At 53.9% G+C, this 70025-nt stretch overlaps 1 protein-coding gene, 1 long non-coding RNA gene and 2 other non-coding genes across 6 annotated transcripts; 1 reads left to right on the forward strand and 3 right to left on the reverse strand.

Annotated features, from left to right (window-relative positions):
• Positions 1-3696: 3696 nt before the first annotated feature.
• On the reverse strand, positions 3697-52230 carry GPD2 (glycerol-3-phosphate dehydrogenase 2). 3 transcript variants are annotated; one of them, XM_038142929.1, is made up of 17 exons: positions 52006-52230; positions 41514-41621; positions 35210-35378; positions 33668-33792; positions 32070-32167; positions 31006-31169; positions 18078-18230; positions 16532-16676; positions 12318-12511; positions 10248-10382; positions 9833-10008; positions 9249-9380; positions 8782-8940; positions 7921-8033; positions 7763-7841; positions 7567-7665; positions 3697-3925 (listed from the first exon to the last, which is right to left on the reverse strand). In XM_038142929.1, the coding sequence occupies exons 2-17, from the start codon at positions 41613-41615 to the stop codon at positions 3800-3802; spliced, it is 2169 nt and encodes a 722-aa protein (XP_037998857.1). In that variant the 5' UTR covers positions 41616-41621; positions 52006-52230; the 3' UTR covers positions 3697-3799. The 3 variants fall into 3 exon arrangements, with proteins under 3 accessions (XP_037998857.1, XP_037998858.1, XP_037998859.1); XM_038142930.1 differs by lacking the exon at positions 52006-52230 and adding an exon at positions 42089-42107; XM_038142931.1 differs by lacking the exons at positions 35210-35378; positions 41514-41621; positions 52006-52230 and having other exon boundaries at positions 32070-32162; positions 33668-33721.
• A 6736-nt stretch (positions 52231-58966) lies between these two features.
• On the forward strand, positions 58967-59037 carry TRNAG-GCC. Its single transcript has one exon. It is a non-coding gene; the product is annotated as a tRNA-Gly (tRNA).
• Positions 59038-59264: 227 nt separating this feature from the next.
• Positions 59265-59336, reverse strand: TRNAA-CGC. Its single transcript has one exon. It is a non-coding gene; the product is annotated as a tRNA-Ala (tRNA).
• Positions 59337-65734: 6398 nt separating this feature from the next.
• LOC119702957 lies at positions 65735-67672 on the reverse strand. Its single transcript, XR_005257510.1, has 3 exons — positions 67524-67672; positions 66620-66830; positions 65735-65812 (listed from the first exon to the last, which is right to left on the reverse strand). It is a non-coding gene; the product is annotated as an uncharacterized LOC119702957 (long non-coding RNA).
• Between the last annotated feature and the right edge of the window lie 2353 nt (positions 67673-70025).

The following is a 70025-nucleotide window of genomic DNA, read 5'->3' on the forward strand; positions in this document are numbered from 1 at the left end:
ACTGCTGCTGACCTGGGTCGGGAACAAACTCACCGGTGCGTGGGACTGCCCCTGGCCGGCAGCCAAAATCCAGGAGGAAAATGCAAGTATCAGCCCAAGGCAGGTGGCTGCTGCCACTCCAGCCCCGAGGGCAGTGCAGTCCCCACCCGTCATTGTCACCTCCAGCAGTGCCGAGGGCTGCGCTCTGTCCCCACTCCACACTGCAGAGCACTCAGCGCCGAGCTGAGAGGGGAAGGTGGGGAAACCCAGGCTCTGCTCCCCAAACCCACCCATCCCAGCTCCTCCCTCCCAGAGAAGCTTCCCCAGGGCGGCTCCGAGGTACCTTTGCACCTGCCACAACAAACTGCCAGCGAAAGGAGCTTTTTCAGCCACTTTTATTGATTCATGCTTCCAGTCCTTAGTTAAAAACAAGGCACATTAAATACATCCTCTTATTGCTCAATAAACGCATGCGGCTCATTCCAGATATCAAAGGTAATAAATAATGGCAGGAAAACACCAAGACAGTTATAAAAATGACAACCCAGCTTCAAACACAGCACTGAACAGCCCAGGCTGCAACAGGAACCTGACAACAGACCTAAGTGCCACGCGGAAACCTGCAGCGTGTCCGTACACGTGTTTATACACACCCAGACACTGCCTGGATCCCCCCTCCCCACAGGGGCAGGTTATTTACAGTACAAAACACCCACAGAAAACCCAGAACTCTTCCCTTCGCTCACACAATGCTGCTGCCCCGTCCCAGCTCAGCCCGTGACACCACACAACTCTTCCCAGAGCACGTGCACAGGGAACACCCGGAGAGCAAGGCAGCGCCCTGCAGGCACAGCGAGGGGACACAAACGCCAGAGGGCTTTCACGGACTGCTGGGGGACACCCGCAGCTGTCCCTGTCACAGCCGGGACAGGCCCGGCCGCGCCGTGCAGAGCAGCAGGGGGGACACAAGCGCCTGAGACACAAAGCATCCGTGTCCAGGGACACAGGCAGCCAGCAGAACCCACAGCCGCATCCCAGACGCAAGGTGAGCAAGACTAGAGAACACGGAGCACACTTGGGGTACAGCACAGAAATCCTGCTTTCCAGGTAAACTCAGGTTATTATTTTAACAGTGCCAGTTAGAGAGGAGTGGAGGATTTCTCTTTAAACTGTACAAAAGCTGTTCAATAGTGAAAATATTTTTACAAAAAACCTGTTCAACATTGGAAATATTTTTTTCTTCCCGTGGCCTGGAAAAGGTCTCATGACTCTTACTTGGTTTTTTCTTCCCCTTACACTTTTGTTAACAGTAGAATCCTGAACCCCTTCCCTCGCCCACGGAGCCAAAATGACTGTGTGTTATACATCCATTTCCCTCCATAAAATGACTGTGTGTTATCCATCCATTTCCCTCCATTCTGCAGGACCTGTGAGATCTGTTACTGTGCATTTGGAACACAAACATTCCATCCTTCACCTGAACATTCTGGAACACAGCTCGAAAGGAAAAGGACCACAGGAACAAACCCCTTTGTTCAGTGAAACGTCCTTGTGGTGTCAGATGTGCCAACTCCCCCTTCCTCAGCCCCTGCTCGAAGCACAAAGCCAGAACCTGAACAACATCTGCATCAAAAAACAAACTGAACATGCAAAAACCATCTGAACCCTTTTAGGAACTCATTGTAGGTGAGCCTTACCCTTTTCTTTTGTATCTACTGTTTTTCAGCACCTGAATGTTTCATGTTTCTTTTAAGGGCTCTGCTTCTGCAGCCAAAGACAGCATCTGTACTCACTGCACTACATCCCGCCACTCCCCAGCATCTCCATCCGTGCCTGGAGCCATTTTCCCTGCTGAAATATCCAAGGAATCCTGGCTGCTCACTCCTGCCCTGTTGGGCATCCCTGATGGATGTTATTTTCCATCAGTGGACGTGGTGATACCACTTAAATGCATCAAATTGTACTTCAGCAGAAATTCTGACCCCTGGGAAGTGAAGCTTGGTTTGAGGTGGAAATTGCTCTACTCAGGGAATACAGCAGATGCCAAATCCAGCAGAAAACCAGGTTTCCCCGCCTTGTTCTACATGAGGCAGCAACCTGCCAGCTGATCTCAGCCCAACCCAGCAGCAGGAGGACAACAGGCAGGTACAGCAGTGCTGGAAGCAGCTCCAGTGAGGCTCCATGCTTTGGTTTTCCATTCAGCCTGCTGAAAAACAGCCCTTTTTTTTTTTCTAGAAAAGTTAGTAGGATGCAAGACACACACTTTGCTTTTTTCACCGTGTTTGAGCATTTTTAAATTAACATTTAAGAATGTTCTGCTACCAAAGCCTGCCCTGTCCTACACAGCATCAGGGCTTGCCCCAAACTTGAAGCTTTTTTTTAGCATAAAACACCTTTTGTCTTTATTTCACTGCACAAAGCACCACCTGCAGACAATGCCATTTATTAGAGGCAGTTTATTTGTGTTAACAGTGGAGAAGGGAAGCTGTGCCCAGCTTTCAGCTACATTAGTACCTCGGGTGATTAATCCAGGTGTCTGGTTTTCCAGCTGCAATTTATTAGTGGCCGAGTGCTGGCTGGAATAACGGCAAAGCTACCAGCCAGAGCAGGCTCAGGACAGGTCTCCACCACCCCCACCCCAGAAGTGCTGGGTTTGCTCCTTTGGAATGGTACCTCCACTCCAGAACACAGCTTTCCCTCTCTTGCTCCTTGGTGAAGAGGCAGAAGCAGCTTAGAGATTTTGTGTTTGCAGAACTCAGCGGGTTTGAGGGCAGGATTCACTCAGCACGGTGTGCTCCCAAGGTGATACAAACGTTAATGGCCAGGGCAGGATTCACTCTGAGCACCGTGTGCTCGCAAGGTGAGGGTGCTGCAAACGTTCATGGCCGGGGCAGGACGTGCTGAGTGTGCCCCCAGACCCCTGCAGCCTGCACTGCCGAGCTCCTGCCAGGACACCCCAGCCAGGCCGGGTCCCGGAGCAGTAAGGAGATCATTAATGACGAGGACAAACGCATCTAAGTCTTTTGGGAGGGCTGCCCGGCTCAGAGCCCCGGCTCAGAGCCCCGCAGAGCCCCGCAGAGCCCCGGCTCAGAGCCCCGGCTCAGAGCCCCGCAGTGCCCCGCAGAGCCCCGGCTCAGAGCCCCGCAGTGCCCCGGCTCAGAGCCCCGCAGAGCCCCGGCTCAGAGCCCCGCAGAGCCCCGGCTCAGAGCCCCGCAGTGCCCCGGCTCAGAGCCCCGCAGAGCCCCGCAGAGCCCCGGCTCAGAGCCCCGCAGTGCCCCGGCTCAGAGCCCCGCAGTGCCCCGGCTCAGAGCCCCGCAGAGCCCCGGCTCAGAGCCCCGCAGTGCCCCGGCTCAGAGATCCGCAGTGCCCCGGCTCAGAGCCCCGCAGAGCCCCGGCTCAGAGCCCCGCAGTGCCCCGACCCAGAGCCCCGCAGTGCCCCGACCCAGAGCCCCGCAGTGCCCCGCAGAGCCCCGGCTCAGAGCCCCGCCGAGCCCCGGCTCAGAGCCCCGCAGAGCCCCGGCTCAGTGCCCCGCAGAGCCCCGCAGTGCCCCGGCTCAGAGCCCCGGCTCAGAGCCCCGCAGTGCCCCGGCTCAGAGCCCCGCCGAGCCCCGGCTCAGAGCCCCGCAGAGCCCCGCAGTGCCCCGGCTCAGAGCCCCGGCTCAGAGCCCCGCAGTGCCCCGGCTCAGAGCCCCGCAGAGCCCCGGCTCAGAGCCCCGCAGAGCCCCGCAGTGCCCCGGCTCAGAGCCCCGCAGAGCCCCGGCTCAGAGCCCCGCAGAGCCCCGGCTCAGAGCCCCGCAGAGCCCCGGCTCAGAGCCCCGGCTCAGAGCCCTCCTCCGCTGCGGTCCACGGGGATGGCCTGGCGGCGCCGCAGGTTCTCCTCGGCGCTCTTCATCAGCACGGCCAGCCTGCTGCCCGACACACGGCCCTTCTGGATGGCACTCATCAGCTGGGGACACGGGCACAGCGTCACTCGGGGGCTGCCAGAGCCACCGCAGCCAACCCACGCACCCGCTTCCCGAACCACAACCCCAGCTGCGGCCCCAGAGCCTGGCCCCAGGCTCACTCAGCCCCAGGAGGATCAGAGACTGCTGTGCACCAGCCTGGGTGGCTGGAGGAGGGCAAGTACCAAACAGGATCCACTCGGAAGCAGGGCAGACAACCATCATCACTGGGGGCTCCTCCATGACATTTCAGAACGTGGGAAAACCCAGCAGCTGCACGGGCTTTCTCTGGTTATTTCTAATATCTGAAGGATGCAGCTCACAGAAGACTCAGGATATTTTTCCATTTAGGAAGAAATAGTTCCCTATGAGGGTGGGCAGGCCCTGGCACAGGGTGCCCAGAGCAGCTGTGGCTGCCCCTGGATCCCTGGCAGTGCCCCAGGCCAGCCTGATCGAGTGGAAGGTGTCCTGGCCCTGGCTTGAAGATGAGCTTTAGGGTCCCTCCCAACCCACATGCAGGGATTTCATGATTCCTGATCCACCACTGATCCCAGACCTGCCCTTTCCACCCACATGCCTTTCTCTGCAGAGACACTGTACTTGACTCCCACAATTCTTTCAAATCCAAATTCCTTTATAGACTTTTAAAACTAATTTGCCTTTAAGTCCTGGAAGCTGGACTCTGCTCTCTCCCAGTGCAAGCACACCAGCGCTAAGATTTTAGTTAATTCTTTTTTATCCCATGGATAAAGGCAGCATTAGAGCTGAAATTACCTGCAGCCAGCTCTGTAGAGAGCACTGGGGAAGCAATTGGCACTTGCCAAATGCAATTTCTTACTCCCACTGACTGCAGGAATCCCTCAGATTCCTTCCTCTCATAGGAAAAGCCGCTCATTACACCTGCTGCTGGACCTGTGCAAACGTGGTGTGGCCTTCTCCCTGGCCTCCCTCCAGTCCCAGAGGCACAGGGAGGAGGCCAGGCCTGTGCACAGACAGGGATCTGCCAGCAGCAGGGGCACTGCCTCCTGCCGGGGCCACCAGCCTGCCAGAGCCTGGGGCGATGGGCTTTAGAGGAGTGGGATGGCTTTCAGGCCCCTTCCCACTCAAACCACTCTGGCATTCCACCACCCCTCCTGGTCGAACATGGGGTGGTTGCCTTCACATGCCACCAGCATCCCAAGGCTCTCTGTCCCTCTGGAGCATCACTGGCAGCAGCTGGCTCTGCAGGAGCCCAGGCAGCTCCTGTGCCCTGGGCTCTGTGCCAGCTGTGCCCCCTCACTCCATGGGCACCGAGCACCAGGGGCTGCCAGGGCCACCCTCTGCCAGCCCCTCAGCACCGTGCAGGTGGCCAAGGCTGCCCTGCTCTGCTCCCACCTGCAGGCCAGCAGCCCCCAGGCACAACCGCTCTATTTTCCAACACAAACCTCCACAAATATTTGCCCAGGGCTTGCACAAGTTCTGCGCTGAAACGGAATTACTTGAAAGTTTTCAGAAAGCAAACACTCAAGTATTGGGCACTGACTTAACAGATCCATTAAAAAAATTAAACAAACATTTAATGTATTTTGCTCCTTCCACGGCAACCCCAGCTCATTTCAGGGGCACCTTTGTGCTTAGCACTGAGTGCTTCCCTGGAGCAGTGCAAGGCACAGGAGAGGGCTCAGCCCTGCAGTGCCACTGATGCCTCAGGTTTTGGCTTTTGTGTTTTTCAGCCTCTGTGCAGCTTTAGTGTGCAGCTCTGAGCTTCACATTCAGCGCTGCTGAGCTCTCTGCACAGAGCAGGGAGACAAAACAATTCCTGCTCCAGCTGGGCACCAAGGACAGCTACCCAATTTCAGGCTCAAGAGTGCAAACAGCGTGGGCTGGAGAGAGAAAAACAAGCAGGGTGGGAGTGCCTGGGCTAAAGCTGGAACTGGACAATGAACTGCAAGGTGCAAATGGAGCAGAGCTGAGCCAAGGCAGAGACCCCGGGAGCGCTCGTGCATTTTGGGACCATTTTGGTTCTTCTTGGGTTCATTTTGGGACCATTCTGGTCCATCTTGGGTTCATTTCGGGACCATTTTGGTCCATCTTGGGTTCATTTTGGGACCATTTTGGTTCATCTTGGGTTAATTTTGGAACCATTTTGGTCCATCTTGGGTGCAGCCCTGGCTGGGCTCTTGTGCTGCCCAAGGTGGATCCATGGAGGAGATCCTCTGAATAAATCCCTGCTTTATTCTGGGACTCTGCCCAGCCTCTGCTCCAGGGCAGCCTGAACAAGGCATCCCCATCACTGCTGCTCCCCACCCAGGCTGCTCTGGGAGATGTGCAGGAGCCACAGAGCGATGCACAAACAACCCTGAAATACTCCTAAGCACAAACAACCCTCAAATACTCCTAAGCACTGCCTGTCTGGTCAGCCTAGCAAAACCACCCCAGAATGCCCCCAAACCCCACAGAACAACAATTACTGGTTGTTCCAGCTCCCCAACCAATGTACCCAACCCTAGCAAACTCCAGCCCCAGTGAAAGGCTTCCAGTGGAGGTACCAGGGTGTCCCTTTCCAGCAGCCAGAACCCAGCTGGGCTGTTCTCTCCCATTTGAACAGATCAGCACAAACTCCCAAAGCCATTTCTCCTTCCCCCCGGCTTTGTTTGGTTGGTTTTTCCCTTTCCCCCAAGTTCACTACAGCCCCTCAGCTCAATTGCTGCATTTTAGGCAAATAAATACTCCTTTTTGCTAATGCTGGACACAACCTGTGAAAATTTTCTGCATTTAGATTCAACAATGCTGCTCTTATCCCCAGCTCATCTCCAGAGAGACAATTACCATTTCCTTTGCCTTGATCTTGTTTGTTTAACTTGACACAGTGAAGAAAGGGCTGACATTGACCAAAATCCCCAGCATTAATTTCTCTCCTGTTTGGCATTCATCATTGCCACCGGGCAGGGGAGACACGGCAGGCTCTGAAATACCACCCCAAAAAAGACTCCTCAAACACCAACCCAGCTGACAAACTGCATATGCAAAGGGAGCACCCCTGGGTTTGCTTGAAAGCCCCCCAAAAAGCAGATGCATGTCATTTTTTTTCAGAGAAACAGGGAGAAATTAGCCAATCCAGGAATTAAAATGGGTTATAGGGCCTGGGATGGGCTCTAACTACAAGCTCATTCTTCATAATATTCAGTTTATTACTAAATTATTTTGTTTAGTATCATTATAGTTAAATTACTATTTATCATTATAAATATTTGGCTATTTAGTTGTTTATTATTCAGTTTCTTAGTTCACTCATTTTTATAACAACCCTTAACAGCTGTGGATAATGTCAGTGTGCACACCTGTGCCACACACCTTCCAATGGACACCTGTATCATTTTAAACACATTTCAATAGCATTTCTGGGCTGAAAATGCCAAATTCAGCTCTGGACTGGGGCATACTTTGCAAACGGGACCCATTCTTTGAGTCTGACTGGGAAAAAAAACAAAACCAAACAAACTGAATTTCCAAGCTGCTTGAGGATGGCTCTGTGTGCCCCTTGTACCAACAGCCCAGGCTACACTCCCCTGGTCCCCAACCCAGCCCTAAGCAAGGGGACAAGTTCCCTGGCCGTGTCTTTGCTGTTCAAAACCCAGCCTTTCCTGGAAGCAGACGAGGCACATACCTGCAGGAACTCGTTGAGCTCCACCTGCCCGTTCTTGTTGAGGTCCACCTCGTTGAGGATCTCGTGGAGGGTGTTCTCGTCCATCTGCACGCTGATGCTCTGCGCGGAACGAGCACAGCGGAGGGGCTCAGCAGCCTGGGCCTCGCCCCTGCCACGGGCTGCTCCCAGAGGGACTCGGGGGCACGGGGCAGCTCACCTGCAGCACGCGCTGCACGTCCAGGATGGTTATGAAGCCCTTCTTGTCCTTGTCAAACATGCGGAACCGCTTCTTGTACCTGCGAGGGAGGGGCTGCACGTCAGGGCTGCCACGGGCTGCAGGGCACGCAGCACGGGCAGCCCTCCTGCCCCGCTCACCTCTCAATATCTGAAGGCACCAGGCTGATCTCAGAGCTGTCTGTTAATTGATCTGTTTTCACTTTGTAGCCCATTTCATAGTACAGGAATGTTTTAGCCGTTTCAAGCTGTTCCTACAATGAAAATACAAAACATGAGTATCTGACCAATAGCAAGTTCTTATACAAATATTTAGTTTTTATACTTTACTATTAGGCTCTTCCACTTAACCAGTACTTTTTTAAGGTCCCAAAATTAAGCAGGTGGCAGCTGAGAAGTATCAAAAAGTTAAACTTAAGCACTTTTTACCCTTGGAAAAAGGTATCCATACTAGTAAAGACTTCTAATTTCTGTGTAAATGCTTTCAGGTGCATCCACACCGTCAGTCACACACAGTCTGTCTGCCCCTTTCAGGAGGAAATGGCCTTTTTAGGCTAGGCCTACAACTTGTCATTTCTCTCCCACTTGATGCCTTAGTGTGATAATTCACTCAGCTGTCCAAAATCAGAAAAAAATCAGGGAGCTCGACACGAGGCAGGCTCTTTACGGTTACAAGAGCTTGCTTTGCTGAGGCAGATCGGTAGAAAAGTGTCAGTAAAGCACAATAACTGACAGGAATAGGACAGCAATGCCAAGCCTGCCTTCATTTCTAAGGCTGGGGAGCAACAGGATACAGATCTTCCCCTTCCCCCCCACCCCCTGGCCAATCCCAGCCCGTTTCAGAGCCATTTGATGAAGCCTTTGGAACGAAATGCACCAAGCGACTCATTCTGCCGGGAATAAAACGCCACTCGTAGCTCTCTGTTCAACCAGCTGGGACCCTTAGCACGGGAACTCCTCGAGCAAAACAAAGCAGCTGGGGCTCAGAAGGGCCCTCCGTACCTTCTTCTTCTGCTCGCACCAGTTGAGCTCCTTGGCCATGATGTCCACGATGCGGGGCAGCGCCTCGTCGGCAGCCTGCACGTTGAGGAAGGCCAGGCGCGTGCGGCGCGAGATGATGTCCACGGCGGTGCGCGCGTACTCCTTCACCCCGTACACCACCTGGGGACAGGGGACAGCAGGGCTGGCACCCCAGGGCCCCAGCACACGGCTGGGAGAGCCCCTTTGCCGTGGGACAGCTTACAGAGCCCACTGGGATCCAGCGTTTTACACCAAGTACATAACGGGCGCTATATAAATGTTTAATTGTGCATAAATATGTTTGTATGTGTATATATTGATACACAAAGTGTGCTCCGGGTACAGGCACAGAAAAAATCTTGGCCTCCCCAAAGGAAAGGGCTCAAGGAGATGCTTCAGAGCCACCAACCTGCTTGAATCATAGAAGGTGACACGGTTTTCCCACATACCTCAGCTTCAATGTAAGGAAATTCAGACACCAGACGTTTCCCAACAATAGGCCACCTCTTCCCTGTCACCTGGGCTATTTTGGCCACCTCAAAAGCTTTGTCCCCATAGGTGGAAGCCAGGTGCTGAGCCACCTGTGGAGAGGAAAACAAATCCGGCATGCTTTGAAAGACACATTTTCCTTGACCATTCCCTCATCCCAATAACAAACAGGCTGCCAAGGGTGTTGGAGGGTGACAGTGTGGGAGGAAGCTCTGTGCCGCGGGAGGCTGGACCAGCACTGCCCCGCCGTGTCTGTGCCACCAGGCCTGACAGCCCAGTTCTCCTGCCACATGGTGATCACGCTGCTGCACAGCCTGGGGGCTCCAGGGACCACAGACCCCGGCAAGCCAGAGAGCTTTTAGCAGGAAACAGTCAAGATTAGGAGGAAGGAAAGAGGAAGATGATGAACAATTACTAACTTTATTGCTGTTAGAATTATCTCTGCCCCACCTCTGATGGGGCCCACCAGACCTTTGCCCAAGTTATGTTGGTGTTTGATTTAGGGGAAGACCAAACCCCTCCACGGCAGGGAGCCAGGACTCACCTCGCTTTCCAGTCCATAGTCCTGGACCAGTCTGATGTAGAGGGTGGGGCTCCAGTCCTGGGCCCCCTCCAGCTGCAGCCCCATGGTCCTGCAGGAGCCCGCCTGCAGCTTGTGCTCGCGCACGGCCGCGTCGATGGTGTCGCGCGCCATGGCACGGTAGGTTGTCCACTTCCCACCTAGGGGAACGTCTCATTATTTGGGGAAAGCGGCAGGAATACCAGCTGTTACACCCTACAGACACATCTGTGTATTCCACAGACCACGTGACTGCTGCCAGGCTCGCTCCAAGCCAGTCCCGCTGCCACTGACAGAGCAGTTTGGGTTTAGGAGCAGGAGAATTCCCATGGAACAAGATTTTTGCATGAAACACCCTGGGGAAGCCCAGCAGAGCTGTAGCTCAAGGAAGCCCCAGTACCTGCAATGGTGACGAGGCCGCTGTCGCTGATGGTCACGACGTGGTTCCGGGACAGGGACTGGGTGTCCTTGGAGTCGGGGTTGGTCACCAGGGGCCGGATGCCGCTCCAGGCTGCCAGCACGTCTCCTCTTCTCACTGTGCAGAGCCACACTGAGGCATGCCAGCCCGAGCCCGGGGGTGCCCAGCTCCCACGGGGCACTGCCAAGGGCTGCTCCACACCCTGCTCGGCCCTGAGCAGCCCCCAGAACCAGGGCAGAAGCTGGGCTAGGGAATCCCAGAACCACTGATGTTGGAAAAGCCCTCCCAGGCCATCGAGTCCAACTGGTACCAATGCCCACCTTGTCACCAGCCCAGAGCACTGAGTACCACATCCAGGTGTTCCCTGGACAGATCCAGGGATGGGGACTGCAAACCTGCCTGGGCAGCTCCAGCCTGACCCCCCCCCTTCCCAGGAAATTTTTTCCCAATGAACCTGAACAGTCCTTACATTACATCTTATAAACCAAAATAAAGTTTGTTACATGAGTATAACATTTTCTTTCAGATCTTCCAAGCTTTTCCTCTAGATTGAAGGTTATTATTCCAAGATTTCCTCTTGACAAGCCATCTTTATCCACAGCCTTCACCCTAAGTGCAGTTACCAATTTGCTTTGTACTGAAGTCTTTGGAACATGTTTTTAATACAACTTTCAAATGACCGATAATTGAAAAATCACTAAAAGGGTGTAAAAAACATCCCCCAAAGAACACGGAATAGATTTCCGAAATCAATGTGCTCTGCCAGCGTGTTCAACCTGCCAAAGTGAAGTGTTAATCACAGACACAAGACCCTGTATTAGGTTTATAAACTAATGAAACTACAGAAAGCAGCACGCGTGACGCTGTAATTAAGCAGCTGGAAGGTGTCCAAGCCTGTGGAAGTTGATAACCCTGGCACTGGCTCTGGCAGCAGAGGCAGGGCTGTCGAGGGGTGATATGGGCAGTGCCGTTGTTATTTCAGCTCCAGCCATCTATAAACAGTAATTGCACAGGAAAACCAGCACAGGCCCAGCTGGGCTGAGCCACAGCGACTGAGCACTTCCGAATGTGCTGCTGGAAAATACGCGGGAAACCGGGGAATGGCCTGGCTTGGGACAGACCCCACAGCCCATCCCACCCCCTGCCATGGCAGGGACACCTTCCACTGTCCCAAGCTGCTCCCAGCCCTATCCAGCCTGGCTTGGGGCACTGCCAGGGATCCAGGGGCAGCCACCCTGTGCCAGGGCCTCCCACCCTCACAGGGGAGAATTTCTTCCCAATCTCCCATCTAATCTCTGTCCTATTCACTTTCCCATCTCCCTCCCTGGTCTCCTGCGCTTCCAACACCAACTGCTGCTCTCGGCACCCAACAGGAGCTTCCCTGGACACTTCCAGAATGTCCTACAACACGCAGACATCAATTCTCCACTTCAGGAAACAAGGAATCGATAATTTCCCATCTCCAGGCAGCAGGTTTTCCTAAACCTAAGTATGTTACAATGTTCCTGCCTGAGTGCTTTTCAGACTTATTTTATTGTTGCAGCAGGAACGCAGCAGCACAAATGCTTTCACAGAGTAATTTAAATAAACCAAACCCTCACTCTGGACAGAAGATGGCTGCCCAGGGCAGTGGTGCAGTCACCCTCCTGGAGGTGCCCAAAAAAACAAGTGGATGTGGCACTTGGGGAGATGTGTGGTGGTTTCATTAGTGGTGGTGCTGGCTGATGGTGGACTGGATGCTCTGGAACAGCAGCATGCTCAGCTCATGCTGACACCTCAGCCCACTGGTTTTGGACAGCCAGACCCCAAGAGCCACAGCTTCAGGCAGCAGCACCTGAAGTCCCCCAGGCTGGAATGCCTGGCCTCCCCAGGCTGGAATGGCCCCCAGCCCTCCTGAGGCTGGAATGCCCCCCAGCTCTCCCCAGGCTGGAATGCCCCCCAGCTCTCCCCAGGCTGGAATGGCCCCCAGCCCTCCCCAGGCTGGAATGTCCCCCAGCTCTCCCCAGGCTGGAATGCCCCCCAGCCCTCCCCAGCAAGGCTCCCCAGGGTTACCTTCCACGTCCGGGCCCAGGTAGTTGCGCACTTCGCTCAGGATGAAGTTGATGTCCTCCTCGGTGGGGATGGGGTGGGAGGTGACATCCGTGGGGCTGTCCGTGGTCCCTGCGATCGTCATCTTCTCCCAGGGCAGGAAGAAGATCACTCTGCCATCGCTGGTGGCCGGGTCCAGCAGCCCCATGTTGTCAGGGCTGGAAGAGAGGAAGGGCCTGGCTCAGACCAGAACAGGGGGTGGCACCTGGGGGCTGTCCCTGCACCCCCAGTGCCCAGGCAAGGACAGGGACACAGCATCTGTTCCCAGGTAAAGGGGTTAATAAATCAACAAAGAATGGATTTCACGCGCGGCCAAGACACGGCTTTAAACAGATGTCCCAGCAGGTCAGTGAAACAAGGCCCGTGGATGTTTTTATGCCATAAAATCCCAGTGACTCCTCCAATCTGCCTCCACAATAAAGGCGGAGCAGGAGAGGTGAGGGGTGGTGACTGAGAGGCAAAGGAGAACAAAGAAGAGAAATGAAGACATTTATGGAATATCCGTGCAGTGACACTAAGCCTGAGTTTGTCACCACCTGCCACTTCAGCAGGAAGGAACACCCACAGACTCCTGAGGGATTCGGACCAAGGAACGTGCTCTGAGTGCTTCCAGCTCTGCTCCTGAATGGGGAACTGTGCTTTGAGGGGAAAAGGCAAAAGGGACACTCGCTGGATGCTGCTACTCAGGCATTTTTCATTCTTCTGCCGGTGCTACAACAGAATGATTCAGTACGAGGATGAAAAACCGTAGTGCTTTGGGTAACTTTTAATTCATGTGTCAGGTTTTTCTGGTGTAATGTAAGAAAGATATGCACAGCTAATACCCACTGCCTCCTCACGGCTTATTAAAAAGCTCTGCTTGTATTTCAGAAAACAAAAGGCTTTTATAAACACTTCAAAGTAAACAGCTTTTGTGTAGCAAAACCCTGAACTGCCCCTTTTTTCCATCACTTTTGCTTCAAGGACTGATGCTGACTTTCATTTAAGGTGCTGCAACTGCCTTTACAAACACGTGCAGTCAGGTGAGGGCTCCTCAGATACAGGGAGCCCTCCTCAGATACAGCCCTGCTCCTGAGATACAGGGAGCACAGGGAAGGAGGGCAGGAGATGCAGATTTAGGTGGCAGTTATGGACTTCAGGGGGGAATTGTTCAGTGGACTCTAATCCTAAGGCAGGCAAAGGCCTGCCTGGGTGGGATTTACCTATTCAAGCTGAATATTGCATTTTTAGGGAGTCTGAAGTGATTGCTGAAGGGAAGGTGGCAATATCTGGCAAGGCTGGGAGAGAGGCTGAGAATTTCATAGCTAGCATGTATATTAGACCCATTTTAGCTGATATTTATAGACAGCTTAGGCATACGGTAGCAGAGGAACAATCTAATAGGGGAAGTCAACACAGGTTTGGGAAAGGTAAATCACCTCAGACAAATGATTACTTTTTAAAATGAAAAAGCTGTTGATTTAGAGACAGAGGAAATCAGAGGTTTAATATACAGTATCAGAATTCAGAAGCTTTATAGACATTTTCTTCCAAGAATGAATTTTTTTTTGATGCGATTTCATAAAAACTGTTAAAAAACAAGGAAGGGAAACAAGCAAAGACTTCCAACTAAGTTTCCCCACAGCACTTCTGGACCGAAGTGTTTTAGATTGCACAGCAAGTGCTGAGAAAGGCTGGAACAGTTTTTCATATGCCAGTTATTTACTGAATCACTGATACCAGCTATCCTGGGAAGCTCTCTCTCCATGCCCTTTGCCATGCTTGTCCCAGCTTATTTAAATAACTAAAGAACCACCCAAACAAATGCAAAATAAGGTATTTTGCATCAGAAAGAAGCATCTTAACACCCAAATACTGGCCTTCCCGAGGCCTCAGGAGTCATGCTGCTGCACACCAGGAATACCTCTGAAACAACACGATTGTATGAGGCAGGAACTCCTACGATTCCACCATGGATGGGAGCAGGAGGTAAGAGCCGTGTAGCCCTAGTGAGATTTCCCTTTAAAGATGGCTAAAATGGGCAAATTGAGGATTGGAAACTCCAACACGAAGCATAAAGCAATGCCTTTACAGAGAAATGTAGAGGCAAAAGGTCTGGGAGATCCGTGGAAGGTCTTGGATCCATGGAAGATCTCCAGCTGAAGAAACATGTGACCAAAGCACCACAAATGCAATAAAGAACAAAAAAAAAGTGACTTTCCATAGAGAAGTGAGGTGCAACAGGCAGGTTTACCTGGAATGTGGAATGCAGAGCTGAGAGGAAAATTCCAGAAAGACAGAAACATCTGAAATTGGTCAGAAGGGAGAGGAAAAAGCCTTGGCTTCACAGACACATTCCAGGCAGGAAGCCTAATTAATGAGGGGAGGAATTCTGGGACTGTTAATGAAGGACATCAATGAGCAAGAAACCCATGGGGAGTGAATGCATTAGGTTAACATTAGTTTTACAAAATCTTGACTATATAACTAAAACCCTCTGGACGTTAAAAAAAAAATAAAAAACTGTGCGACCGAGGGCCAAAATCCTGTAACACATTCACAGGGCACACGTGGACACGGTGAAATGCCAACCTTCCTGCGCCGAGCAGTGTTCCTTGGCACCACGAGAAGGAAGGCCTGATACAACCAAGATTAAATCCCACGAGTGTTTTCTATTTAGCAGACAGCTCCCTGCTTCCAGCTATCCCACTCCAAGGAAATTCAGTGCAGTGCTATCTTATCAGCTGTGCTGTGGAGGCAGTGTGTGGGCAGATACTATTTTCCAAGGAAAGTAATGCCCACATGCTGACATACACCGGGGAACGTAGAGAACAAGAATTCTCCACATTTCCAATTAAAATCATTGGGTTATTACAGAATAAATAAATCCGAGCTCTCAAGCGTATCCAGCCACCTTCCACTCTGAATGCACCAAGTGAGTCCAGGTTCTAAAGCCTTCCATGTTTTTGTGTAGGGCCATAAAGCTAATCACACACATCCTCTTCCTGGCATATGCGGAAACTGGGATTACAGCCCATTTCTCCACATTTTTAGTACTTTAAAGCAGCTATCAGGTCATTTTACCATTTTTCATGGAGAAAGATACAAAAAATGGAAAAAAAAAAACCCCAGGAGAGAATGCAGGGGTGATTTTACACCAGGCCAAAAATGCCTCAATTTTACAGTGTGTGGTGGAGTCCTGTCGGGACAGCTCTGGCAGAAGCACCCCGTGGTGCACTGCAAGGCTCAATTCCCATTCTGAGAGGGGCTGTGGAAGGCATTACTGCAAGAGCACTGTATCAACACAACTGGGCTAAGTCCATAAAGGGGAATTTCCATTAGGATGCTAATGACTTGAGGAACCAAAGGTAATATTTGAGTTCCGACTGACAAGGCTGGCTCGGGAGAAGGGGATTTGGCTTTGCACAGCAAACAGGGAGAGGAGCAGGAGACTGCAGGGAGCAGGGTACCACGGGAGCCTCTCCTGAACACGGAGGGCACGTCCCAGACACCAAAACCCCCACGGCTGGGCGGGTGGGCTTGGGGCCACAGCAAATGTTGTTGTGCTACTCTGAGCTACTTCTATTGCCTGTGACAGTAATTCTTATTACTGGTTACCCTGCCCACCCTCTCACTTACTCTGTGCCTCTGCACTCCTGTTTTCTTTGAGCAGAGCCACATCCCGGCGGAGTCACTGCACAGGGAGTTTCATATGTAAAGGCAGGCAGTGGAGCAAGAAGATCTTTAAAGTCCCTTCCAACCCAGACCACTCTGTGATTCCACGATTTAACAGGACAAGAGATTCTGTACGAAGGTGCAACCTCCCAGGGAGGTTTACATGCCCCTGGTTTCCCTGAGGGGGTGACTGAGCAGCAGCACGCTCAGCTCAAAGGCATCACTGAAACAGGTGCTTGAACACCTGGGGATGTGCTGCCTAAACGCCTTCTGCTTCAGCAGGAGTCCTGCCTTGGGGAGCTCTAACTAAAACCTACACGGCTTCAACCTGTTCTGAATAGATGAAATTGTTCTCCTCACCGGCACAGCGCCAGGATCCTCTTTGAAAAACACAAACAAAAATCAGACTCAAACTGTGCAGCGCGAACCGCCGCAGAGCCAGCGGCGCCTCTCCCAGCTGATTTATTCAGAGCAGCAGAGAGTACAAATGGTGTCACACGGGCAGCAGGCTCCCCGTGCCTCACCTGTAATAGCCAGGCATCACGATATGCACGCCTGCACTGGGCTGACAGATGTTGGGCACCTCCTGATCATCCATTTTGCGCACCGAGTCTGTGAAAGGTCCCGTGGCATTGATAACACACTTGGCTCTGACATCGAACTCCTTCCCTGTGAAAGAAAACAGTATCAATCACAGACACCATTTGTTTCCTGCTCACCGACGCTCTTTGTTATTCATCTCTCTATGAACGCAACCTACTGTAAAGTGTATCCTGTGTGTCTGAACACAACGGCTGGGATGGGCTCTAAAAATTAACTAAGCGTTCACCCAACACCAGATTTGAGAGAAAATGTTTGAGCGTGGAATCCCAGCTTATCTGTAAGGGCACAAGAGAGGAAGGCAGGGTGGAAGTTGCTCAGCTGAAATCTGCCTCTCAAGAAGAGAGATTTCAGTCCCAGCCCGCAGACTCGGTAAATGGGATTACTACTGTACAGCATGGAGCCTTTTACAATGTCATCTTTGCTTGACGGAAGGGCTGGGATGCAAAGCTCAGGCCGGCCTGCCAAAACACTGGGGTTTGAGTGAGAAATGTGACAGAAGTAGAAGCTGAGTGACACTAATGGCACGGCCCAGAAAGATGGCTCCTGCGCTGGTTCAGGGCTGTTTGCAGACAGCAGTGGCCCCGCTCCTCCCTCCCGCGTTATCCCAGGGTGTCACTGTCCCCTGCAGTGCACCCACCGCACACCCCACTCACCTGTGAGCACATCCCTGCAGCACAGCCTGCAGACCCTGCACACCCCACTCACCTGTGAGCATGTCCCTGCAGCACAGCCTGCAGACCCCACTCACCTGTGAGCACATCCCTGCAGCACAGCCTGCAGACCCCACTCACCTGTGAGCACATCCCTGCAGCGGGACCCTGCACACCCCACTCACCTGTGAGCACATCCCTGCAGCGGGACCTGCACACCCCACTCACCTGTGAGCACATCCCTGCAGCGGGACCCTGCACACCCCACTCACCTGTGAGCACATCCCTGCAGTGGGACCTGCACACCCCACTCACCTGTGAGCACATCCCTGCAGCGGGACCCTGCACACCCCACTCACCTGTGAGCACATCCCTGCAGCACAGCCTGCACATCCCACTCACCTGTGAGCACATCCCTGCAGCAGGACCCTGCACACCCCACTCACCTGTGGACGTGAACACGTCCCTGCAGCACAGCCTGCAGACCCTGCACACAACCCAAACCCCATACAGACCCCATACACCCAAACTGACCTGTGAGCACATCCCTGCAGCGCACCCCACACACACCCCAAACCAAATACAGACTCCATACACCCCAGACTCACCGGTGAGCACGTCCCTGCAGCGCACCCCACACACACCCCAAACCAAATACACACTCCATACACCCCAGACACACTGGTGAGCACGTCCCTGCAGCGCACCCCGCAGACCCCAGAGACCCCCGAGACCCCACTCACCGGTGAGCACGTCCCTGCAGCGCACCCCGCAGACCCCACGCACACCCCATAGACCCCATACACCCCAGACTCACCGGTGAGCACGTCCCTGCAGCGCACCCCGCAGACGCGGCCCGTGTCCGTGCTCTTGAGCAGGTGCCGCACCTCGGTGTAATTGGCGGTGGCAGCGCCGTAGCGGGCGGCGGTCAGGGCGATGGCCAGGTTCATGCGCGCGTCGTTGTGCTGTCCTGCAGGGAAGGACAGCCGTCACCCGCAGCACGGCCGGCGCCGCGGCAGCGTGTCAGCACGGATCTGTCACGGCTGTCCCTGTCACATCGCGTACCGCTGACGGCCGCTCGCTGCCGGGCTCGGCGCGCAGGGCCGGGCCGGGCCGGGCCGGGCCGGGCCGGGCGGGCACCGCCGCGTCCAGCGCACCCCGGGGCTGAGCCTGCCCCACACGGGCCGTGCCTGCCCCACACGGGCTGGGCCTGCCCCACACGGGCTGTGCCTGCCCCACACGGGCTGTTCCTGCCCCACACGGGCCGTGCCTGCCCCACACGGGCTGTTCCTGCCCCACACGGGCCGTGCCTGCCCCACACGGGCTGTTCCTGCCCCACACGGGCCGTGCCTGCCCCACACGGGCTGGGCCTGCCCCACACGGGCCATGCCAACCCCACACGGGCCGTGCCTGCCCCACACGGGCTGTGCCTGCCCCACATGGGCTGTGCTAACCCCATGCCTGCCCCACACGGGCCATGCCTGCCTCACACGGGCCGTGCCAGCCCCATGCCTGCCCCACAAGGGCTGAGCCAGCCCCATGGAGCTCTGCCTGCCCCACACGGGCTGTGCTAACCCCATGCCTGCCCCACACGGGCCGTGCCAGCCCCACACGGGCTGTGCTAACCCCATGCCTGCCCCACACGCGCCATGCCTGCCCCACATGGGCTGTGCCAGCCCCATGCCTGCCCCATGCCTGCCCCACAAGGGCTGAGCCAGCCCCATGGAGCTCTGCCTACCTCACACGGGCTCTGCCTGCCCCACAGGGGCTGTTCCTGCCCCATACGGGCTGTGCTAACCCCATGCCTGCCCCACACGGGCTGTGCCTGCCCCACATGGGCCGTGTCTGCCCCACACGGACTGTGCCAGCCCCATGCCAGCCCCACACAGACTGTGCCTGCCCTGCACGGGCCGTGCCAGCCCCATGCCAGCCCCACACGGGCAGTGCCAGCCCCACACGGGCAGTGCCAGCCCCATGCCTGCCCCACACGGGCCGTGCCAGCCCCACACGGGCAGTGCCAGCCCCATGCCTGCCCCACACGGGCAGTGCCAGCCCCACACGGGCAGTGCCAGCCCCATGCCTGCCCCACACAGACTGTGCCTGCCCTGCACGGGCCATGCCAGCCCCATGCCAGCCCCATGGAGCTCTGCCTGCCCCACACACCGAGCCCCTCGCCGAGGGTCTGCCCCGCTGCGCTGAGCAGCACACAAACCAGCCCTCCCTTTCCTTTGTCCTCCTGCCCTAACTCAGTACCCACACCCAGGATCTTGACAATACAACTGGTATTAACCAACAAGTCCGATTACCAAGTGAACACGACACTCAACATCCTAAACATCTTTTTAGAGACTCTGCCAAATTTAACTGTTTTTTTTTTTTGTATATTCCTTTGAACTTCCCAACATACAACATAAAAGCAACCAAAAAAGAGAAATAAGTGGACAAGAATTAATGAAGGACTCTTAACACATATCATTAAAGATTTATTACTGAAATTCCCTCGTTAAAGAAAACCAAGAGAGAGGTGGAGGGACTGTGAGGGGAAGATGATTAATTACTCTGAAATACTGGCTTCACCTGAGACTTTTCCTATTTATTATTGCACTGAAGTTGGAGGCCTGGATGCTGGCTGGAAAGAATTACTATACATTGAAGGGGCCAGGCTCTGTGTGTCCTGAATAATTAATTCCCGAGCAGGCTAAACTTCCTGAGGTTCACTTCCCCACCTGCTCGGACCACTCCTATCACAGACCATACTGATAAAGTGATAAATTTGTAATAGATACTGTAGATGATTTATGTTGCCAGCATTCCCAGCATTTAGTATAAATGGTTTATGTAAAGTTTGGTCCTTCGGATTCTGCCTGCGCAGATCTCCAACCCCCGTGCAAATCATCTGTTCCCAGCTAAAAGGGCAAAGTTATAAAGATGGGATCAATGGCCTCACAAGCACCACCTCCCCTCCCCAAACCCCTCATTCCAACCCAGCCCAGGCTGTGCAGTGCCATCCGTCTTCAGCTATGAGAAAAAAAGTTACACAAAGTGTGCAGAAACGGCAGCATGATAAAGCACCGATGAAGAAACAAACAGTAACTCCAATTCCACTCAGCAAACAATGCCCAGAATCAGCTGCAACAACGGAAGAACAGCAAAACAACTGAGCAAGATGTCAGGAAAAGTTGGGGATGCTCCATCACACGAGATGCACGAGAGGGAACAACCATCGGTCAGAGCTGGCAGGCAAAGCTTTCAGTAAATGCACGGGCCCTGCTGCTGCCGCCGTGGCAGGGAGGGATAAATGACCTTAAGAGGTTCACCTCAAAGCTGCCCAGTTTCAGGCAGGGTTGAGAGAAGGTACAGCTCATGTGCAGAGGGAGCACTGGGTGAAAAAGGGACAAAGGACAGCGACGAGCTGCGGTACGGCAGCTCTTCCACATAACGACAGGGATTCCAGAGGAACCCAGAGCTCGAGGAAGGACTGGATGTGGCACTCGGTGCCCTGGGCTGCTTGATGAGGTGAGGTCACGGCTTGGACTCGGCGCTCTCGGAGGGCTTTTCCAACATAAATGCTTCAGTGATTCTGTAATCCAGGAAACGCTCCCCTAGCCTGTGGCCAGGGGCTCTCAGGAGCTCATTGCTCTGGAAACATCCCCCTTCACCTGGGGCTGAACTGGGGCCAGCCTGACCCACGGCACTGCAGGACTCAGCTGTGCCAGGCCACGCAGCAGCACCGCTCAGGCAGGGCCCCCAAAACCCAAACCTGCCGTGCCGTCGGCGCCAGGGGATGTGTTCCCTGCTTGCAGCAGGACCCTGGGGCCAGGGGCGTTCAGACCCCCCCAGCCTGCTCCTGCCAGCAGTGCCCCGGGCGGCACCGACACAAACCCCACCCTCCTGTGGGGCCCTGGGGTGGGGATCCATCACATTCAGCACGACCCCACTTCAGCCAATATTAGCTTTGGTCTATGGAGCCCTGACTGTTTAAATTTGGCGAGTTTGCCTCTTCCCAGATTTGTCACTTATTTGTCCAGAGCAAGAGCAATCCGGAGAAGCCAATCAGCAGAATAAATAATGTGGAAATGGGCAGCTTCTATAAAACCGAGCTTCCAAGTAACAATTGTTTAGCAAGCCCCGAATCCAAAGGCTGCTCAGCGTTTTGTGGAGCCTCCCGATGCTCCTGAAGTCAGAGTGAGCTCAGGACACTCTCAGCACATGCCAGGATTTGGACCACTGTGCTCAAAACAACATTTTCCTCCTTTCTCTGAACCTCTCATCCATTTTCCCCTCATCATTATTCTGACGCAAGAACCCCCATGCTATTACTCACTCCTCAGCTGTCCAAAAGCAACTGAGAGCCCATGGAATGCGTTTGCAGGCAGAGGACTGGGAAATAACCAGTTCCTGATTAACTACCCGGCTAGAAAAACACACTGCCTTCAGATTGATGTGACCTACAGTGTGGAGTGCTTGAGCATTTCACGGCAGGAACAGCAGAGATCTGCAGAGGTCTGGGTTTGAAAGGAGTAAAGAGTGACTCCCCACCTTGGGAATTTATCATCTGTGGAGAACAACAGTGCAGTTTAGGAGAGATGGGGTCACAGGATAGTGGTTCCATACTCAGGAACAGCTGGGTTTTGCCTCTTTTTTTTTTTTTTTTTTTTTAAAGGCCTGCCAACTGGCATGTGTGTATTCTCCCTAGATAATGACATTAAAGTCCTGCACTTGAACGGAGACTCAGAATATCCTGGACTGGGAGGGAGGCACAGGGATCACCCAGTCCAACTCCCTGCCCTGCACAGACACCCCAACAGTCCCACCCTGGGGCAGCACTGTGCAAAGGCTCCTGGAGCTGTGGCAGTCTCGGGGCTGTGCCCATGCCCTGGGGAGCCTGGGCAGGGCCCAGCACCCTTCACCCAAAGGGGAAGCACCTTTTCCTGATCTCCAGCCTAAACCCCTCCTGACACAGCTCCAACCCTTCCCTCAGACCATCCCTGGTCACAGAGAGCAGAGATGGGAGCTGCCCCTTGGGAGGGAGCTCCAGACCACAGTGCTGATCTTTAACACTAGAGAGAAAGGGAAGGATAAAGCAAAGCCAAGGTTTTGCATCTCAGCCTTTCTGACCTTGCAATCAACTGCCATTCTCCCCAGACAGAGAGACCCCCCAGCACCACAGAAAGGCACCCCCAAGCTTTAGCTCCTCCAGCCCAGACGTGTAGAGCTCTCCTGACACGAGCACTGTTACACCCTCCCAAGGTGCAATGACTCCACTCCAAGAAACCCGAGGGGTGTGATGACAGGCAAGGGAACCCCAGCTCCCAGGGAGGCCCTGATTACCCACCACAGCCATCCTTGTCCTGCACAGACCCACTGGGGCTCCAAAGCCAAACAGAACAGTGATCCCCCCTTGCTACCACAGGTGACCCCTCAGTGATCCTTTGGGTTTTTCCAAATACTTCAGCCAAAAAGTTATTTTCTAGCAACAGAGTGGCTAAGCCAAATTAATTTGGCATCCTTCTCCACAGGTGAGTATGCCCCTGCAGATCCCCTAAATCTCCTAAGTGTAGGCAACACAGTGAAAAGGTAACTGTGGCATTCCCCAAGAAGAGATGTTCACCAGTGCCCTGCCTGGAGAGGACTCTGCTGCTCCAGGGCTGGGTTTGAGCACTCCTCCCTTGCTGTCACCTGCTGCACCCTGACAGAAGGCAGCCACAGCTCAGCACACTGGGAGAGGCTCCCTGAGCCAACCGATGGACGTGCTGAGCTCTCTGCAGCTCCTTGTGCAGTGCCTCCTGGAAACAGCAGCTCCTTGAGTGGTGCCTCCTGAAAACAGCGAGGGAAACTGAAAGAATCATCCCTCCCTTGTTTGCCGTTCTCACCTGCTGTAACATGGTGACAATGAAGAAATACTTTCATTTTTACTAAGGGCAGTCAAGCCAGCTTTTCCCAAACCACTGGCCTAAGTGCTTTCACCAAATTAACACTGAACCCTCTAAGAAACCTCTCAGTTCTGGAAGCCACACTGCTGAGGACATTTGGTGTGCAAAGACAGCTTGAGTAATTCTATCCCACGCCACGTTAAGCCCAACAGTGGTGCCATTTGGTTTATAATTTCTTATTTTTGTGTGATTTGGGAGAATTCTATTTTCACTCCTTAGTAGCAAATGCTGTATTTCTTCCCATCCGAACAGACACTGTTTCCGTTGGCACTCACAGGATCCTCCCCCAGAGTGCACACAGTGTACATTCAATTTTATTTTTATCAGAGCTGAGCCCCAGCCAGCAGGGAGTGGTAACAAAGCCCACAGACCAGAGAAATTTGTGTGGGGCTGGTTCAGGAGCGTTGTGTGAAAAGCAGAGCATGAATGAGGCACTCTGGCAGTTCTGGTATGTTCTGTCCTGTGTCACTCTGACAACTACCCCGTCACACTGATTCACAGTGCCCCAGACAGGCTGGGGTGAGAGCCACCTTAAAGCTCACCTGCCTACAGGTGTGTTCCTTACTGCAGCCCTGCACAGGTAACTGCAGGCACACAACAGAGCAGCACAGGAAACCGAACCCTTTCCTGTTGAAGGTTTTCTCACTGTGTGCCCACAAACCTTCCCCCAACCTCACCACACTCAAGGCTGGTGAGTTCACGTGCATGAGACATATGTCCCTACACTACGTCCCCAAGACTGTCCCTCTCCTATAATTTTAATTGCACAAGCAGTTTTATTACAAGCATCAAGCAGGAGCCCAGGAGCTGTTGTGCATATGGAAAGGGTTAGATCCCAGTCAGGCACCATGAATCAGCTGGAGTGACTCAAAATTGTTCCAGACTTCTCTGAGCGAGAGCTCAGTGAGTTCTCCTCCCCAAACAAGCAAAGTAAGCTCAGGGGGAATGCTCCCTTTGAGTCACAAGCCAGAACAATGCCCCCACACCTGAACTCTCCAGCTCTCTGAATCACAAGAAACTGAAGTGGAATGTGCTGCAAACTCCCAGAGTTCCTAGGCTGTGCAGCACCCATGTCCTTGCTCCTGTCCTGCCCAGGGGGACACGTTCTGACTCCATCAGCTCCATCGCCTCAGCAGCGCAGGGACAGCACTCCCGGCTCTGCCTGCAGCTCCTGCATGCACACAGAGCCCAGCCCTGCTGTGCTCTGGGCACCCGAGCTGCTGAAGTATGGCCCGAGCAGGTGGGAAGGACGGTGGACAACGTGCACTGGAAATAACCACACCCCACATTTCAGCTCTGTAACACCTGCCCGAAGGTGTGAGCTTTCATGGCAGGGGAAGCCTCCAGCCTTCTCACAGGTAAACTGATCCCAACAGGTTCAAACTCACATTTGACACATCCAGTTTAAATAACCCAGCAGTAGTCACATTAATTTCTGACCTCCTCTGTTTAGCACCAGCTCAGACCACAAGAGCTAAACCTCCCTATTCTTGGAATCACAGAATGGGTTGGGTTAGAAGGGACCTGAAAGCTCGTCCCATTCCACCTCCCCTACCGGGGACCATTTCCACTATCCCCGCTAACCTGGCCTTGGGCACATCCAGGGGCAGCCACAGCTTCTCTGGGCACCTGTGCCAGGGCCTCAACTCCCTCACAGGGAAGGATTTCTCCCTGATCTCCCACCTACCCCTGCCCTCTGCCTGTTTAAAGCCAATGCCCCTGTTCTACTATGATTTGTTCCAAATTCTGTAGTTATAAACAAAGCAATATTGCAAGCAAGAGGCAGAAAACCCATTAAATATTTTTACAGAAGAAATCCCAATATCCTTCAAATGTCTGTCTGATCGAGTCTGCTGCCAAGTTACAGCACAGGAGCTAAAACTCCTACTGAAACTAAGATCCCAGAAAGCAAAAATAAGCCACAATATCCACCACATCCAGTGAGAGACAAAATTTGGAATTCTGGCTCTGTGTGACTGCTTTATAATTACGTTGTTTCCCACTTCTTTTGTATCAGCCTTCAACTTGTCACTACACTGTGACTGCCGTGTCAGTGGCAGGAAAAGCACCGTGTTAAAATGGAACTAAACATTGTCACTGTCAGTTTATGGAAACGGCGCTAAAATGTCACCGTGAGCGCCCGTCACGGCGGGGCTGCCGCGGCCGTGCCACCGCGCCTGGCAGGGACCTGTGATGTCACCACAGCTCTCTGTGTCCCCACTGCCACCAACGCCTCCCAGGGGGAATATCCCGTCAGGGTGAGCTGCCATCGGGGCCAGCCTGTGCTGGTTTTAGCTCCCAACGCAGCAGTGACGGCTGTGCCAGCCACCGTGCGCTGAGCTTGGCCAGCTGCTGCTGTGCCACGCAGGAGAGCCCAGCTGGCCACCACACCAGAGTGCCAGGGGCAGGGAGTCCTGCCACAGTGGGGAGAGCAGCCCTGCTCCCACGGATCACAGAACCCACAGCAGCGAGGCCGGAGCACACCTTGCACACCACCCAGCACCACCATAACGTCCCCACAACCACGTCCCAAGTGCCACATCCAGACAGCTCCATCCTCTGCTCCTGCCCCTCGTTCCCTGGGAGCAGTGAGATGGGCAGGGATCCCATCACCCACTTCCCCTGCCAAGGACACGTCCCACAGGGAGCAGCGCGCCTGGCACCCACTGCAGCTCCCACAAACAGCCCCTGGCTCTCAGCACAGCTCCATCCCCTGCCCCGAGAGCCACGGCACACCGGGGACCACGCCGATGTCTGTGCCACAATGAACAAGTAACGTCGTCTCGCTCAGGAATAATCTTAAATCTTTTTGGTAACAGATCTGAAGAATTATTCCCCTTCACTTCTTAAGGGACACAAACCCCGTCCTTTGCTTATACAAGCACCAAAAAAAGAAAGGAGAGAGGCCCTGAATTCACCGGAATATTCATCATTTCCAACCTTAAACCCAGAGCGTACAAACAGACGAATCCGGCAAGTCAGAAAGCAAAGCCAATTTAATCTGTGGCTCCCCTGAGGTAAATGTAGTTCACAGTCCTGCCCCCACCCCAACCTCAGCCATAATCCCTGCTTCCTGGAGGTAAGAAAGCACTGGAGTGAGGAAAATTCTGCAGCGGGATATAATGATCCAAAATGACAGGGACAATAATGACAATGAATTTCATGTCTCCCAGTCATGAGCTGGGGATGCTTGACTGGGCTGACTCACACGATTAAATTGTTACAGGTACAGCAGGAGATGCAGTTATCATCCGGTGCTTTTGGGAAGGCGCCTGGGGCAGCGGGCAGGCAGCGCCGGATGCACGGCCCTTCTGTCGGGAGCAAAGGGCTCCTCCTGCAGCCCGCCCGCACCTCCGACAGAGGCACAACTGGGTTAAACACGCAGCTGGTGCGGGCCGCTGATTTTATCCCTTCTGAAAATGATAAAAGCGCCCTGGCGGGGAAAGCGCGGCGGGATCGGAGCGGCGAGGCACGGCGTGTGCCGGAGGGAGCTGGGAGCCCCGGGAGCTGCTCCTGCCTGCCTGTGCCAGCTCCAGCTCCACAGCACCCCAGGGAGCTGCTCCTGCCTGCCTGTGCCAGCTCCAGCTCCACAGCACCCCAGGGAGCTGCTCCTGCCTGTCCGTGCCAGCTCCAGAATGCTCCAGAGCTCTGTGCTGGGCTCTGCACCTGCACCCCAGGGAGCTGCTCCTGCCTGTCCGTGCCAGCTCCAGAATGCTCCACAGCTCTGTGCTGGGCTCTGCACCTGCACCCCAGGGAGCTGCTCCTGCCTGTCCGTGCCAGCTCCAGAATGCTCCAGAGCTCTGTGCTGGGCTCTGTGCACCTGCACCCCTGGGAGCTGGGCACCCCAGGGAGCTGCTCCTGCCTGTCCGTGCCAGCTCCAGCTCCACAGCTCTGTGCTGGGCTCTGCACCTGCACCCCAGGGAGCTGCTCCTGCCTGTCTGTGCCAGCTCCAGAATGCTCCAGAGCTCTGTGCTGGGCTCTGCACCTGCACTCCTGGGAGCTGGGCACCCCAGGGAGCTGCTCCTGCCTGTCCGTGCCAGCTCCAGAATGCTCCAGAGCTCTGTGCTGGGCTCTGCACCTGCACCCCAGGGAGCTGCTCCTGCCTGTCCATGCCAGCTCCAGAGCTCTGTGCTGAGCCCTGTGCCCCTTCCAGCCCCGCAGCCCACAGGATTTCAGGATTTGCCCTGTGCTGCAGCAGGCCCTGGCACACAGCAGGGCATGGACTCACAGTGAGTGTTTCCCAGCTACACCACGGTCAGCGTGCCTGCAAGGCTCCTCTCTCCCACCCAGCCTCAGGCTGGAAACACCAGGAAATGTGGGCAGCTGCGTGTTTAAATTCACCTATGGAAAGTCTGTTCGGTGACAAACTGTCAGAGTTTTTATATCCAGGGAAGGAAAACAGCCACAGAGTTGTCTGTAATACCCCTATTGCAGCCCAACATCTCCAAATACCCATTTGTCAAACATGAATTATAAAGCTATAACATTTCATAATTCAGGACACACTCAAATCCTAGGAAAAATAGCTACAAGAGCCCAAATAAAAAAAAGCATTTATTCCATTTTTGACAGCTTAATGAATGCCCTACTCTTTTGCATTGATTTTTGTGTGTGTGTCTGTGTGTGCACGTGTGCCTGGGAAGGATTTCTCAGGGGGCTTGCTGTAAACAGGGAAAGCGAAATCCTCTGCCAAGGCTTTTTCTACTTTTAAACAACCTCCATATTAAAATATTTCATCAGAGAATGTATGCAAAGCTACTGAGAATGCAAAGAGCCAAAAAACCCCAACTACTTACATCCCAGTAAACATACTGGAGATTTGTAGAACGAGACATTAAACAATCCAGTATCTTGATGTGGCAAGAGAGTCCCAGACACAGCGTATGTTAATTTCTTCTTTCAGGAAATAACAGCAAATTCAGAAAGCACGGTCAGCAGAGCCCGAGAATCTTAAATTCAGGATTGATTCCAGAACAGAGATTTTCCTTACACACCTAAGGGCTCTTGCAAGGCAAAATACGTTAAAGAAGCCTGCGAGCACCTAGAGACAGAAAAATAATGTATCATAAAGAGAACCGTGCCACTTGGAATTGCTGAACACTTTACACTGACACACTCTGGCCAGCTGGATCCCTGCTTTAATGGCTCTCCTAGTTCCTATCACAATGAACTCTATATAATTTAAATGGAGATTAATTCTTCCATTTAAAGTGCTCTGGAACAATCCTGCCCGAGATCCTGAGCTCAGCCCAGCCTCTCCCTGTGCCTCCCCTCCAGTCCTCCCGCAGCCCCTAAGTGGATCTGACAGATCCCTGCTCAGATAGCAGCCGCCTTCTCCCCCCAAAATGTTGCCTTTTTGCTATTCAGGAGTATCCTAATACCAACAAATGCTAAATGCAGTCTGACATGTCCCCCTAAGAAACAAACTTGTAAGTTGTGGCTTCAAAGCAAACCTTGAATAAATAGGACACGTTGTGTACACCCCGGCTAACATCCAACATATGCTTTGGCTTCCCGATGCTCAGGCAGAGCAAGAATAGCCTCTGGACAAGGCTGTGATTTGCTCTCGCTGGTACTGGCAACGTTTATGCCGCCCCATTTCTCTGTGCCTGTACAAACAATTGAAGGGATGTAATGAAGACGACCCCGGCGCGGTTGGGAAGGCAGCTCCCCATGAATTATGGATGGCTGGAGGTGCCAGCGGCCCCCCAGGACCACACAAACACGGGGACCCTGGGCAGGGGCTGCAGCACAGAATCAACCAGCACACCCAGTGCTTGCAGCTCTTCCCTCGGTGCTGGGCATCGACAGCTGCCGTCATTAACAGCTCTGCTTTCCACAATTACAGGGGCAAGGAATAAAGCAAGTGAGGAAATAGGGTGAAACTGCCTTTAACTGCACTTACAGTTGCAACGCTCCATCCTTAAAGGGCCAATTTATCGATTCGTTCTTTGGGGGAGAGAGAAGGGATGGACACAGAAGAGAAAGATGTCACCTACTTCAAGACTTGTATTTTGCTTTGCCGTTATGAATACTCTATTTTATGACTAATCCTTCTGAAAAGGACGAAAACAAGTTCAATTTCACCACCCCCTCCTCTACTTTCAGTCCCATTCCCTCTCCCTTTGTGCTCCCTCCCTCTGGACTTGGGGTGTGACAGCACATCATTAAAATTCAGGCACAATAATGTACAAGACCTGAAGGGAGCTTGCTGAAATGCTGTGACTTGAAGCCCATTTCCCGTGGCCAGAACACAGGTTAATTGATCAGGACAAAGCAGTAGATGTGCCCCAGCCCCACGGGAGCCCTCCTGCCCCACGGGCCACCCCAGAGCAGAGTGACACCGACAGCAGCGAGCTGCACCGTGGCCTGCTCACAAGTGAATTAACTCCAGCTGGGCAGTCTGCATCTGCACTAGGGGCAGCCTCAAAACTCTCACATGTGTATTGTCCACCCACAGATTTCATCCCTGAGTCCTTCAAACCCATCTTATTCTTCAGGGAAACTGAGCTTTGGTGCAGCTGGGAGAGCTTTTTCAATTTTAATTCAAAACAGCATTTCTCTACATTCTGCCTAAAACTGAGGATAACTAAGCTGTATCTTAGAGAGAAAGCAAAATAAAGCAAGACAGATTTTTTCCCACCTTTTTAATCTATTTTACTCTTCCTTCCCAATACGGAGTGTGGGTTTGTTTCCCTCTGCTGGGATGGCACTAAACCTCCAGGGACATCTCTCAGTCACTCAGAGCCCTGCCTGTGTTTGCCATCAAAGACCACCTGGCATCTTGATGCTGCATCTTTAGATTTACAGCATTGTTTAAAATAATTATTCATGTAAGAAACATGAAGACCAATTTTAAGGCTACCCTGAAAGATGTATCTTTGGAATGCTGGAGTAGTAAATGGCCACGATACAGCCAAATTATTTATTTAATCAGAAAAAACTTCACTAGATTATAAATAGATTTCAAGCTATAGTGCTCTTATGAGAAGTGTAATTACAGTTAAGAGAACCACTTCGTTCTTCTGGCAGGCTCCTGGGATCCCTTCAAACCAGCTAAGGAATGGCTCAGGATATGGAGAAAATAAACCTGAATTCCCTCTCTGTGTGCTGTGCATGGCAGGTCCTGGTACTGGGCACAAAAACTGCCACATAATCCCACAGCAAATTTTGCTACATTTGCAAATTTTGCTTTCATTTCCTCCAGACCTTAAAAATAAGATAAAATGCAGCTTCTACCAGTAGCAAAATCAACTAAACACCAAGTCCATCCTTTAAATCCAACCCTCCTCCCGAACAAGAATCTGCACATACATATTCCCACACATATACATGAAGTTTTAATTGATTTCCACGCTGCTGGGCTCTGTCTGAGACCTGCCATTAACAACACAAGCCAGAAGCCTCATAAACCCCACTGGAGTCCAGCGTGCTTCCAGAGTTCTTCCCAGTCCAGAACCCCTTTGATGAGCTGATGAATTGTTGTACATGCAGTTCTACAAAGGGAAAAGAATTCCCTTTATAATCCACCTTGTGTGAAGACCTTCCTACTGCCAGAAGGTCAGAAAGCACGTCTCCACCAGAACCCTTCAAACTGCTCTACCCCCAAAAAAGCCAAGAAAAGCCATTGCATTTTCTCCTACATCCACAGGGATGCTGCGAAAGCATAACTTATCTCCCAAACCAACAATTAAGAGGCAAGCTGAATCCTTCAAGCCGCAGAGACCCAGGGTACAATCTCCCGGCTCCCACTTGCGTTTGAAGCCCAAACCCAAAGCCCAGGAGCACAGAGCAGGCAGACAGGCCACGCACCATCGTAGTAGACAATGGCTCCCACCAGCTTGTCCCTGCGCAGCATGGGGAACAGCTCCAGGGCCCGGTCCTTGGTCAGGACATAGCTGCTCTTCAGGCACTGGCTGCCTGCCACCAGGTCGTACAGCTTGATGCCAACCCAGTAGTACGGCAGCTGCCACCACCTGAGGGGGAAACAGCACCAGGAAGTGAGAGAAACACAAATGGAGCGTTTAGGAGTGCGTGCACACTCTGTTATTGCAAGAGAGAACACGGCGAGCGACACAGAATGTTCTTACAGCAGCTCTACCTTGTTCAGCATTGCAAGCTCGTGGTAACAAGACAATGTAAATACTCCAGACTTAGGTGTTGTTTGCCACTGTTTTCACCTGAGCTACTCTCTGCAGTGAGTCAAGCACATTCAAGGATTTATTTGCTCTAAAATCAGGATCTAAACGGGGCTGTTGTGCCCCTGTGTGAGACACTGGAGCTGTGTGCGAGCTCAGAGGATTCCCCCAAGGCAGGGTCCACGGCCTCCTGCACCAACAGGACCACCATGAATGCAGGCAGCCACCGACCTACTCAAGCTCCAGCTCTTACAAGCCCCTCACACTAGGACAGGAATAATAAAAACAGGAATGATCTTAATAAAATTAAGTTCCTTTAGCAAAACCTCTCTGCTCTAAGTAGCCTGTTCCAGTGAGTAATTGCTCTTACAGACTGAAAACCCAGCCCAAAGCACTGAGTGCCTTCCTCAGAGGAGGAGGAGTCTGTTCTGTGCACACCCAACTGCCCTGTGCCTCTGGGGACTGAACAGCACCATGCTGGGAGCACTGGGGGAACAAGAAAGAATAGCAAATAGATCCTGGGAATGAGAGCTCTCTGCAGCTGTCCCTGTTGGGGTGCTGGAAGGGCTGCACTCCAGGATGAGCCCCCCAAAGCAGCGATTGCTGGCCGGGCACAGGAGAATTTTGTGCTTCTGCAGCCCAGAAACTTGCCCCAGGACAGCTTTAAGAAACCCCTCCCAGGCCAGGGAGGGCCTTTGAGAAGCCAAGGTAAAGGAGAGAAGGCACAGCAGAACTTACTTGTAGATGGGGAGCATGATGGGCAGCGCGGCCGAGAGGTGGGGTGCGCTCTGCAGCAGGTGTGCTCGCTCCTCCAGGGCCTCCTTCACCATCCTGTACTGCAAAACACAGCCAGGGTCAGAGCCACCCTCCTCCAGAGCCTCCCTCACCACCCTGGACTGCCAAACACAGCCAGGGTCAGAGCACAGCACCTCCAGAGCCTCCCCACCATCCTGGACTGCAAAACACAGCCAGAGTCAGAGCACAGCTCCTGCAGAGCCTCCCTCACCACCCTGGACTGCCAAACACAGCCAGGGTCAGAGCCACCCTCCTGCAGAGCCTCCCTCACCATCCTGGACTGCCAAACACAGCCAGGGTCAGAGCACAGCACCTCCAGAGCCTCCCTCACCATCCTGGACTGCCAAACACAGCCAGGGTCAGAGCCACCCTCCTCCAGAGCCTCCCTCACCACCCTGGACTGCAAAACACAGCCAGGGTCAGGGCACAGCAGCCACCCCTGGCACCAGGGCAAACACTCAGTAACAGACTTTACCCAAGCACCAACACCTCCCACCACTGTCCCTGGGCTTTCATGCTGAGATCTGCTGAGAAACGCAAAGGTTAAGGGAAAGGATCCCCAATAAAATAAAGTTTTGGTAGTTTCATCTTCGTGCCTTGGCAGCACAATTCATAGTTTTTCATTTGAACATAAAGCTCAAGAAGCCACGTTGCCCTAACGAGGGGCAGCAGGCGCTTCAGGAGGGCTAGGACTGATCCCACAGCACAGCTCCATGGCAATTCCCACAGCTCAACCCCATCCCAACTCCAAGCTGCAAATGCAGAAGGGTCCTTCTCCAAACCAATCAATGTGCATCAATGTGGAGTTGTGCTTTGGCAGAAAAGGGGGGTTCCTCTGTGTGGGTAACTCCCGGGTTTAGTTATTTCCCCCTGAAAATCACCATTCCTGCAGCAGCATTTCAACCCTAAAACATATTTTGAGAGGCTCCAATGGAAAAACAATGTGATTCCTCAAAACAGGAATATCAGGCTTCCACCCACACAAGAATGCACAAAAGCATTTATAAACTATCACTCATCTACCATATTTTCTTTCCCCATGCCAAAATAAATCACTCATTTACCATCTTTTCTTCCCTTATTCCAAAATAAGTCGCTCATTTACAATATTCTTCCCCCGTTCCAAATTAAATCACTCATTTACCATCTTTTCTCTCCCCATTCCAGAACAGGACAGCCACTCACTCCGCCCAGTTCACGGCATTACCTGTCTCATTTTATTTTATTTTATTTTATTTTATTTTATTTTATTTTATTTTATTTTATTTTATTTTATTTTATTTTATTTTATTTTATTTTATTTTATTTCAAGCTCTTTTTGTTCTGAGAGCAGCCCTGTCTCTGCCTGCCTTCCCCAAAAGCCACAGCCTGCAAGGCCTGGCAGTGGCACTGACACCAAAGCATGGAAAGCTCCCCCAGAGAAGAGACTTCCCACACACAGGGGAACACAGCACTGCAGTCCAGCACTGAGAAGCTCAAAAGGAGACTCAGCTCTAACTGGGACAGTGTCTACCAGCCATTCTTGCAGCACAAAAACTTACCTGCTCAAAATCCAGCTTCATGATGGCCTTCTGGAGGTACCTCACCCCACCGTGGATCAATTTAGTGCTCCTGCTGCTGGTCCCCGATGAGAAATCATCTCTTTCTAGAAGGGCTGTTTTTAGTCCTGTGTTACCAGAAAACCAAATTAACTTCTTAAATTACACAATTTGTATGTAATTCATTAAAGACACTTCTCCAGGGTAGAGACAATCACAAGAAAAATTACTCTGTACATGGATAAATTTGTATTCAAAGTGTAGTGCACTGTCTATATTGTAATGAAAAATTTTAGCCTTCTTCCTGAGGGAAAAGTCAAAGCAGAACTTAAACAGCAGCACATTAAAAGCTGGGTATTTCACAATGGAAAGGCATTACTGCACATTACGGGGCACGCTCCCCAGGGAAATGACAGCTTGGATGCATGGCAGGAACAGAGGGGCCCCATGGACACTTTTAACCCTTTGCAGCAGGGAGCTCTAAACCTCTTCAGCAACCATTTAACTGGCATTCCAGAGAGGGAGACAACTGGCAGCTCTGCTTACTTGGAGTTTGCCTCAGACCCATGGGGCACGCTCGGAATTGTGACACACACAGCAAACAGTCTGCTCAGCCTCAACCACTGAACCCCTGGGGCTGGGAAAGACCTCCAGGATCACTGATCCAACCACGCTCCATGGCCTTCTGTCATGAGGGGCCCACAAGTGGGCACAGCACCTGAGGGGCCTCAGCAGTGCCAACACTGAGATTTTAACATCTACTGGTCTCCCAAAACTTTTATGTCTTTAAAAAAATCTAATTATTACTGGTAACTTAGAAAGATCAGAGCAATTTATTTTTGTCGAATGTGACTGAAGATTAATGGACACAATCAGAAATAATTTGGTGAAGATTTATCAAACACACGAAAAGCAAAATTTGTTGTTAAGCGAAGCAAACACGATAAAAGAGCAAGTTCCATGAATGAACAGCAACGAGACACAACTCATTAACCAAACGCCCGTGAATATTTCACACCTCAGAGACCTACTGATATAACCAGTGTATCCCAGGAAAGGATAAACAGAGATTAACTGTAATAATTTGTCTGCTTTACAACTGCATTTTCTGCCAAAGCACAGCGGAGGCAGAAGTGAGAAGATCTTTGTCCCGTGGTATTAAATACAACACCAGGCTGGAGTTTGGACTTACCTCCCTGTGTCAGTCCCCACTGCTGCATCCATTTCACACTACCACACCTGCTGGACGAGCGTTTCCCAGCTCAAACCGAAAGGCTCTGCTGGGGTTTTGCCTCTGTTTGAAGAGGTTAAAGCGCCCGAGAGCTTCAGGGCTCTGTGCTCTGGCCAGCTCCCCAAAGGCGGGGTGATGGGAGCACGGATCTGCGGCGTGACCTTCCTCAGGGTCCTTCTGCCTGCTGAGAACACGTTTCCCAGCCACGATAGCCACCCCTCTGCCCCTGAGCGCTCCAGAAAAGCCAATCTGAGAAGTCTGCTCCAGCCCAGGCGCCCCAAGGGGAGCCTGCAGGTGCAGCCCCGGGCCCTCACCTCTGGTGGCTGCGTCCAGGGCACAGCCACAGCCCGTGGCTCCGCCGCCGATGACGAGCACATCGAACTCGCCGCCGCTCTGCAGGGCCGCCAGCTGCTGCTCGCGCGTGGGGAGATGGTCCTTCCTCTCTGGAACACCTTCTGCAGCCTGTACCCGCACCAAGGCACCCTGCAGGGACAGAACACAGCCCGTGAGGCTTCGTTCTGGACACACACATGGGGACAGACACCCCAAACACAGCCCATGAGGCCTCGTTCTGGACACACACATGGGGACAGACACCCCCAAACACAGCCCATGAGGCTTCGTTCTGCACACACATATGGGGACAGACACCCCAAACACAGCCCATGAGGCCTCGTTCTGGACACACACATGGGGACAGACACCCCCAAACACAGCCCGTGAGGCCTCGTTCTGGACACACACATGGGGACAGACACCCCCAAACACAGCCCGTGAGGCCTCGTTCTGCACACACACATGGGGACAGACACCCCCAAACACAGCCCATGAGGCTTCGTTCTGCACACACGAGTGGGGACAGACACCCCCAAACACAGCCCATGAGGCCTCGTTCTGCACACATATGGGGACAGACACCCCCAAACACAGCCCATGAGGCCCCAGCTGTGTTCTGCACACACACACATGGGGACAGACACCCCCAAACACAGCCCGTGAGGCTTCGTTCTGCACACACGAGTGGGGACAGACACCCCCAAACACAGCCCATGAGGCCTCGTTCTGGACACACGAGTGGGGACAGACACCCCCAAACACAGCCCATGAGGCCCCAGCTGTGTTCTGCACACATGTGGGGACAAACACCCCCAAACACAGCCCATGAGGCTTCGTTCTGCACACACGAGTGGGGACAGACACCCCAAACACAGCCCATGAGGCCCCAGCTGTGTTCTGCACACATGTGGGGACAGACACCCCCAAACACAGCCCATGAGGCCTCGTTCTGGACACACATGGGGACAGACACCCCAAACACAGCCCATGAGGCCCCAGCTGTGTTCTGCACACACACACATGGGGACAGACACCCCCAAACACAGCCCATGAGGCCCCAGCTGTGTTCTGCACACACACACGGGGACAGACACCCCCAAACACAGCCCATGAGGCCCCAGCTTCATTCTGCACACATATGGGGACAGACACCCCCAAACACAGCCTCTTCTACAGCCACAAAGGTAAAGTCACTTACTCCCAGGCTCTTCCCCCACATTTAACAATCATATTGTGTTAAACACTGAGGAGCAGACAGTACTGAACCCATGAAGGGCTACCACACCTCTACTCCACCTTGCCCACCTCAATGTAACACTGCACTCAAGGGTTACTACCTGTGTTCATTGCTTCTAGGAGCTCTCAAATGTTGCAAGGACGCTGTTATTATTTTAATAAACACTACAAAGGAAGCATTTTAATAAACAGACACATGGCTGGGCTCTGGCCTCTCTACCAAAAAATTCACCACAGCACAGGACGCAGAGCTGAGTGCACATTTCACATCTCATGCAGTGCCATTAATCCAAGCTCAAGTTCAGTGAGGTTCAGGAGGGATGTGATTGCCAAATGTAGTGCCCTGAAACACCAACCAAACTCTAATTTCACCTCCTTTTTGAGAAACTTGTAAGCAATGCAGTTGATGCCCTGCAGCACGTTAAAATACAGCGTTACAGTGACAAAGCTCAACAATGCAGCAGCTTCCAGACACGTTCCCATTTTCCTGGAGTGGCCTGGGGATCTCTTTGGGCTGATACTCCCAGAGCCAGTGCTGCTGGCTGGGCAGTGACTGTGGAGGGAAGGGCTGATGCTCAGCCACCTACCAGGGACCATGGCTCAGGCGGGAAGGGTTTGAGCAGTCTCTGAAGGCTCTCTGCTGTTAACATCAACTTAAACTGAATTCTGAACATTTCCAGACTTTCTTGAAAATTATAAACACTTTGAACACCAGAAAAACCTGCTTAACCCTAATTTAAGACCTAATTTAGGCGCAGTCTCCAGGCCAAATGGCAGACCTAACTATGCAGAATAGCTTCTGCCCAGAACTCCCAGACAGGAAAGAGCAGACTAATAAAAATTCAAGTGACAAACCACAGAAACTCCTTTCCAGCCAAGCACAAAAAGCCTCAGTTCAGATTATATGGTGCATGCAGCCTAAATATTTTTGTTCAGAATTATTTGCTCATTCCTCAGCAGTATCATGATTTAAATGCATTAGTTCTGTGTCCCTCTCTCTACTACAGAGCTGGAAATAAAATCTAAAAGCTAGCAGGCATGACTCAAGGAAGTGCATATTGCAAGGATAATTCATGGGCAGGTTCATCCTGCAATCAGGGATGACACTGACTACAGTGCAAGCAGCTCATGGAAATCCCTCGGGACAGCAGCAGCCCCTGTCACTGCTCGTGTGCTACAATGCAATCCGTGGGGAGAGTCAGGCTGGAGACAGAGTCCTCCACTTCATACTGAGGATCCAGTGAGGTCCCGGAGCTGCTCCAGGGCTGCAGCCCCTGTGCTCTGCAGCCAGCCTGGGAGAGCTGGGAATGCTCCCCTGGAGAAGGGAAGGCTCCAGGGAGAGCTCAGAGCCCCTGGCAGGGCCTGGAGGGGCTCAGGAGAGCTGCAGAGGGACTGGGGACAAGAAAGAAAAAGTAAGATTTATAAGAAATCCTGTTTTTCCCCAAGCGTGGCGATCCCTGTGGGATCAGCTCTGTCCCCAGCCCACGTGGGGCCCCCAGGAGCTGCAGTGCCCAGCTGTGCCCAGCTGTGCCCCGGCTGCACAGGCAGCAAGCTCTGCCCCCTGCCCGGTGCTCACAGGCACAGCAGCCCTCCCCAGGCACTGCAGGGGCTGCCAGGGGCAGGTGAGTCCAGGTGAGCCTGGTGCTGTCACCCCGAAGTGTGCCTGCTGGCACAGAGCACCGCAGCAGGGACACGGTTTGGGAGCTTCAGAGAAACTCAGCTGCCACGTTACCCTTCTGGCCAGGGAATTCTGCGCATCCCCACGCGCTCCTGCCTCTTGCCCTGCTCTCTCACTGGCCCTGTGGGCCCTAGCACTGCCGTAAAACTTTTAAATCCCCAAAGTGCAATAAAAACACGTAATAGAATCCCAGAAGGGTTTGGGTTGGAAGGGACCTTAAAGGCCACCCTGCTGCTGCCAGCCAGCAGTGACAAGCAGGAAATTGGGAACACCAAAAACACCCTATCCTGCATGTGTTTTGGCTGATCAAGCTCAGCAACACGTGGTCAACTTCCACGAGCTCTGGAGAAGGAAAATCCCCACCTCCAAATTTACTTTGCGCTACGTTTCCTGAGAAATTTCCAAGCCTGCTACTTAACTTCAGGAAAATCCCAGAACGCCAGAAAAGAGAGATTTGGAGTTCAAGAAATACTGGCATCAGGTGGGTTTGACTCCATGTCTAGGCTTGCTTTTAAACCCATTATTTACAACAAATGGCTCCTAGCAGAGCCCAGAGCAGAGTCCCCAGCATGCAGCCCCTGGTATAGCCAGAGTGTGCAGATTAGCCCTGGAATATAAGCAGAGTGATTAGTACCAGGAATTGATATAGATATGATGCATCTTGCTGTCAATTAAATGGGGGAGTGAAGAAAAGCTGCACACAGGGATTCCATCTGCAGTAACGTGATTAGTTTGGCAGTGAACAAGTGTGTTTACTGAAATAAGCAATTGCTGTTTATATCTACAATTTCTCAGGCAAGAGTTCCCTGAATGGTTTTGATTACGCTCTTAGTGAGAGGAATTTAGTTTGGCAGTTTGAATTTAATCATCAAGTTATAAAGTGATCTAGTAATCCATAATCCAGTGCTCTCGTTAATTTGCTACTGTAAATCTCCAGGTAGGTTTGCAGAGTCAAATTCATCATCCTTATTCATTTAAACAAAAAAATACAGTAATTAGAACTCCCCAGAGCAGGCCCTGATGCATTATCATATTATCACGCTATTGGATTCACCTTGCTGAGCAATTCCTACTGACCAACAAGGCGCTCACACACCAGGAGGAGCAGGGCTGGGAGAGGACAGCAGAACCCTACAACTCCAAACCAAAGCGCTGCCTTTCCCCCCAGTGATCATGAGGGGAGAGGGGAAGGAAAAGGCACCAGCGGTCTCCAGTCCAGCCTGGAATGTCCAGGAACGCCCCACCTCACACCTGGCACCGGCCTGCTGAGGCTGATGCGTTAAACAAAGGCCCAAAAGCAGAATGCAGCAATGCAGTCAGGAAGCAGGAGGATCTGTGTCCAGCTCTGTGTCCCCACCAGTGCTGAAGTGAAACAGCCAGCACAGGCTCACTGTGCCACCTGGGCCCTGCAGGGGTCTGAGTGTTCGAGGCCAAACCACACAATCCCAGACTGGTTTGGGTGGGAAGGGCCTTAAATCCCATCCAGTGCCACCCCTGCCACGGGCAGGGACACCTGCCACTGTCCCAGGCTGCTCCAAGCCCTGTCCAGCCTGGCCTGGGGCATTCCAGGGATGGGCTTTAAGGCTCCTTCCAATCCCTGCTGTTCTGGGATTCAGCGATTCAATTCCAGTTGCATAAATGTGACCCAAAACGCCAGCAGATGTGTGTGTACAGAAAAATTAGTTGGGATAAAAGCACGAGTGGCTCTGTGGTTTTGACTCCGTGATCACACTCTGTAAAACCCTGGGGTTTAATCTGTCTCTGGAAGTTCATAGTGGCCATCCATCCCCAGAAAAAGAGGAATTCCCTGAATCCTGGAGTACTGCAGACAATATGCAACAAGGGAGCTCTCCAGGTGACTTTTCCCTTCCAACTCCTCTTATTTAGCAGTCCTAAAAGCTGCAGCTGCCATTTCTGACAGTAATGAAGCCAGGCTGTAAAACCCCGGGATAAAGACCCCGGAGAGAACATTACCAGCTCGGAGCAAGGCAGGCAGCCCGATGGGGAGCTCGCTTGAAATGCTGGCGTTTATTTTCTGCAACAGAATCTGAAGCCATAAGAATCCTGCCTCATCCACCTCCCAGCTTGGCTCCCCAGACATGACTCATCTCATTCCCAGCTGCTCCTCCTCCCCACAGAAACAGCCAGAAAAGGGATTTAAAGACCGTTGTGGATGTGGGGACACGGGTCACGGTGGCCCTGGCAGCGTGGGGGGAAAGGCTGGACTGGGAGCCTCAGAGGAATCTGCCAGCCCTAACAAGTCCATGGTGCAGCGATGAAGCAGGGAGCTCAAGAGCCACTCCAGCCCTGCTGGGAGGAGCAGATATCCAGGAAACCCGTTTCCTCCAGCAGCAAGACCCAGCACACAGACTGCCGTGGGATGTGCTGCTTCACCGTGACAGGGCTCAGCACCTGCTGCCCTGCTGGGGCACTGACTGTGTCCATGCCCCTCACCTGGGCACAGCCCTGCAGGGACCCCGGCCCATGGGGCTGGCTGTGCCCACAGGCACAGGAGCCTGCCCTGGCACACATCCTGTCCCCAGCCCAGGGGCTGGCTGTGCCCGCAGAGGCACAGGAGCCTGCCCAGGCACACATCCTGTCCCCAGCCCAGGCACGGGGCTGGCTGTGCCCAGAGGCACAGGAGCCTGCCCTGGCACACATCCTGTCCCCAGCCCAGGGGCTGGCTGTGCCCAGAGGCACAGGAGCCTGCCCAGGCACACATCCTGTCCCCAGCCCAGGCACGGGGCTGGCTGTGCCCAGAGGCACAGGAGCCTGCCCTGGCACACATCCTGTCCCCAGCCCAGGCATGGGGCTGGCTGTGCCCAGAGGCACAGGAGCCTGCCCTGGCACACATCCTGTCCCCAGCCCAGGGGCTGGCTGTGCCCGCAGAGGCACAGGAGCCTGCCCTGGCACACATCCTGTCCCCAGCCCAGGGGCTGGCTGTGCCCGCAGAGGCACAGGAGCCTGTCCAGGCACACATCCTGTCCCCAGCCCAGGAAGAGGGCTGGCTGTGCCCAGAGGCACAGGAGCCTGTCCAGGCACACATCCTGTCCCCAGCCCAGGCACGGGGCTGGCTGTGCCCGCAGAGGCACAGGAGCCTGCCCTGGCACACATCCTGTCCCCAGCCCAGGAACCCAGCAGGAGCTGGCCCAGCACTGTGCTGAGGCTGGGATGTTCAGAGCTACTGCTGGTGGTTTCACTTCCAGCTTCGCTTTCACTACAGTCAGGTCTTTCCACTCCTCCTGCAACTAAGTAAAGCCCCCAGTGGCAGCCAAAGGTCATTTTTTAAAACTATTTGTACAAGCCTGACATACGCTGTGACAGATTTTAAGTTTCCTATTTTATCAAAAATCATAATTAATACTTACGTGTTTGTTTCTATGTTGAGAAAATTGAGAGAGGCCAAAAACTGTTGCTATGGCACCTCCTCCAATGAGAGCAGTTCCTTTCACTGCCTTCTGAAATGCCATTTTTTACTGGAAGAAAAGAAGATAAAAATTAATTGGCAGTTTTACCATGTCAGGATCTGGTACACACAGAATAAACCATTTGAAGAAACTAATGACAATGTTGTGACATGTTGAAATTTAGGGTAGCAATGTCTTAATTAGAGATTTTCACTGCAATATTAGTAACTTCTAAACAAAGTCTAGACAGAGGCAAGCCAGAGCGCTCTGGTGTGTGCCGAGAAGGCTGAAGGATGAAAGAGTATTTAGATCAGAGTAGATACACACACCCCACGGTGACCCTGAGCGCGACAGGTACTGCCAATCCCACGGCAAGGCAGACCACAAACAGCCTGTCCCCAGCCACAGGGCCACCAAACCCTCATCCCAACGCCACGGCAGAGCTGATCGGCTCCTCACACCTCCTGCAGCTCCCTGCCCGTCCCAGCAAGCCCCTGCTGCCCGGCAGGAGCTGCCCGGAGCCCAGCCCGTCCTACCCCGGGGTGCAGCAGGAGCAGGGCCCGCAGCGAGCGGCAGCGCGCACAGGGACGGCTCTGAGCACCACTCCACACCCAGCTCCAGAGGGCTTGAAACCAGCCCTATGTGGGTCAGGCAAATTCTTAACAGGCCCAGCGTTCGGATCCTGAATGACAAACGTGCACGGCGCTGACCTGAATGCTAAGCAGGCCCGGCCCGCTCCGTGCTCCCGGCGCGCGGGGCTGGAGCACACAGGGACAGCATCCCTCCCACCCGGGGATCCCACCAGTGCCCCGGGGACACCCTGTGCTGGCCACACTCTCCAGCAGTCCCCAGGCAGGGAGTTAGCACCAACAAGGCTTCAGGCAGGGCAGACTGTGCGTGCAGCCTGGGCCAGCACCGCAGCACCAGCGCTTACCGGGCATGGGGAGCAGCCCCGGGCCAGCAGCAGGGAGCCAGCTCCCCATGCCAAGCTGGGCACAGAACATGTTCCCAGGCTGGAATGCCTCAAAGGAAGGAATTCCTGCCTGGCAGGGTGGGCAGGCCCTGGCACAGGTGCCCAGAGCAGCTGGGGCTGCCCCTGGATCCCTGGCAGTGCCCGAGGCCAGGCTGGACTCTGGGGCTGGGAGCACCTGGGACAGTGGAAGGTGTCCCTGCCATGGAATAAGATGAGTTCTGAAGTCCCTCCCAAGCCAAACCTTGACCTCATTCCCTGAGCACTTAGCCTGCAGCACACTCAGTGTGGGGGACATTCCCCACACAATTTCTGGGGCAGGCATTGGATGCAGAGCTGCTGTGTGTACAAACTGTGTAAGGGATCGTGTACAGAAGGCCAAGACTTGCAGCTTCCCACAAGTTTTTCCAAAGAGAGGCACTTATGCTCTTGGAGATTCCCACCGTGCATGCCTTTCCTGTATCACATTTTCCATTTACTTCTTACTATGGTTGCAAAAAAAAAAGATCAGCTTCATCTTTCCTTTGTGCCGTGACAGGGAGTGAAAGAGGACAGTGACAGACAAACCCCAGCAAAGAAAGCTCCTGGGAGGGAAGCTACTGGGGAGATCCGGCCTCAAACACTACAGCACCTCTGTGAAAACAGAGAGGAAGACTATGGACAGTCACAAAGCTGTATCACAAGGTGGAATCCAGGAGGGCACAGGAGTTGAAGAGCAGCTGGAACATCCAGGAGGGCACAGGAGTTGAAGAGCAGCTGGAACATCCAGGAGGGCACAGGAGCTGAAGAGCAGCTGGAACATTCCCGTGGTGGGACACACACCTGTGCCCGAGGCTTCCAGGAGGCAGGAATGACAGCTCTGCTCCCCAGGGAAGGCTGGTGGCAGAGCTGGAGTAGTTCCACACCCCTCACGCAGCAGCAAAGGAGTCTCTCTGAGAGCCTGGAACCCTCCAAGCGCCTGTGCCAGAACACAGCAATCCAGGGAGCTGAAAGGGAACAAATCAGCATCCTCCGAGGAGCCGTGTCACACGTCTGCAGAGATGCTGGCTTGCAGGAAGACAAAGGGAAGCGTGCCCTTTCCATGCTGCGTGAGTCAGGAGGAACGGTGGCGGCTGAAGCACAGTCCCTGCTCAGAACCAGGGTTCCTGCAAGCACAGACACCTCTCAGCCCTGCTTCTCGTCCCCTAGCTTGGATCTCTCCGGAGGCTTCATTTGGGACACCAGGGACACACGGGCCAGTTACAGCATTCCTTTCCATGGAATTTGCACGAGGTACACTAACCACTGACTAAGAAGCTCAGCGATTGTCACCTGAGCCCAGGATCCAGCTGCTCCAGCTGAAGGGACATTAGACATGCCACAGGGCACACCTTTCCCACTTTCACCCTGCAGGTAGCATCTCCAGCACCCAGAAAGGGACTCGGTGGCCCTGTGCAGGAGGATTTCTGGCCTCAGGGCTCCCCACTCCTTGCCTGGCCCCGGGCGGGTTGCATTAGCTCTCCTCAGAGCTGAGAGCCGATTACAGGCAATTCTCCCCAGAAAGGAACTCTCCCAGCAGACCGGCTGCTCAAATTGCCACATCAATCTTGCTCACCATCCCTAAGAGAAGCTTATTCAGGAGAGAAAGGAAAATAAGGCTTAGCATAAGCCACTCTAGCACGAAGCCAGACAGGCATTCCAACCAGACTGTGCTTTCACACCTGGAACGGCTCAATTGCATCCCAGGAACCCGAGCCCGCATTTCTGAGGATGGGTTTGGATGAGGCTGGGTGAGCTCAGGGCATTGCAGGGGGGCAGAGCCCGGGCACCGCTGGCACCAGGCTGCCCCAGGCTCTGCCAGGGCACGGCACAGCTCTGGTTCTTCCCAAAAGGAACGGCCCTGCAGGCAGCAACTGGCACACAAGGTCTCCTCTGGAAAGGAGGATGACCTGAACACTGCCTGGTGGCCACAGGGAAAGGAGAGGCTGGGATCAGACTCTGGTGGGTTTTCCCCCAGCTCTGTCCCAGACGTGCTGCCAGCTCCGAGCAGGATACACCGAGTGCAGGTGAAAGGGGCAGGAATGCAGTCCATGTGGTTCCCATGGAGCCTGTACCAGGGAAGAGCCCACGCTCACAAACCCCTCCTCTTCTGGGAGCAGGTACTGAAACCTGCCTCTCTTCCAGGCTGAGATCAATGGCTTGTGACAGAAATGGGATTTTATTTTAATGAAAATTATAATAGCAACCAGCATGAGAAGCACTACAGTCAGAAATGTCATCTTTCCATCACGCAAATATTCTGAATCACCTTTAAAAGCGGCTCCGAGTGTTTCAGTGCTGTCAGTGCCATCTGACACAGTAAATCTGCATGTTAAGCCTTACCCTTGATTTCAAGAGAAGCCATAAATGGCACCTTTGGACCCATGGCCTCACCTGGAGGGTGGCTGAGGTCCCTGACAGGCTCTAGAACAAGCTGTGGCAGGAGCAGGAGCCCTTGGCTGGCGTGGAGCATGTCACAAGGAGTAGCTACTGCACAGAGTGATCTGTCCAAGGAGCTCAATAACCCCAGGGAACAGTTCCCAGGAACAGCTGAGCACTGGTGAAGATTCAGAGGGACATTAGCTCAAACTGCTATTAAAGGATTCATGATAAGAAGAAATAGACTTTAAACCTGAAAGGACACAAAGGGGCGGGGAGAGCAGTCTACACAAAATGGAAACTACACAAAAGATTTATCAGCACGAGTTCCTGCTTTCAATTTCCAAAAGTTAATACAAACCCTAGTCACAAGTAGGAAGTCCTCTGTGCACTCCTTAACCATCAGTCACACTCACTTGGACTACAGCCACTTCCAGAGGAGTGTTCCAACATGGAACAGCCACTTCCAGAGGAGTGTCCCACTGCAGACCCAGGCTGGTGACCAGCACCCCGCTTCGGCGAGGTGCCCAGGTGACCCTCCCCAGGTACCAGACCCTGGACCTGCTGTGTCAAAGGCAAGGGCTCCCCTTCAGCAGTTAAAGCACTCCTGACACTGCTTCCCAAAATCCCAAAACCCTACGAGGCACCACTTACACCCTGGATTTAAAGAAGGGATTTCAACATCCATCCTCAGCAGAGGCCTCTGGCACAAAGCTCTGCCACCCGCAGCGCTCACCGGGCTGGCACAGCTCCTGGCAGTGACTCGCCTTCCTTACTTCCCGTAAATGCCCGGCCCAGCCAGCTGCCAGACTATTGTCTGGACGTTCTCGGGACTTGTGCAACCCGCTCCCAGCCGAGGCAGCAGCGGCTGAAAGGGAAACACCACAACCACCAGCGCTTCTCTGCTCGGGCGCTTCCTGATTACAGAGAGCCGGATCTGAGCAGCCCATGGCCAAAGGTGGGGGAAGAATGAAAGGAATGAGGGAAGGGGAGTGGTGGGGAGCTCAGCCCCAGGGCCATGAGCTGAGGGCGAAGCAGGATGAGCACGGCAGCAGAAGCGGAGGGACAGATGGACGGAGGCTGCAGAGCTGCCATCAGACACGGCTCCGAGACGCACAGCCCGGGGAACTGGGAGGAGAAACCCAATCTGTTCTGTTGGATACCCGTGCGCCTTACGAGGCCATTACCATGGAATCCGGGCGCTTCGCATTCCACTGCAAACGAACACGTCTAATAAAGTGACTCACTCCGTGCGAGGCTTAAAAATAGAAAACTTATAATCATCTCCACTAGGGTTTGCATAACCTGCCATCGGCGCAGCAGCATTGTCTGATTCCTTCCTTCCCAAAGCTCCTCAGGTGAGTTTGGGAGGATGAGAGGCGCAGACTGATGTCCCTCCGGGCTGAGCTGAGTCCTGCACTGCTCCTGCCTCCGCAAAGAGCTGCAGTGCTCCGGGAGTCGCCGCTACCAGGGCGACCCCGAGATTGTGTTAGAAAGTCTCTTTTCCCAACCCGGCTGTCCTAGAAGGAGTCAGGAGTCTCCGGCTGTCGTTCTCAAGGCTGTTCATTAATTGTTATCTGGAACATTTTCTGTCTGGCCTGCCGTGGTCTGTTCAGCAGCTCAGCCAGGGCCACGCTGCCCTCCCACGGGGCTGCTGCTGTCCTTTATACTAAAAACTACGTGTGCTGTATTTACAGTTCTGTTCCAATCCTGTCACCTGTGTCAGACAGTGACTTTCTACTCCAGACCAATCTGAAAGTGCCAACATCACCCAAACCATGGAGGCTGGGAAGAAGAAAGAGAAAGGACAAGGCACGCCCTGATTCCTCCATCTTGGAGCCTCAGCCCCCTGTACAAAGTCCCAAACCCCCACGTACAAAGTCCCAAAATTTGTCCCTTCACCCTGTGATCACTACTACTGTGCCATCTAAACTTTTGTGGCTTGTAATTCTTCATACAGAGTTGGTGATTTGCTCCATGGGCTAAGATGGAAACCCCAGGTGTCTTCGCTGCATGCCAGGGTCTCAGAGCCCCCCGCCAGGGGCTCGGGCCATCCAGGGCACCCTGAGGGGTGTCCTGGGTTCTGGCACAGTGCTACCCTCAGCTGCCTCCAACCCGGCTCTCATCCCTCCCGCAGGACTACTCAAGGTGGCCAGGGTGACAGCAGCAAGGCCAGGGTGAAGCTCTGACTGGGGGTACACTCTGTTAGGGCAGTTTCAGGGTGTGGCAATGCAGGAAGTGGCCAGCTAACAGGAAAAGGGGATGTAACCAGAAAAGAACCCAATTAGCACCCTGTTAATCAGGTCATCTAGCAAGCTGTCTCTGCGCCTCGGAGTGCCGGCAGTAATTAATGTTACACGGGGTATCAGGCCAGAGCAACTGAAGCAGCTGGAAAGGAGCTGAGTAAAGCCTAACCCAAGCCGAGCTGGAGATGCTTCCCCTGCAAGGCACATCTCTGCTGAGGAACAGCACAACACGAGCCAAGGAAGGGCTCCAGAGGGTCCCGTCACAGCACGGACACATCCACCCTGCAGAGCCTGCCCTGCAGCCTCCCCGCTCACTCTGGGCTCTCAAACACAGGGCATCGCAATTAAAGTCATTATCCAAGACCACCTCTCCAGCCAAGCACAGGAACACGACCTGCGATACCCACTCAGCTCACAGGGTCACCCCACAGCTGTGTAACCTCCTGCATGCAGGATTCAATCCTCCCAGGCCGCCCTGTGCCGGTGAGTGGAAGCCAAGCAGCGCTGCACCATATGGGGAAAGTCCTTCCCACGCTCCAGCACAGGCAACCAGCTCGGCTCCCATGCCCAAAAGTGGCTGTACCACTTGTCGGGCACAAAAATAAAGGAGAAACAAAGCAGAAAATAGGTACCCTGTCCTCATTCCTCCTCTTGGTCCTACTGCTTCATCTGCCTTCTGTACCCAGACACCAAGATATTCCCACCCTGCTTCAGATGACAGAACAACTGCTCTGAACTCTGTCCCACAAGGAACAAACTTTTTTAGCTTCTCTTTCAATATCTAGTGTTTCGATTTTAGCCTAACCACTTCTTTTTCTTCTGCTTCATTACCCTCCCACTTACAGACGATGAGGGGAAAAGTCCTCTGTGTAAATCCCTCTTGGAATTTCAATTTCAATAGCAATAGCCTTGCCACAGACAGTAGCATGTCTCTGGGAATGAGGCAACACTGCAGACAGGGACGGCTGTAATCCCAAGAACTGTATCCAAGGACTAACAGGAATACAAAGAGACTCCAATGCCAACAGGTATTTTGAGCTTCCCCAGCATAAACACATCACAATATATTTATCAAGTTCTAGATGAAAGTATTTCAATTCCATCCTTCCAGGGAGGCCTGGTCTCCAGCCTGACCACTGACTATTGTGTGCAGGATGATTTCCCTACTTTTGTGTTCTTGTGCCAATGTTGTTCTAACCTAAACTTCTCAAATAGTCACTCTTGCTTTCACTGTTGGTGGGGGTTATATCAGCCATCAGCCACGCACACAATACAGTGACTGTAAGCCAATTACTGCCACTAGAAAGAAATGCTCTTGTCAGATACAGCTAATTTATAGCTGTTTCCCTTTTTTATAGTCTTCTTTCCCCTCATTTTTAGCGCGGACATTTGAATAGACAGTCTGCCAGTTCCACTTGATCCCAATGCTGGCGCTTTATCCACGCTCTTCCTTCTGCCCCCTAGCCAAAGACTCAAGGAGCAGGGGTTAGAAAGCAAGGTGTTCTGCTTTTTACAAGACTGGACATATACCTGCACACACAAACAGGAACCTGCTCAAAAAATAGCTACAAACTAGGTGAACACTTGGGCGTGGAAAGGAAGTAGCCTAGTTTTATATCCAGGGATACAGATTGAGACCTGATAGCACATGCAAATCTAATCCTGGAGGAGGGGCCTGCCTTCAGAATCACTCTGAAATCAGAATCAATGCTTCATTTGAGAAGCTTTGCAAAGCAAATAAAAACAACCCAGTCCAAGACTTTGGACTCCATCCACGGGATCTGGCTGATTCGGAGTGAGTTCACCTGGAAACCCCTGGAGACAGAGCTACACGCTCGCTCGGGAACCTGGCCCAGAGAGAGCCATTCAGGGATATGGAATGTTTCCAGAATCAATACTGCGATGTTGTGGGAGAGCTCTGATTACAAACTGTCTGCTCCTTACGTAACAAAAGCTCTTTCCTGAAGTGAAGCTTTTTGGAAGAAATAGGCTGCATCGACATTACCAAGAGCTAATGAGTGGAGCCCTAGAGCCCAACAGCTGCTGCTGCAAACAGCTCTGTGGTCTCTCTGCTCCCCAAGAGGCTCCAGTGACCCACAAGCACCCATGGAGCAGTGGAAGTACAGGAATCCTTCCTTAAAGGGTGATCTCCTTCTGTCCCACTTGCTTCAGCTTTCTTTTTCCATCCTTTAATTTTTTTTCACAGAATCCCCAGAAACACTGAGGCTGGAAAAGCCCTCCCAGCCCATGGAGTCCCAGCTGTGCCCATGCCCACCCTGTCCCCAGCCCAGAGCCCTGAGTGCCACATCCAGAATTCCTGGGACACCTCCAGGGCTGGGCACTGCAAACCTCCCGGGGCAGTTCCAGTGCCTGAGCCCCCTTTCCATGGGGAAATTCCTGCTGTGCCCACCCTGAGCTGCCCCGGGCCAGCCTGAGGCCGCTCCCTCTGCTCCTGTCCCTGTTCCCTGGGAGCAGAGCCCAGCCTGTTCCCGTTTCCCACCTCGGCCGTGGCGTCCCTTGCCCAGCAGGTCCCAGGAGGGTGGCAGGGACAGGGATCAGCACCCTGGCGCTCACATCCTGCGCTCCCAGCGCCCGCAGGAGCACACCCACCATGACACAGCTAATCCCTGCAAAAACCCAGCTGCCAACTACAGCCACGAGGCCAAGAACGCACGGCGGCTTGGTTAATCTGCACAGCCAGGCTGAGACTGAGGGTACCCAGCCCATAAAAAGGCAAAATAACCCCCCAGGTCCCATCTGCCAGCTCACAAACAAGCACCAGCACAAGGAAGATATTGCCTAACTGAGCTACTTGCAAATGCCAAGCCCTGTTTTGAAACCATCAGCTACGAGTGGAAGGTGAAAGTCACAACTGCAGACTGGCAGCAGAAAACCCACATTTCTTTCAAACGGTTGCTAAAGCTTGCAGAGACTTGTGCGACAACAAAGCAGGCAGCAGCGAGGAACCTGCAGGAGCTGTCCTTTGGAAAACTGCTCTGCATGAATGGCCTCAGCACTGACCACATCCTGCCAGCTTCCCAAGCTCCTGCGGGGGACAGCCAGCAGGTAGAAATGGATCTCTGGGGAAAATACCACATTATGCAGCAAGGTCTGGCTGACAACGTCGTTATTAATACTGTGCTCCTGTGCACACACATAATTAAGCAAAACAAAGTGCAAATCCATATATATACACAACCAAAGTAATGCTAGCAATTCCATACAAGGGGTGTGAATCATTTTTCATGCACACTTGTGCCTACTCAACACTTCCATCCAACTTCAGACTAAAAGTGAACGGCTAATGCCTAATGTTAAAATGGATAATATTCTGTATTGCTATTGAAGGGGCAACACTGGACTTTGCTTTACACATTAACACAGAAAGATCCTGAACTATCAGAGCAAGCCTTTACTGGCTAATCAGTCACTGCTCATCACCGAAAATTCCTGAAGAACTGCAACCAAGAATAAGCAAGGAAAAGAAAAGGGTGGAAAGGAGCAGGGAAGAGGAGAAATGCAAATCCTTTGGAGAGGAGAGAGCCCGTGGCTCCCAGCAGCAGGTGAAGGAGCTGCTCTCAGCACACCTGTACTACCTGTCCACAGGAACACCAGAGGAAGCCAAGGAGGGAGTAAACCTGGCTGCTTTGGAACCCAAGCTCTCCACACACACATTTACATCTCTTCCTGTAGAATCAGGCTCACAAACATTTACTGACAGCTTAACAGAGGTAAGAACTCAGAGCAGTTTAGGACACCAAGCAATGGTCCCACGGGTACGTTCAGCGGAAGTAGTAACTTACTTTCATTTTACAAAGTTCAGTTAACTACAGCTGCGCTATTTTTTACCAATAATTCTGGGTTTTTTCTATAATTAAAGATATCATTTCTACCAGCTCTATCCAAGAAAAAAAAATATAATGAGCTCTGCAACCTCCTTATTTATTATATATAGATACCTACAGGCACACAGCAGCTGTCCTGGACAGGGAGACACTGAGGCTGGACCGCTCGTTGTGGGACATTCTCAGGGAGCACAGGGATGACCCACACACAGGACAGCTGCCAGGGGCTCTGCACCACTTCTGTGAAACTGCCACACTTGCTTTTTTTTTTTTCTTTTTTTTTTTTTTTTTTTGTGTGTGTGTATTTTCTTTTTCCCATCCAAAAGCTTAAATAAAACAGGGGGAGGAGGCTGAGAGCACTTGGTAATGAGAGCTGTTGTATAAGATCATAGAATCATGGAATGGTTTAGGTTGGAAGGAACCCTAAAGCCCATCCCATCCCACCCCTGCCATGGCAGGGACACCTTCCACCATCCCAGGCTGCTCCAGCCCCAGTGTCCAGCCTGGCCTGGGGCACTGCCAGGGATCCAGGGGCAGCACAGCTGCTCTGGGCACCTGTGCCAGGGCCTGCCAACCCTCCCAGGAAGGGTTTCTTCCCAATCTCCCATCTACCCGTGCTGTTCTTGAGCCTTGCACACAGCATGATAAAATCCCAGAATGGCTCGGGTGGGAACAGCCCTTGAAGATGCTCGGGTCCCACCCTGCCCTGGCAGGGACACCTTCCCCCGTCCCAGGTGCTCCGAGCCCCAGCGCCCAGCCCGGCCCGGGGCACTGCCGGGGATGAGGGGCAGCTTCCCTGGGCAGCATGCGGAGCACAGGCGGGCAGGATGCGCTCGGTTATTCGCGTTCGTAATGAAAGGCGCTGCGGTGTTCAGCACGCCGCTCCCCCGCGCTCCGGGCCGGCCCCGCTCCCTCCATCCCGCCCGCCGCTGCGCACCCCGCTCGCACAGACAGACAGACTGACAGACTGACAGACAGACCCCCAAGGCACTTACTGCGGGAGCGCCCGAGCCGCGTCCCTCTGCGGGCTGCTCGCCGGCCGGCGGCGGGAGAAGAGCGGAGGGCGGCTCTCTCCCCGCCCGCCCTCCGCCTGCAGCAGCCAGCCAGGCTCCCCCGAGCTCCGCCTCGAACACCGGCGGCGCCTCCCCGCCCTGCTCTCCGCCCGGGGCCGCGGCTGCCCCGCCGAAGGCCGCGGGAGCGCCGCCGGTGCGGCCTGGGCCCGCGGGGAGGGGCCCGCCGCGGCCTCCTCATCCCCGGCCTTGCGTGACGGGGGTCGCCGCCCATGGCGGCCCCTCCCCGGGGCCGCGCCGGTAGCGGTACCGGAGGCGGTACCGGAGGCCTGCGGCCCACGCGTGGGGCTCGGCTCCACCGGCCGCGCAGCTGGTCGTGGTCTTCAGCTGTCTGGGTGTCGTTTCAAGTCAGTAAACAACTGCAAGGATTGGATTTCGTGAGTTCTGCAAAGTCAGTGATATTCAGTCACTGGTGATGGGAGCAGTGTTTATCCCAGGAATATTAGTGCTCTTAAAATGGGCTAAGCTCTCGAGTGGCAGCTGGAATTAGTAGATACTCCGGCTTAGAAGCTGTCAACTGAAGAGAAAGAATTGAAAATAAAAAGGAAAAGACCAGACAATGATTCATTGTTTTCTAATGATATGGTTTTAGGGTGTGTGGTTTTTGGAGCACAAAGGACGAATAATGGGGATACCAAAAAAAAAAAAAATTGAAAAAAAAAATTTAAATGCTCTTTCTGGTTAATAATTTCAGCATGATCCAGCACACAAGTTCTGGATGTGAATGCCTACCCCGTATATGTGTTCCAACATGGCACTAGATGTTGTTTCATCCATCTCTAACAAACAGTTGTTGGAGCTAGGAGAATCCCCTGCCCTCCCACCCCTCAAAATGGTTGTTTGCTCACATGTAGCTGCACTGTCAGTGTTCATGTATGACAGGTTTTGACTGATAGAGGGCCGTTTATGAGTGCAAGATGTATCTATGGCTGGCTTCCAAGTGAATATTTTCTAGCACTTCTGTGTCTCATCAGCTTTTTCCAACCTGCAAAATGTTGAAGGGGGTAGAAAATGAGAGCGTTGTACTACTCTCCTCATAAAGGGAAAGTGAAAACTTCATAAGGATCACATTTCCCAGTAATCTCACTTTCCAGGAGAGGTTCTCCCCACCTTCAGAGTGCAGCTACCAATAAACAGGGATGGGCTGCTCTCTCCCCTACTTCAGGCTTCTGTTCAGCTACTACAGTCTTTTTATCTTAGTTACTGATTGTTTAACATTGGGCTTCATAAGTTTGAAGAGTGAAAGAGTTTTACAAGGTTAAGTAAAAAAATGAGATGCCTGAAAGTATTGCAAAATTCATCCCTCTCAAGTCTGTTTTTTATTTCATGCCTGGGTGAAAATATTACCTCCAGAGCAAGTCTGGGTGCGTGTGGCTTGGTCTCCGGGACACCTGCCAAGACAGGGATTTCAGATGCCCGAAATCATGCGCTCAGCAGGTGTAAATTGTGTGCAGGGAGAGTTCACCTTTTGTCCTCGAGCCCAGAGGCAGTTTCTCTTCATTAGCAGGGGAAGATGGGGAAAAAGATCATCACCGTTTCCTGACTGCATGCCAGAGTTATGTTTCATGAGAAGAAGATCTGTTCCTGCGTTCACAAGTATGTTTTCTGCTAATCTGTCCCGAGGAAGATGCCTTTGTGAGGAGCAGGGGTGGCGACAGTCGCAGGAGAGCTGGACCAAGGGACGGGAACAGAGTTGCTCTGCTGGGATTTCCAGGCAGAGAAAGGGGCTGATTTCCCTGTCGTGGCGTGTTGTCACTGTAATTCTGTCTGACTGCTGGCTGTCCCATCGAGAGCCCGCACCCGGGCCGAGCCGCAGGAACAAATGCAAAAAATCGCAGTTTTAAACGAATAAGGTCACGGGTCACGTTGTTTGTGGCAGAACAAACACCATCATTAACTGGCCTCTCCCTGCAATGGCAGCACAGGAGGGAGTGCAAGGAAGGGATGTGGAGCACCCGTGTTTTTCTGGGGCAGATGGCCCAGCTAGGTGTGATGGACAACATGAATTCCATTGGTAAAGAGAAGATGGACAGTGTCTTTCAGAAAGCAGGACTGCTTGGGCTACTCAAGAGGAGTTATTTTCTCTTTAAACGTTTAAGGAGCTTTGTTGTGGCAGGAAACATGAAAAAACCCTATTAAATTTATTTTCTGTACATGTGCTGGAGTGAGAGACTGTATTCAGCAAAAGCAAAGGCTGTTCAGATTTTGTGCTGTATTGTTTTTTTCTCTCACACAATGGCAGATGAAAAGCAGCCCTGGTGACTGTACATGTCTGCTGTTTACCCAGGTATTTTCTCCATTGAATTGATTAGGAAAAGCTTAGAAAACCTGTTCAAAGACAAATGCAGTGACTTTTTAAAATTCCCAGCCTGGTATCCCGCAATGAATAAATCCAGGATTTGAGTCTCCTGTTTGCTTCCAATGCCCATTTCCCTGGCATTGCCCGCCTGATGGCTTTCTTTTGGGACACTTTGGGCAGGATCTGGCACGAACAGTTTCAGGGCGTGCACACATTTATAAGGAACTTACAGATTGCCAGCAACATCATCAATAACTGTGCCGGGAAAAGTTATTTTAAATAACCACATGTATCATTGTCAATTTGGTTTCAGTGACCTTTTGTGATCCAGAACGATTCCACTGAAAAAGGAAGGATATTGGAAAATCCCTGAGAGGCTGGTCTCTGGAGCAGCCGGCGTTCCTGGACGGGAGTGGCTCCTCTCCTGTCCCGTGGCAGGGATATCTCGCCCCGTTTTCCCTCAGCACCGTCTTGAGCACGCCAGCCATCCTGTACCATCCCCGGAATTTCAGATGATGCTTTTTCATCCACTGAGATATTTCTCCCTGCAGATTTAAATAATTAATTGGGACGTGCCTAGTGGGTCTGGAGCTAAACTTCAGAGAGGCAGCAGATGTGTGTGACCAAGTGACCTTTTGCTGTCCTGCTCGTCCCCGCGCGCTCGCTGCGCTCAGAGGGACGCTGTCAAAATTGCTAGGCCTTAAAACTTTAACCCGCACTGACAACTTGTTCTACATTATAAGTCTTCCCTAAAAGATTACCAGGATTGTTTTGTTTGTTTTGTTCCAACCATCTTTGCTGAGGGCTCCGCAATACGGATTCATTTGTCCTTTTGGGTGGGTGGATATTTTTAAATGCCCGGCGTATTCCGTGACCTGTTAAAATCGAGTTGATGTGCGTGTGCTCCACTCAGCAGAGGACTCGCCGGGGATGGAGCAATTTCTCTGCACTCCGCAAGAGGAGACAGGAACACGCTTGGGGAACCTTTATGGAGAGGCTTTGAGAAGCCATTTTGCAAGGCCTCTTGTTCTCTTCAGCGCTTTGGAAGTCTTGACTGGGCTTGCCTGGTGTGTGAGTTAGTGAAACACCAGCTGCTTCTTGCACGGAGGTTTGCTGTCTTTCATGGTGCTCTGATTTACTCTTTGGGCCTTATTTCCAAGATCTCCATTTACACAACCGCAGAATCCCTGAGGCTGGAAAAAGCCTCCTAGACCATCAAGTCCCAGCTGTGCCCAATGCCCACCCTGTCCCCAGCCCAGAGCCCTGAGTGCCACCTCCAGGAATTCCTGGGACACCTCCAGGGATGGGCACTGCAAACCTCCCCGGGCAGCCCCTGCCAAGGCCTGAGCCCCCTTTTGTGAAGAAATTCTTCCTGAATTTCTAAAAATTTTCAACCTGCTGTCCACCCTGAGCTGCCCCGGGCCAGCCTGAGGCTGTTCCCTCTGCTCCTGTCCCTGTTCCCTGGGAGCAGAGCCCGACCCCCCCGGCTGTGCCCTCCTGGCAGGGAATTCCAGAGAGGGAAAAGATCCCTGGGGATCCTCCTTTGCTCCAGGCTGAGCCCCTTCCCAGCTCCCCCAGCTGCTCCTTCAGGACGTACATGGTTTAATAGAGCTCCACTGAGGAGGTGGACCAGAGCCAGCGGCGCAGGTACAGCTGTGCTGTCACACTTCCCCATTTCCGTGTGCCAGGACAAAGATCAGTGCAACACCCATTTTATATGGGGTGACTGCACAGTCCCTCCACGAGACACGGGAGCACGTGTCCAAGCCAGCAGCAGGAGGGAAGCAATGATACCCACTGCCACACCCCAGGTAAGCCACACCTGCACTTTTAGGCTTGATTTGAGCAGGTTTACCACTGCCTATCAACCCAACCTTGCTCCTGTCACAGTGCACCAGCTGAACCTGGGGAGAGAGGCTGCAGGTGGCCCTGAGCTGCAGCATCCTCCTCGGAGGGGCACAGCAGGGTCAGCAGAAACACCTGAACCTCCTGGGCTCTGCTCTGTCAGACCTCAGCCAGAAGCAGGGACACCTCCCACTGCCCCAGGTGCTCCCAGCCCCAGTGTCCAGCCTGGCTTTGGGCACTGCCAGGGATCCAGGGGCAGCCACAGCTGCTCTGGGCACCTGAGCAGAGCCAGGGCCTGCCCACCCTCACAGGGAAGGATTTATTCCACATACCCAACCTCAGTTTCCCCTCTGTCAGTGTGAAGCCATTCCCCGTTGCCCTCTCCCTGCAGCTCCCGCTGAAGAGTCCCTCTCTGGCTCTGCTGTACCCCCCTTCAGACACTGGAAGGGGCTGTGAGGTGTCCCCAGAGCCTGCTGCCCTCCCGGCTGAACAGAGCCAGCCTTTTCAGGCTCACAGGGAGCTCCAGTCCCCTCACCAGCTCGGCTGCACCAGTGCCGTGTCCACTGGGGCACACGGAACAGACCCCTGTGCACTGCAGCTTGGCAGGGAACGTTCTCCCAGCCATTGTGACAACTAAGGCAAGGAACCCCTTAGAACTCCCTGTTTTGTTGGAGTAGGGCTCTGATTCCTACTCAGCTGAACTGCTCCTGTGAGATTTTTCAGCAGTTCTGAGGCTCTGGACCGTTTCTGATATTGCAGATCTCCATTTCTGCCCTGTTCAGCACCCTCCTCCTCCCAGTCGGTGCTGAGGGAAGCCAAGTGTGAGCCTGGCTCACACAGCTTGGGAACGGGTTCCCAGAGCATGTTCTGGGGTGACGTTTGGGCCCCAGGGACGCCTGGGAGCCACCAAACTCCTCCTGGTGACAGAACTCCCTGCAGGACGTCAGCCAACACTCCCAGATGTTCTGAGCATTTGCAAAACAGTCCGAGGGACATGAGAAACTGTGCTGTGAGGGCAAGGCCAGGTCCCATTTCTGCTCTGGGGACGGGCCGTGCAAAGTCTGTCGCCGTGGGGACCCTCTGTGCAATGATTCTCCAAGCCGGGGCACGAGCAGCACGTTCTGCTCTGCCTGCCCCGCGGGACAGAGGGGCTCCTGGGGACAGGGACCAGAGGTGGCCTTGGCCCTGCTGAGTGACCCCTTGCACCCGGTGATCTCACAGGGCTTTTCCAGCCTCAGCCAGCCCTTTCTTTGGCTCCGTGCCCCTCTCCGAGGGCACGCTGCTGGTCCCAGGTGGCTGGGCACAGGTGTTGCCAGCTGTCCCTGCCTGGCAGAGCCTCAGCTCACCAGGAGGGAGAGGAGGTGGAGAGCAGGAGCAGGGGGGAGCCTCTGCGTGGCTGACTCCCAGGCGCAGTAAAACAGGGACTTGGGGCTTCTCAGTGTGAAAATCTTTTGCCTGAGTGCTTGGGGGGTTTGGTCCTGGGCTTGTCTGAGGAAACAGTTTTGCTAGGCTGACTAATGCAGCCGTGAGGCACAGCCTAAATGGTAATTATTACTCACAGTCTGTATTGTGTTGCCTTCTGGCAGCGGCAGCTGAGAAGGAAAGGGAGCTGTGCTGGGCTCTCACACTGTGGTGTCCATGCGCATCCCAACACAGGACACTGGAGCGTCACCTGCAGCGCCAGGAAGCTGAACCAGGAAACACCTGACCTGTGCCGAGGTGGGTGGCTGTGGCTGTTCCTCCTGCCCGGGCCGCGTTCCCCAGCGCTTCTGTGCGTAAACCTCGCTGTTCCCTTGGTGCGAAGCACTCGTTGCAGCTTTTCCCTGGGCTCTGGCTCACGTGTGGCTGTTTGCGGGAGCGTGTCCAAGGCAAACTGAGCATCAGGAGCGTGCATCGTTTATTTTGGGACACAGCATGGCCATGTCACAGCGCAAGCTAGGGCTCACTGCTGACATCACCACGCACAGGCACAGTGTGCTGAAGTGTCGTCACCTGGCAAGTCACAGAGAGCACCGTGAGCACCCTCCGGGGACACCTTTGTGGGTCAGCTGAGCCTCTGAGCCCTTCACCATTGGCCTCCCCTGGCAAAGTCCCTCCAGGATGGAAAAGGAACAAAACCACACACTTGTGACTGGGTCTGAAAGCTTGTAAATGTAAAGAATGATCACAGCACCATTTGGGTTGGAGAAGACCTTTAAGATCCGCTCCAACCATAGTGCTAGGGGTAAAGGATCTTGGAAACCTTCACCTGTAATGTCCTGGAGTTTTTTCATGAAATCACTCCTTGCTTATTCAAGGAATAATATTGGTTTGTCCCAGACACAAACAGAATGCTTAGAAACAAAAGAAGTTTCCAAAGAATGTACTGAGGAAAAAAAAAAAAAAGTTTTTAAAATGATTACAGAAATAATGATCAGTGACATCTTGCATCTGTGAGAGACGAGCAAGACCAAAACCCACAGTCAGGCTCTGCTCTGTGGCGTGTATGGCGGGTGCACTATACGCTTTACCAGGGGTTTTTTTTAATTCTTTAGAGGAAAAATCTTTAACAGCTATTGCTGACTTTTTAAAAGCTTTTTTTCGCCTGGAAGTGCTGGCTGAGCAGAGCTGCGTGAGCGCATGGGGTAGGACCAGGATGGAGCAGGGGGCGCGGTGCCCCGGAGCCCCGGTGCCGCCGGTGCCGCCGGTGCCGGTGCCAGCGGCGAGCTGCTTCTCCATGGGCGGGGGGATGCCGCCAAGCGCGCATTGGTGGTTCAGTGGTAGAATTCTCGCCTGCCACGCGGGAGGCCCGGGTTCGATTCCCGGCCAATGCAGCTGTTTTTTTTACCGGCGGAGCGGCCGCCGCGTTTTGTGGCCGCCGCGCTTTGATTTTCCCCGCGGGGCTCCCGGGCGGGAGGAAGCGGCACCGGGACCGCCGGGCCGGGCCAGCCCCGCGCCTCCGGCACGACCCAGTCCGGCCCGGCCCGGCGGAACCAGCGGCCGCGCGGGGAGACGGGAAACCAAAAAAAAAAAAAGTTTGAGAGGATATAAAAGAAGCGCCTGGAGATGCCGGGGATTGAACCCGGGACCTCACACATGCGAAGCGCGCGCTCTACCACTGAGCTACATCCCCGGCTGCGAGCGCCCAGCGCCGGGCGCCCCCAAATGGAGAGCGGGAGCGGCCGGTGCCCTGCCCCTGCCCGTGCCGGCCCTGCCCCGGCCCGGCCCCACACGACTCCCTCTGCCGGCACCGCAACGGAACCCCGGGACGCCGCAACGGAGCCCCGGGACACCGCAACGGAGCCCCCGGACACCGCAATGGAACCCCGGCACATAGGCTCGGAGCCCCGGGACACGGGCACGGAGCCCCGGGACACCGCAACGGAGCCCCGGGACACAGGCACGGAGCCCCGGGACACGGGCACGGAGCGGGGCACGGGCACGGAGCCCCGGGACACAGGCATGGAGCTCCGGGACACAGGCATGGAGCTCCGGGACACGGGTACAGAGCCCCGGGACACAGGCATGGAGCTCTGGGACACCGCAACGGAGCCCCGGGACACAGGCATGGAGCTCCGGGACACGGGTACAGAGCCCCGGGACACAGGCATGGAGCTCTGGGACACCGCAACGGAGCCCCGGGACACAGGCATGGAGCTCCGGGACACGGGTACAGAGCACCGGGACACAGGCATGGAGCCCCGGGACACGGGTACAGAGCCCCGGGACACAGGCACGGAGCCCCGGGACACGGGCACGAAGAGGGACACGGGCACGGAGCGGGGCACGGGCACGGAGCGGGGCACGGGCACGGAGCCCCGGGGGCGGCACGGCGCCGCTGGTGTGAGAACCCGAACCCCATTGCCGTGGCTGCTGCGTGCCCGGCGTGCAGCCGAGCCACCGCACAGCTCACCGCCCGGGAGGGTGTGAAACCCTAAATGCCATCCCATCGCACTCCAGGGCAGGGACACCTCCCGCTGCCCCAGGTGCTCCAGCCCCAGTGTCCATCCTGGCCTCGGGCACTGCCAGGGATCCAGGGCAGCCCCAGCTGCTCTGTGCCAAGGGCTCACCTCCCTCACAGGGGAGAATACCGGATACAGTATTTAATTTATTAAATAATTTAATTTATTCTCCCACAAGCAGCCATCCCGATCCCCCAGAGCCCTTCCGCACCCGGCCATTCCCATTTTGGCATCCATAGCCTTGGCCACTCAGGTTTTTCCATCCTGTCAGAAAACAGCACTCACAGCGTGACTTTCTTCCAGCCAGATTTTAAGAAGCTGCTTTCTGGGAGTTACTGGATCTGGCTACAAACTCTGGTTTGTGTGTAACCTAAGGTGCAGGGTAGCCTGGCTCCTCACCAGGCTGAGCCAAAGGTGCTAATACCATCCTTGCAATAAAAACACAAAGCAATTTAAATCTTTCTCTTCAGTTTTTCCCCCTTTTGTTTACTTTCCTGTAGAGTTCAGAGTAGCCAGAAATGGATAATAGAGATATTACCATGCTGTTACGGATTTGGCAGCTGTGATGGACAGCCACCCAGTTGTGAAACTGCCCCTCTGGGAGGTGGATGGAGGCAGAGCACATTCTGCCTGCTGAGAAGAGCAGCTCCACATGCAAAGCCCATCAGCAAGTATTTAACTCCCGCCCCTGTGGCAGCAATACAAGCGCTGCCTGTACTGAAGTGAAACAAGGCTTCTCTTCCAGCCTGGTCTAAAAATCCCCCAGACCTCATCACCGACCAAACATGGAATACGGTGAATTATTCAGGCAAGACACAGCACGAGGATGCTACAGGAGAAAATAAGCTGCCTTAAAGTGACCGAGAAGGAAAATGAAACGCCCATGGATGGATGTGAATTACGGGGTGAAGCCCCAGCCCTAGCAGAGCTGCTGTTCATGAACAGCAGGCAGCAGTTTGGGCCCTGTCCTGCTCCGGGACACTCACATCCCTGATCCTCCCCACCACGGCACATCCATCCCTGAGCTTCCCACCACGGCACATCCCTGAGCTTCCCACCACGGCACATCCATCCCTGAGCTTCCCACCACAGCACGTCCCTGAGCTTCCCACCACGGCACATCCCTGAGCCTTCCCATGGCACATCCCTGAGTCTTCCCACGGTACATCCATCCCTGACCCTCCCCAGCACAGCACATCCATCCCTGAGCTTCCCACCACGGCACATCCCTGACCCTTTCCACCATGGCACATCCATCCCTGACCCTCCCAGCCAGTGCACATCCCTGAGCCTCCCCACCACAGCACATCCCTGACCCTTCCCATGGCACATCCCTGACCCTTCCCATGGCACATCCCTGACTCTTCCCATGGCACATCCCTGATCCTCCCCACCACGGCACATCCATCCCTGACCCTTTCCATGGCACATCCCTGAGTCTTCTCACTGATGTGGTGGTCTTCAGGGCAGTCAGGGCTTGGTGAAGCGAAGGAGAGATCCTGACTCCATTTCAGAAGGCTGGTTTATTATATTATGGTATATATTACATTAAAAAGACCACACTATAACTGTACTACAAAGAACAGAGAGAAAGATTCATCAGAAGGTGAGACAGGAATAGAAAGGAATGAATAACAAAGTCCTGTGACTCCAGAGAGTCCGAGAGCTGCTGCCCCCTGGATTGGCCACCAAGCAGAAACATCCCACACTGAGCAATGGAGGAAGCACCTGCTGCATCCCACAGCAGCAGATCACAAATTGTTCACACTTGGAGCTGAGGCCCTTCAGCTTCTCAGGAGAAGAAAATCCCAGCAAAGGGATTTTCATCAAATATCATAACTACGTCCCACCACGGCACATCCCGACCCTTCCCACGGCACATCCCTGACCCTTCCCACCACAACACATCCCTGAGCTTCCCACCATGGCACATCCATCCCCGAGCCTCCCCAGCACAGCCCCAGCTGGCCGGAGCCAGCCCCTGCTTCCAGGAAACACTTTGTCATCTTGTTTCAATGCGGCTGGATGCCGGCACAAGCTCCGCATTCAGCCGCCTCCAAGGACTACATTCACCTCTTTGTGTTTGGGTTTCTGTGCTGACATCAGGGAAAAACAATGTCACTCTGTTATCTGGCAGCCCCTCCGCATTCCTTGGTGGGATTAACTCATTCCTGGTACCTCGGGAGGGAACCTCAGCCTTTCAGGGAGGCCCTGGGGATGGGCTTTCCTTTGATCTGCTCAAGTTTCTGCGTTTTCAGTCAATTCTCGTCAGATACACGCATAAACTCACTGTTTTCCACAGCACCTCTTCTGCACGCTGGTGGAGCCTCCAAGAGCTCTGTTCCAAAGTCCCGGGCTGCGTGGGAGCAGGGATCACAGCCGGGCTCTGAGGAGACAGATGGACAAGTCCGTGTTTCCTTCCAGCACAGCTTCCAGCCCCGGCACTTGTCCCCAGGATTCGATGTTTACACTCAGAGCTCCTCCTGAAAACCAGCGCTCTCGTTCAGGAGGATGCGGCAGCAAAGCCCAGGGGTGTAGAACAACCAGGTGAGGAGGATTCGTGTGGTGGATCCAGCCCTGGAGCAATGCCTGAACTCGGGGGCTCTGCTCCCAGGTGTGTCTGGCACCTCTGCGCAACACCTGAGCCCTCGGCAGAGGCACCAGCCATTGACACTGAAATACAACAGATTCTTTTTCTTTCATCACGTGGCCGTAAAATCCATTTGTTTGAGGCATCCAAATGAGAGGGGGCAGAATTCCAACCTGAATTCCAGCCTCTTAGCCTGGAGAAAAGGGGGATCGGGGGGACCTTGTGGCTCTGCACAACTCTCTGCCAGGAGGGCACAGCCAGGGGGATTTGGGATCACCCCAGGGAACAGGGACAGGAGCAGAGGGAACGGCCTCAGGCTGGCCCAGGGCAGCTCAGGGTGGGCACAGCAGGAATTTCCCCATGGAAAGGGGGCTCAGGCACTGGAGCTGCCCAGGGAGGTTTGCAGTGCCCAGCCCTGGAGGTGTCCCAGGAATTCTGGATGTGGCACTCAGGGCTCTGGGCTGGGGACAGGGTGGGCATTGGGCACAGCTGGGACTCCATGATCCTGGAGGTCTTTTCCAGCCTCAGGGATGCTGGGATTTTGTACAATTATTTATCTTTTCTTGAGCATTCCTGTTCTCCTTCACAGAACATTCCCGTTAGAGACCGGGAACACTGCGAAGTGACAACATCAGAGCTGGTGTGTTGGAAGTACCCTAAGTGCCTAACAGTACAGAAACGTGCCACTTACTGCAGCATTTTATGGGATAAATGTATTAGAAAAACAAACCATTTCTAGAGACTCGTGATGTGCAAAGCTGAACCAGCAAAACACCTGCCAAGGTTACATTCCAAAGCATCAAAGCATTGTTAAGGTCGGAAGAGAGCTTCCAGATGATCCAAGCACCAACCCACCACCACCACGGCCACCAGTGGGGTCCTCAGGGGTCACATCCATGGTTTTTGAAACACATTCCCACTGGCACGAGTCAGGGGATGGAGTGCTGGAACGGCCTTTGGGAAGCTCTGCGCACGGGTTACACGAGCTGCAGTGAAGTTTCCACCTCGGGTCCCCCAAACACGAGTGGCTTTTTCTCCTGGGTTTTTGCGTCTTGGGTTTCTATTGACTCGGCCCTCTTGCTGGTTGGAATTGAAGAATAAAGCAAGGAAGGCTTTCAGCAGCTCCCAGCCATGAGGGAGAGCCACAGCGCCCACATGCCTGGCTGCCTTTTGTGGCGAGAACGAGCACAGCCCCAAAGTGCAGGTGACAGATGAGCCCGGAGTAAACAATCAGGAAAGTTGGAGTTAAAAAAGGAGATAAAAAGGCAGAAAACATGATTAAAGTACTGAGCTGGGAGATTCATTAGTGTTGCAGACAGATAAGTAAATTAGAGCCCTGCAGAAATTATTTGACTGGCAAATTAATTACACAATATTACAATGGCTTCGCCAGCCAAATTCAGCCCTCGGGAAGCAGGTAGGAGTCTGCCTGACTTAATAAAAGGAGCCTCGACTGGTCTGCAGCTTAATCAGAGATGAAAATTAACATTTCAGGATTGGAGGGCGAGAGGAGGAGGCCAGCTCTAGCACAATTACCAGGTTACACTGGCGAGGAAGCCGTCCCGGCAGCGGGGTGCTCCTGCCTCCTCACAGGCCTTTAATTCCCGGCCCTTCCTGGGAAAGCAAGGCAGGAGCTGCTCTGGAAAGCTGCGTGGAGCCTCGTTAGGCACATCACTCTACGGGACACTTGCCATTCGCTCAGAGAATGCCTGATTAAAATATTTCACCCTAACCCCTAAAAAGTGCACTACTTTATTTTTCTTTATTTTTATTTCTATTTCTATTTCTATTTCTATTTCTATTTCTATTTCTATTTCTATTTCTATTTCTATTTCTATTTTCATTTCTATTTCTATTTTTATTCTTATTCTTATTCTTATTTTTTTATTTTTTATTTTTATTTTATTTTTATTTTTATTTTTTAATTTTTATTTTTATTTTATTATTGCTATTACTGTTACTGTTCCTGCTAATGTTCTTGCTGATGCTATTACCCCACTCCCCTCAGTGCTGACTTGTTCCCTGGACCTCACTGTCCATGCACAGCTCCCGCTCTGTCCCCAGCGAGCAGAAACACTTTAGGTAAGGAATATTTGTTTTTCAGCTCGTTTGCTCAGTACCACATTTGTAAGGTATGGACATTAGGAACTCTCTCCTGGACCCAATTTTTTTCTTTTCCTGGAGCAGCCTTGGAAATGCATATTCACATCCCTGGGCACGCCAGCTTCCATGAGACCCCCCTCGTTACCCAGGCTGGCCCACAGCACCATTCCAGACAGGAAGCCTCAGTATCACAGCAGGCACCAAAACAAGACCTTCCCCGGCCTTTGCTGCCCCCAGACGTGGCGGTGGCTGCGGTGGCGCCCCGAGGCTGGCAGCCTGCCCACCGGGAGCGGCGCAGGGGCTGCACTGGATCCGTTCCCTGCTTTGCTGGGCGCTGCAGGGCCAGCCCCGGGGCACCGCCTGCTGCAGGGGTGGCCTCGCTTAACGGGGACCCGACCCACACCAGAATTGACTCGGCTTGCCCATGGTATCTTGGAGGGGAATGTTGTGAGCTGGAAACTAATATATTTCTTCTGGCTTGTCACATCAATACGGGCTAATTCTGTTGGCTTTTGTATTGAACAATCCAGTTTTGATTTCTCTCTTTATGATGCCTCTTATTATTAAAGCTCCCTCAACCAAAAAATAATGTATTTTTATTTACTGGTAATATTAATGGGATTCAATCTTTTCCCTCAGTTTTAATCTAGTTTTTCCGTATTGAAGAACCAGATCCCATTTAATTAAAATTGAATAAAACCCAGTTTTTCCTCCATGCGGTGTGAAGGCTGAGCTTCATTTTCCATAGTTTTATTTAATACCACTCTTCTCAAATCACTGGTTTTTTACTCACTGTGCTTCAGGTGTTGCAAAAAACACTAAATTATTCATTCTGCATGAATAATTGCCTGTTTCTCCATGATTATTCCATGGCTGGGAGAGGGTGAGTGCACATTTTTGCCCCACTGGGTGTGTGTCCATCCTGCACTTGTGCTGAATTCCAGCTGAGCTTGGCTGGAAGCAGAGAAGGAAAGAGGAGCTTGGAGACCCTCGTGGCTGGAGGATCAGGGAATCCCAAAATGGGTTGGGCTGGAAGGGACCTTAGAGCCCATCCCACCCCATGGACCCCATCCCATCCCATCCCATCCCATCCCATCCCATCCCATCCCATCCCATCCCACCCCATCCCATCCCATCCCATCCCACCCCATCCCATCCCACCCCATCCCATCCCATCCCATCCCATGCCATCCCATGCCATCCCATGGATCCCACCCCATGGACCCCATCCCATCCCATCCCATCCCATCCCATCCCATCCCATCCCATCCCATCCCATCCCATCCCATGGATCCCACCCCATGGATCCCATCCCACTCCATCCCATCCCATGGGCAGGAACAACTTCCACCATCCTGGGCTGCTCCCAGCCCCATCCAGCCTGGTTTTGGGCACTGCCAGAGATCCAGGGGCAGCCCCAGCTGCTCTGGCAATTCCAGCCCAGCCAGGAATTCCCAGTTCCCAATCTCCCATCCATCCCTGCCCTCTGGCACTGGGAGCCATTCCCTGGCTCCTGTCCCTCCATCCTTGTCCCCAGTCCCTCTGCAGCTCTCCTGGAGCCCCTCCAGGCCCTGCCAGGGGCTCTGAGCTGTCCCTGGAGCCTTCCCTTCTCCAGGGGAGCATTCCCAGCTCTCCCAGCCTGGCTCCAGAGGGGCTCCAGCCCTGCAGCAGCTCCTGGCTCCTCTGGGCTCTCTGCAGCAGCTCCAGGTCCCTCTGCTGTGGGAGCCCAGGGCTGGGGCAGCTCTGCAGGTGGGGTCTCACCCGAGCAGGGGGGCAGAGGGGCAGAATTCCCTGGGGAACAGCTCCAGGCACAGCCGGTGTGTGCAGCACAGTGTGTTACACCTGCACTCAGTGCTCCCTGCAGCGGGCACGGGCACCTGCGGGAACCACTGGCCCCTGGAGGGATGACTCGCATCTGCCGGAATCGCTGGCCCCTGCAGGAATCACTGGCCCCTGCAGGAATCACTGGCCCCTGCAGGAATCACTATTCCTGTAAGAATCATTGGCCCCTGCGGTTCTCCCTGGCCCGGCAGCCGGAATCACTGGCCCAGCAGCCGGAATCCCTGGCCCGGCAGCCGGAATCACTGGCCCAGCAGCCGGAATCACTGGCCCGGCAGCCGGAATCACTGGCCCGGCAGCGGGGCCCAGCGCGGCTCGCAGCCCGTGCTGCCCTGCCCGAGGAGCTCTTCGGGGCTCACAGCGCCCGGCTCCAGCTGCGCTCCGCCCGCGCACAAACGCGCTCTGTCCGTCCCCACGGCTGCCGGCCGCAGCAGCGGGACCGGGCCGGCCCCTCCCGAACCCTCCCGGCTCCTCCAGAACCTTCCCGAACCCTCCCAACCCCTTCCGCTCCTCCCGAACCCTCCCGGTACCTCCCGCACCTTCCCAACCGCTCCCGGTTCCTCCCGAACCCTCCCAACCCCTCCCGAACCCTCCCGAACCCTCCCGCTCCTCCCGAACCCTCCCAACCCCTCCCGAACCCTCCCGAACCCTCCCATCCCCTCCCGAACCTTCCCGAACCCTCCCAACCCCTCCCGAACCCTCCCGGTACCTCCCGCACCTTCCCAACCCCTCCCGCTCCTCCCGAACCCTCCCGGTACCTCCCGATCCCTCTCAACCCCTCCTGGTTCTTCCTCCCGGCCCCTCCCGCCTCCTGGAAAGAATTAACTTTTCAAAACGTAGCTCCTCCATCCTCTGTACCGAAGCCAGGCGCTTCAAAAAGCAGGAACGGCATTCTAGTAGCTGTTCCCCTAATTACAAAGGCCGGTCCCGGCGCGGTCCTGTTTCCAGCCAGCAGCTGCGTTAGCGGGTTCGCTGTCCCTGCCGTGTGCCCCTGCTGACCGCAGCCAGCGCAGTTCTGCACACCCGCGGCTCTCGGGAGCCGCTTCCTCCGGGCTTCGCCTCCCTTTTGCGGGGCCCGCAGCGCAGGGCGAGCCTTTCAGGAGACAGCTCTGTCACACGCTGGCAGCACAAACAGCCAGTGCCGCGCTCCTGGGGCTGTCTCGGGGTGGAAAAGGCTCTCAGAGCGCGGGGCCCAGGCACTGACCCACCGCTGCCCAGCCCAGCGCGGACCCTCCTCCCTGCAAGGAGGCGGCAGCAGCTCCCATGGCACGGGTGCCTGCGGCCCGGGCAGGGCCCGGGTGGTCCCAGGGCTGCTGTGCTCTGTCCGGCGTCGCTGGGACCTTCAGCACGGAAGGACAGCTCCGGCAGCCTCTGCCCAGAGGAGAGTGCCGCTCATCGCTAGGGCTCAGCATCACAGAGCCGCAGGATGCTTTGGGGTACCAGGGACTGTAGGAATGTGCCCCCTATGGACAGAGTGACAGAACCTTCCTCTGTCACCCAAAAAGGAAAGAGCCAGAACCTTCTCCCAGTGATCAGGTAGGAAAGTCACCGATAGGACCTTGGGGACTTCACCTCGAGTTTGGGGACAGCTAATTGGCCATGAGCCAAAAGGTCCCGCCTGGGCCATTGAGTAGAAAAGCACAGAACAAAGAAGCCAAATCGCTGTTGTGAGGTGTCTTTACCAGGAGCACAAGCCTGTGGCACCTGGATCGCTTTGAGTTTGTTATTTTGCCTTTATTAAACCTTTTTTGTTCCTGACGCTGTCACATCAGCCTCCTGCTCCTTTAATGCCTCCCGATGAATGCTGAGCTATTCTGGGGTGTAACGCTGGGGTGTTGAGAGCTCATCAGATCAGCTCCAAACCCCCGGACAAAACACTACAAGGGACCCCTGAGCTCGTTGTGTCCCCCTCTGCCGTGGCAGGGACACCCTCCACTGCTCCGGGCTGCCCCCAGCCCTGTCCAGCCCGGCCTGGGACACTGCTCGGAGCATGAATTCACGCTGGGTCCCCTCTGGGAGTTCATCTCGAGTTGATGCTGGGCTGTCCCCGGGGCTGCTGAGGGAGCAGAGAGCTGCCAACCCTCCATCCCTGGAGCAGCCCCTTGCCTGGGGCATTCCTGGGAGGGGACACGGCTCCGGCACCGCGTGACCCGGGCTGCCAGGACAGCCACCCAGCCCTGCGGGGACAGCCCGGGACAGCCCGGGACAGCCGGGGGCTGTGCTCGAGCCGCGATCTCAGCCCGGGACAGCCCGGGACAGCCCGGGACAGCCGGGGGCTGTGCTCGAGCCGCGATCTCAGCCCGGGACAGCCCGGGACAGCCCGGGACAGCCGGGGGCTGTGCTCGAGCCGCGATCTCAGCCCGGGACAGCCCGGGACAGCCGGGGGCTGTGCTGGAGCCGCGATCTCAGCCCGGGACAGCCCGGGACAGCCGGGGGCTGTGCTGGAGCCGCGATCTCAGCCCGGGCTCGGCTGCAGGGAGGAGCAGGAGGAGGCTGGGCTGGCGCGCTCTGGGATCTGCGTGCGTGCATCTCCCACTCGCAGCCGTGAGCGCAGCAGTGTTCGGGGATGCTGTGGAAAACACTCGGAACAGCTGTGCCTCGGGAGGCCTCGGGGCTCGCAGCCCCGGCGGAAAATGGCTTTGTTCAGGACGGGCCCCGCAGCCCCGGGGCAGGGCGGGCCGGGCTCCCGCTGGGGATGCTGCGGGCGCCGTTCCTGCGGCTCTCTCTGGGGTGCCTGTCCCACCAGCGAGGGCTCGGGCCGGGGCTGTGCCCGCCAGGAAAGGCTCTGCCTGCCCGTGAGCTGGAAATCCCACAGAACATGGGGAAACTTCAAATCCCACAGAACATGGGGAAACTTCAAATCCTACAGAACATGGGGAAACTTCAGCTGCTGGTTTGGGGCCGGGCTCGCAGACGCAGCCGGGGCTGGCTCGGGTCACTATGGCACTCGAAAGGACTCAAACGCTCGCTGCTGTTCTCCAGGTGAAGGGAAAAGGGAGCGTTTATTTTCTGACTCTAACATTTATAGATTTCCAAAAGTGACAGTGGAATGGAGGGTGGCAGCGCCACCTCTCCAGTGACACTGGACAGACCAACAGGCCATCAAATGTCTCCTCCTCCACAAAGGGAAGCAAAACAATGAGTTATTTACAGAAAGTGTGTGAGAAAGTTCATTGCAAGAACATAAACATCAGAAGCCTTAGAAAACTTTAAAACTCAGGGTGACGGGCTCAGAGGGAGCAGACACTCCTCGGGCCCTGCCTCACACCTGCGTGGTTCTGCCCCGGTGTCGCATGGCATTTGTGAAAATCCTTTGCCAGGATTGATT

The sequence above is a fragment of the Motacilla alba genome, chromosome 7 (assembly GCF_015832195.1).
Source record: "Motacilla alba alba isolate MOTALB_02 chromosome 7, Motacilla_alba_V1.0_pri, whole genome shotgun sequence".
In the NCBI taxonomy this organism is placed as follows: Eukaryota; Metazoa; Chordata; class Aves; order Passeriformes; family Motacillidae; genus Motacilla; species Motacilla alba.

Excerpts from the sequence above, each read along its gene's own strand:
- GPD2 (XM_038142929.1), bottom strand. The coding sequence starts at position 41,615 with ATGGCATTTCAGAAGGCAGTGAAAGGAACTGCTCTCATTGGAGGAGGT. Across the intron at positions 32,168-33,667 it reads TGAAGCTGGATTTTGAGCAG|TACAGGATGGTGAAGGAGGC; the intron begins GTAAGTTTTTGT and ends TGTGTTTTGCAG. Across the intron at positions 10,009-10,247 it reads CGGCCTCGTCACCATTGCAG|GTGGGAAGTGGACAACCTAC; the intron begins GTACTGGGGCTT and ends ACGTTCCCCTAG.